Here is a 69,973-nt window from a genome sequence, read left to right on the forward strand (position 1 = left end):
TAAATTTATTACTCAATGGCATATGATTGTAAATAAATTGAAAAACTGAGGGATAATTTAATGGATACTTCTCTTTTAATAATATAGATGAGTCTAACTTAGTTAGAGGAAAAGCTTGCTCATCATAATTGCCTTGGTTAGATGTTACTGCTGTGAAATTATCTGCTCTATTAAAAATAGTCTTATTTTTTATCTACCATACACAAGTCTATGTTAGACAATTCATTAGAAATTTAATTAAACATCCTATAATTACTCATATATGATATTCTCCTAACAAAAACAATGTACATCTAAACAATAACATTTTTCTAAGAAAAATAAATATATTGTCATTAGGTAATTATCATTTGACTGTTTATATATTCCATTAACTAATTTTAAAATTAAATAGTATAGCCCAATTCTTTTTAAATTATCAAAATTAATTTTATATAAAATAAAATAAATAATATTTTATTGGTTGTAACATTTTATGTTGATATTTTTAGTAAAATTAAAAACATTAAACTGAAATATAATATATTAAATAAAATAATATTTTAAATATAACAAAAATAATTTAATTTATTCACATAAAACCATTTTGAGAATAAAAATTTCTAAACAAAGAAGCTAATAATTTTTTTTATTAATTCATATAAAACTAATGTTTAAAATTAAACTATTAATATTGATGTTGCATTTTAAATAAATAAACAAAAATACTTCATTAATATATGATTTGTACAATATCATCAAACAAATTTCAACAAATATAAATTTCAAAATAAATATTATATACATAAAATTGATATTAGATATATATCTTTATAACATATTTTATATTTTAAATATTAATTTAAAATATAAATATATCCGCACGGATGTGCGGGTTAATATCTAGTTAGACCTATAAATGAGTTTCAGAATCAGACAGCACTGTGTGTGATGAATTTGTATATGATAATTGTATTAGATAAGAGTCTTATCATAAGACTATAGATTCTACATATCACAGAGATATAGAAAATAAGAAGAATCATTATCTTCTACCATCCCAAAATAAGACAAGACAAAATGTTAGTTCTCTATTAAAGTTCTATCTTGGTCGGAGATCAGACTTTGCCTTCGAGTTTATCGTTATTAACAAGAGGAAGCAACTCCATCTTGGTTCTTGGTGTGCGAGGAGTCCTAGGACTTTGCCTCACGTATCCATAGAATGTGCATCCCAGAAGCGTGATCCCACGTCCAACAGCATTCATACACGATATCGGATTACGGAATATCAACCATGACACCAATACAGCCACCGCAACCTGCCAAAAGTACATGAACCATGCTCTCAAGACAGCATTCTTATACGATTATTGGGTTTTAAGATTGTCCTTTTGTTACCTTGAGGTTTCCAGCTACGTTGAATGTGACTGCAGTTGTGGAATGAATGACTGACGTAGAAGATGGAAAAGTTGAGACAGAAGGCTAACACACCAGAACTGAATATAATGATGAGTGCTGACCAGGGAGACGGGGTGTGCTTCAAACCAACTCATAATCCCGTTGCCTTCCAGTAATAGTGCCGGTATCCCGAGAATCATGGTGGCGAAAGGAGACATGTAGTATACTGTGTTTATGCTACATAAAAGAGAGAACAGAGAACAATCAAATCTTTCTCCTACGCAGACAAATATTCATTGGTTAACTTCCCAAAAAAGCTCATGTGATTTACTCTTAACCGGAAAGAGAGATACATCAATCACATTTTCAATCAAGATTAAGATGGCATCACATGACCATCTAGTGCAATTGAAGTAACATCACTCCAATGAAGACACAACAAGGAGCACTGACCTGTGAAATTTGTAACCATGAAGAAGAGACTCAGCAAGAATGGTCTTCGTGGAAGTAGCTAAACACCCAAACAGAGCAGCAGCAGAATCCAAACAGCTTTGCAAATAAATCGCCATAATGATATCAAAATCTCACTATTCAATTTTACGTAACTTGCGCTCCACTACAATTCTAAACTTGCAGTAATTGTAATATTTTCTGATACATCAACGCAGCAAAAAAACATATTACATTAATGATTTCCATATGTAATTTCATGGTAGTATTCCAATTTTAGAAGTTAGAACTCGCTTAGAAGTTAGAAGTTACATCAAGTAACAAAGCGAATCTCTATTTCAAACAAGTAACAAAGCGAATCTCTATTTCAAACAACAACTATTAGCTTCGATCAAATCTCTTTTTCTTGAGCAAGGAGGAGTCTTAGAGAATCTTACATCTATTTGGATCTTGCATGCATCTTACGGATCTCTTTCCTTAGGTAGCTAACAACCTGAACATGTTATACAAGAGTAAATCGTTAGAGGTGTAGGGCAGAGAGTTTGATGGATAAAGAACTTGAAAATATTACATGCAAAACTTAGAAGAAGAGGTGAAAAGGCTTATCTCTGTAGATGCGAGTTTGATCTGTGAAGTTTACAAGCCGAGATGGAGTAACTGTGGCTTCTCTGTAGCCGAATCTCCATTTCTTCTGTCGGCGACTCGTCTTTCTCTCACTCTCTCTCTCTCTCTCTTTTGTTTTTTCAGGTTCCAGATGAAATGAGGAGGCAAGAGGGTGCAGGACTTTAGGGTTGCCCGCGGTTCTTTTGGGCCATCCCGCTTTGAGCCCAATACCACACAGTACCAACCCGCGAGGCCCGCCATTTTGCGGGATACCAAATATACAGCCCAAACCCGCCCCGCCCCAAGCCTTAACGGGCCTGTCCCGCGGTCCAGGTTCTCGGTTGACATCACTATTCTGCACAAGGCGTAAATCTTAACCTAAGTATGTATCTCTTTAATAATTTTGAATCTTAAATATTTTCTAAATCTGAGGCAAAAAAATGAGAATAAATTCAAAAATCAATATTTATATCGAACACTAACCAAAATAACACAGAAAAAAAAAATTATCCAAGATAGGTAGGATTGACACGTGAATGTAAACTTCTCATAACCATAATTAACTTTTAAATTGATAAATCATGATATAAAACCGAGCTGGTATAGTTTCATTGTAACCAAATAGTAAGCATGAGATTCTTCGGTCTAAACATTAGGTTTTTATGCGATAAACATTTTTTGACCTAAAATATTTTAAAAAATGGGATCAGTTAATTAGTAAATAAATTATGTAATTAACAAAAAAGTTTTTAAAAAATTGTTTAAGGGCCAAAATTATTAATTCGAACAATAATATAAATTTTATTTTTCATACGATATTTCTTAAATAATTTTTATATAAATTTACCTATCAAAAGATATTTTACATCGTAATATTTTATAATTAAATATTATATAGTTTTATGTACATATGAATGTTTACAAGTTTATTTTACGTAATAAAGGATATTTACGGGGAAAAAAAACTTTATCAAATTTTTTAATAATTAATTAATTATTACATGATTCAAAATCAGAAAATAATTTATTATAATGATTTTTAAATTGATAATATATTTATTTACAATTTTTGTAAGAGTACTAAGCCCGCAAGTGGGCAAGACACCTATAGTTAAAACTAAAAACATAACATAACTAAAAAAGATGTACTTTGTGACGTAAAAAAAAACACTGCAGATGTAAGAGCATGATTATCCCTAGAACCCATTAGGATCTCTTAATGATTTTTTTAGTAATAAATGTTAGTTAGGAACCTTAAGTTAAGAGACACCTAATTTTTAACCTCCATTGCTAGTTTCTTAATTAAGGGTTAAGAAATTGTTTTTGATTGTTTACAAGATAGAATAAGAATGAAGAACATGCGAAGTAGAATGAAGAACAAAGGCTATCTATACAAGTTTGTGAATTACCTTGAATATATACAAGTTTGTCTCTGCATCAAATCTTCCTGTGAACTAAACATACAACAAATAAACAGATTTATTAAGAGTTTGGCTTCAAGCTCTGCAGATACTCTCTTCATATACTTCACTGCTAGTTTCACAGACGCCAATTTTATCTGAAAATCACATTTGTAAACGCTACACACTTGAATACAAACTTCCATATTCCAAAATTTCTATTTGCACAAACTTTCACCATGTAAACACGCAAAACAGAAAACACAATAATAGAGTGAAGACAAACCAATCTTCTTACATTGTCCTGCCTGTGCCAGCCAGCAACAATTCACTTTAATCAAAGAATGGGGACCATAACAATTGCTGTTTCTATTATCTTCTTCATTCATCACACTACTCCAATCAAATAGTAAGTAGTGACCACAAGTAACTAGCTAAATCAAACCATTACGATTAGTACATATACTAAGCGTGATCAAAGAGCTACTACACCAAATGTGTTTCTGTGATTAGGTATACCTGAGAATGAGCTTGTCCCAGTTCTGGAAACGGCCGGCATTGATGAGGTTCTCAACAGTGACAACCCTGTGGCTCTCTTTCCTCCCTGTAAGCAAGAAAACTCTGTACCCCAAATCTATAACTCGTTGATAAAGCTTCAAGCTTGGTGCTATAGCTGGTGCCACTCCTCTCTCAACCCACTTATCGAACTCTGAGTGATCAAACACCTCAACCCTGCAACATTGCTTGGTAGCGAGTAACAAGATTAAGAAACTAAACTTTGAGATTGAGGAAACGTGTACCCAAAGCCATGGTCGATGTAATAGGGAAGATTGGACATCGATGTCGAAAATCCACGCATCCTTGTCGTCGCCGGCGGAGAAATGACGGTGCTCGCAAAGACGGAAGCCTCTTCAGAGACTCTCTCAAGATCGGTGACATAGCCCTTGACGTAGTCGGTGCACTCCGCCGGAATCGTGCTCCACGGGGCGAGGTTGTTGGTCTCCACCGCGAATCTCCAGCTCGTGCAATGCAAATTGACCTCGTCTCCGACGGGTACTTGAGAATCGACAACGGTAATGGTTTCGAGCATCCAATCAACAGGAATCTGGAAAGTCTTGAACTTTGTAGCAGCTGATTCCTTCAGTTCCTTAATCAAACCTACAATTGATTTGTCTGGTAATCGGATGAGAATCTCCCTGATGATCTCTGGAGGAAGTTCGAAAGATTTTGGTGAGGTTTCCTTCATGATCTATTCTCTCCCCCGTCTCCTCTTCGTCACCTCAATTACTGCGTAGAGAGAGAGCGCAAAAAAACGACGCCTCTCTTCTGCCCATTGATTTTGCTCGATGGGTTTCGACCCTTTCCTTCGAACGGAGAACACTAGAAGATGGAGAGGCGAAAGAGAAGAAAAAAAAGAAAGAAAAGAAAATAGAAAAAAAAAACTTTAACTAGAAAGCTGACACGTGGGTTTAAAACTCCACTAATAATCGATCGCCAAACACTCCAGTTAAGGATCGGTAATACATCTTTTCTTTTCTTCTGATTATCACTTTTTACCCTAAGAAACCCACTAAGTATCAGGGTTAATGATGGTCTAACTAAATAAAATCTTATTAGTCTTGCTCTCAATGTGAACATATTATCAAAAATGAGTATCGAACAAAACTTCGTTGTGAACCTTTAAATTCACCTCTATTAAAAGTTTATCCTAAGTTTAAAAGTTCACCCTAAGTTTTGTTCAATAAATAAATAAATAAATAAATAGCAAAATTATGTGGCTCGATGAATAGCAAGCTTTCTTAAATTTGAAATCTTCATCTTGTTCAACATCTTGAAAGCATCATCCACTCTCCCAACCATAACGTACCCATTGACCATTGCTCTGAATGTTGAAACGTCAGGTCCCACCATCAATTCCTCTTCCTCACAGTTTGAAAACATCTTTGCAAAGAACTCCTCTGCCTCCGACATCTTTCCTTGTTCGCATAGACACGCGATGATCGTCCTATAACACGTCTCACTAGCCCACGACAACGGTATAGTCTTTTCATCACTAAAAGACTTCATCACTATACCAATCGTGTCGGGATAGCAGAATCCTATAATCTCATCGAACAGTTCCCAAGCTTCTGTTTTCTTACCGTGCTCGACCAAAACTCGCAAAACCCTATTTCCGACAATATCGTTCATCTGTTCAGACATGTCCAAAACCTTGTATATCTCCATAGCTTCCTCATCTTTGCCTTGCTTGAACCAATACTCCATCAACGATACCTTATAGAGTGCCATTGCCATGTGATATACTCTCCATGGGAGTTTACTCTTCAGTTCCTCGATTATTTGGCTAGCCTTTACGTATCTCCCTGCATCCAACAACCCTCGAATGAGTACGTCGTAGACCATGAAATAACAACGCCCCATGGACGCCACTAAAACGCAAGCTTCGTCGAGTCTTTTAGCATCAACCAAGGCTTTCGTGAGTATCACGTATGTATCCACCCCTGGAGACAAACGTCCGTCTATGACTATGTGACTGAAAAGATCAAGAGCGTCGTCGAGACAGCCTTGGTCGCAGTGAGCTTTGATGATGAGATTGCAAGAGAGCATGTTCGGGAGTGTTTGAGACTCGTTGAAAAAGTAGTTGAACAGAGAGATGGCTTCCTCGTAACGTTTTGCGTCGCACATGGCTCCAATTACTGAATTGCAGATGAAGACAGTGTCTCTTTTGAAACGATACTTTTCAGAGACAGCGTGGTGAGAGTACTCGACGGCTTTGTCGAGATTAGACAGCCCGAGCATTGCTGTTACTCGGTAGCGCAGAGATATTGGGCGGCGATCCATGTCGATGTCGTCGCAGTTTGGATTTATTTTTGGGAGTGACGAAGGGTCTCTTCCCAGTGGGAAAGGGATCATCGCCTTCCCCACCGGAACTGCTTTCGATAAGGTCGGGTTTTGGACAATGCGCCTGAGGAAGGACATGGTGGAAGCCCGGGGAGGAGGAGTTTAGGGTTTGCTTTTTCTTTATACTGCCGCAGAATCCAAATTTAGAAAAATATTGTCTCTAATTATATATATATATATATATGTATACCGTTGGGCCTCTCTTCGAAGCCCACTACCAACTATATCGCCCGGCCCGGCCCGACCCTACCCGACCCGACTATGGTAAATATTGATCCCACCTTTTATGATCATGTTCTTCACGACTAATATTTATGTGTTTTGGTGGATTTCTAGGTGGATGGATTATGGGAGGCGCATGTCTTAAAATATTTTTTTTCGTAAATACACTTTGGTATCTCTTTGTCAGTAGGACTCTTAAGCTAATAAAAAGGTGTAATCTTGGTTTTGCATGCATCCATTCATAAAATATCTGGATTACCAACAGTAGATAAGTACTTCAATTTGTTTGCTTTCATTCATCCCAGCTTGCTCTACACTTTTATTATTTCAACATCTCAAATTGTTAAAAAAAAAAAAAAAGAGAGAGAGAAAAATGATTCATAATTATGTTGCTCTTTCTCCTCCATTTTTTAATCTAACATTCTGTTTCTGAAGCTTCTACTAATACATCTTCATACAACAACTCAGAAATTAGGTCTTTGATCTGCCTTCACCATTTGTGTAATCATATTTGTGTCTAAATCTTAATCAAAATTTATTTTATAAAACAATAGCAATTTAAAAGTTGACCCGTCAACATATATTCGTTTCTTTGTAATTATATACACATATGTCTTTTCTTTGTAATTGTATTAGTCTATTTTAGATCTTAATCCGTGCTTCAAGTCCGGGTATAATGTTGTTTCTATTTTTTTTTTTTTTTTGTGTAAATATGTTACATTTTTCTGTAATTTGTTTCTTATATGTTATAAAAATTTAATTTATAAGTTTGTGTATAATATTTTTTTAAAAATATTAGTAAGAGATTTTGATAAATGTATTGAATTTGTAATGTTGCATAACTATACAATTGTGTTATAGTCATTGCATACATCAATTTTGTACTTTATTCTAAAATAGTGGTTAATTTTTTTTTAAAAAAAAATAACAAAGTATAGTTACAATTTTGTTTAGCAATTAAATAGATAAAATTATATATTTTCATTAAATTTTCATGATTTGATTTCATAATATAATTATTTATATAATGTTATTATTAGATGTCCATTAAAAATTATACAATACTCAAAATTCCTTGAGAAATTACCACAAATAGCACATTCATAGTACTACTTTTCATGTTTACACTAACCACTTTTACCCTCACTTTTAATGAAGGGTAAAAAAAATTATACCCTTAGGGTTAACTAATCTAGACTTAGGGTTTAGAGTTGAGGGGTGGGGAAGGGTTTTTGGAATGTGAAATTTAGGATTCTAATAAATATATAAATAAATACTTAAAAAAATTTTAAAAAATAATTTCAAACATAATTTTCGTTTTTCAAAAAGAAATTTGAAAAAAAAATTTCAAAAAGAAAAATTTATAAAAAAATTCGAATTTGAAAAAGTATAATTCAAAATTTTTTTTATTTTTTTATTTCTTTTTTATTTTTTATTTAAATATTGATTTATTATATATATAAATAACAAAGGCATAAGAGTCTTGAAGAATGTATTTATGAAAATGTCTCCTTAGTAGTGGTAAAAATGAAAAGTGGTACCATAAAAGTGGTAAACATGTAATTTTTCCAAATCTGTTCCACTTATATCCATGAAGTGATGATTAAATAAAAAAAGCTTAGGATTGAACCACGTTTAATATTTATTTTTATTTACACATTTAACCATTATATTTACAATAAATTAAATACTTTTTGTAATTTTTTTATTTACAGATTTTGTCATTATATTTAAAATTAATTAATTACAATTCTAAAACTGATGGTGTTTTTGATAATCTGGAAATATCAATATAGTATATATTATATAAAACAATTTTAAATTTAATATTATCTTATTTAGTTTAGACAAATATCAAAAAGTCGAGAGTTCAATTTTCAAGAAATAAAATCTCATAAATTAATGATAATTCATGGAAAAACTAATGCAAAAAATTAAAAAATAATATTTTATTTCATTTAAAATAAATTAACAAAAACAACAGGTTAATATTTATTAACTTGCACAAATAAAAAAATATTATCAAATATATATGAAATATTGGTAAGTGGCAAAAATATATACACTCGATCATGTATAACAAATTTTAAACAAAAAAATAAAATAAAAAATAACACATGTGTGCACGGGTCAGAATCTAGTGAACATTATAAACACTTAGTATATTCTTCTGCTTCCTCACGTTAAGACAAGCGAATAACGAAAATGTTGGGCCAAAAACCTTAACAGACACTGACATTTTTATCTTAACTAAAGTACTTACTTCTTGAAACACCATTAAAATTATAAACGAAGCAATTCTTGCGCTTCAGCGTCTAGCCTATCAGAACCGTCTACGTCAATAAACGAAAAAAAGCAAGCATACGGTCTAGATGCATCCCCGCCAATATCGTCACAAAAATCTCAGAACCAGTAAAAATCAAAATTTTAAAAAATTAATCAGGCTCGAAAAAATCGTCGACTTCACATGGAGTTGCATCGAAATCTTCATTCAAATTGAACGAGAAATCCTCCGGTTCGGAAACGGTTTATGGATTTCGATTCCATCCATAAACAACGGCTCCGGAGGAAACTCGGAATCCCAGAAATACTCTCTGCTACGGTCGGCTTCACCTCCGCCGCCAGATCGATCGGTTCCGTCTCCAGCTCCGTTCTATACTCTGTTTCCTCTTTTGACATTGATTCGAAGAACAGACGTCGGAGAACAGAGGCTCTGGCTCCCCGAATCGCATCCGGTAACCGTTTTCATATCGATAACCGGCGGCGTTTCCCCCGGCGAAGGAGGAGGAGTCAGAAAATTCGTCAGAGCGTTGTGACCTTTGAGTCGAATCGCGGCTCGATTCCTCCGCCGTAGCGAAAGTCCCTGACCAAATCCGAATGCGTGTCGAAGAATCCCTTATCTCCGCCGCGAAGGATCCCCACCGTCTCTGCCTCACGCCTCTGTACTTTCTTGGATCCGACACGTCAGCCTTTCTCTCGCCGCCACCTCTCTCCGGCTTGCATCTAGCTTTCCTCGCCGGCTTTGAGGAGGAGGGTTTGGTCTCGCCGAATCTGATCTCCTCAACGTAACGTTTCACTCTCGGAGTCGGACAAACCTTGTCGTTTTCTTCGTCGCTAGATGAGACAGTGGCGAAAGGGTCAGTGAAGGCGATTCGGACCACTCTCGGAGAGCCGTTGGATGGTTTAGCTGGCACGGGTTTGACCGTACAATGTTCCGTGAACTTTACTCTTCTTGTTCGTTTCTCCATCTCTCTCCCTCTGTAATAATCACACCAAAAGAGAGAGATACTAGAGATAGATTTTCTTTCTTCTTTTAACTGTGATGTGAATCGTGGAGACTAGGGGGTGGGCGTTCGGGTACCCATTCGGGTTCGGTTCGGATCTATTCGGGTTTCGGGTTTTCGGGTTCAAAGATTTCAGCCCCATTCGGGTATTTTTAAATTTCGGTTCTGGTTCGGTTCGGATCTTTGCGGGTTCGGTTCGGGTTCGGATAACCCATTTAAATTATTTTTAAATTTTTAAAATTCATTATATACTTTAAATTTCTCAAAATATATAAACAAAACAATATATTACATATAAATTTGAATAGCATATGTCAAAGTACCTAAAATTAACATATACATTGGTTTGGTTTGAATATTTGGATTGAGAATCAATAAGTATTGTTGGTGTTTTGAGTACACTTTAGCTATTTTAGACATGTTACTTTTGACTATTTGTATATATTTATAAGTATTTTGGATAAGTTAAAAGTATCTTATATATTTTGATGTTCTTAATATATATTAAATCTAGAAATAATCAATATATATAGGTATATAAATCAATTTCGGATATAATCGGGTACCCGAAATACTTTGGTTCGGATCGGGTTCGGTTTCGGTTCTCTAAATACCAAAATTTTGAACCCATTCGGATATTTAATCAATTTCGGTTCGGGTTCGATACTACTTTTTCGGATCGGGTTCAGTTCGGTTTTTCGGATCCGGGTTTTTTGCCCAGCCCTAGTGGAGACAAAGAGATTAGAGTCAAAATGTTAAAGTAGGGAAGAATGCCGTTTCTTAGGAAATATATAAGTCATTGTTATAAGATAAACTTTGAAATGATCCTCCACTCCTTTACCAACTTAAGCACTATGATCATCTACTCATCAAGCATTATGATCATCTACTCATCAAGCATTATGATCATCTACTCATCAAGCACTATGATCACCCACTCATTTACCAAATCAAGCACCATCTTTGATATTTTATGTATTGTTGATCACTATAAATACCATCACTCATCTCACTCTTTTGTACACCATTACATCTTCTTCTTCTTACTTATAATAAACTCTCTCACTTATAGTAGTGTTATTTACTTCATACGGGTATTAAATTCTACTCTTATTTAAATTTCTCGATACTATAAATTATAAGTTATTTCATAACACGTTATCAGCACGATCACTCTGCGATTCGGTAAAATTTATTTGTATCATTTATACCCTGTTATAATGGTCGGTATACCGCCTCTACTATTATTTATATCATGTTATAATGGCCGGAATACCGCCTATATTATTTACTAGTAATTTAATTTATTTATTGGTCGGCCGAGCCGCCTTATATCTTGTTTATTATTTATTGGTCGACTGAGCCACCTTATATTCTGTTTATTATTAATTGGTCGGCCGAGCCGCCGTATAATTTATTTATTATTCTGCATTGATCGGCTGAGCCGTCGCATGATTTGTTGTCATATAACATAAATATTTCATTGTCATAATTTTTCACTTTTATGAAATTTTATAGATTTGATTGACCGTTTAATACGATATTTTCAGACTAATTTTTGGTGCACTCGATTTAACCCAACGGTCACAAAGAAAATGATTCAAAAATTTCCCCTTTCTCCAACGGTCATGAACAGTAATTTTCATCTATAAATACAACTCATTTTCACTTCATTTCATCATCCAAAACATTTCATCTTCTCTCAAAAATTTCAAAATCGCTCTCCTCCGATTTTTCAAGAAAGATGATTCGCGCACTTTTGTTTTTATGTGCCATTTTTATTTGTGTTTCTATTTATGGTTTATTCGATGGAGAATTTACTCCGAGTGAATTTAAGATGATTATCGGTTTAATTTTCTTTACATCGCTTCTCCTTGTAATTGCTTGTATGATTAATGTAAACGGTTTTTAAATTATGAAGTTTCTAATAAAATTATTATTTTGTGTTTTAGAAATACAAATGGAAAAAGTAGAGAAGCTCCAATTTCCAGCTTTAGACATCACTGGTACCAACTACATTTCATGGGTTACAAATGTTGAACTTCATCTTGAATCTCTTGGTCTATCCCAGACCGTTAAAGAGAATAATACTTCAACGCCTCAAGAAAAGGCTAAATCGGTAATCTTCCTTAGAAGACACCTTGATGAAAGTATTATTTATGACTATGCCAACATGAGAGACCCTAAAGAGCTATGGAAGTCTCTGAAAGATCGTTTTGATCATCAGAAAGACATAACACTTCCACTTGCTCGGGATGAATGGCAGAGTCTCAGATTCCAAGATTTCGACAAAGTGATGAATTACAATTCTGCTGTGTTAGGAATTGTGGCTAAATTGAGATACTGTGGTGAAACGATCACCGAATCTCAAATGCTTGAGAAGACATACACCACATTCCACAAGAGCCACATCACCCTGCAACAACAGTACAGATTGCGGGGATATACCAAATTTTCGGAATTGGTTGTAGCTCTTCTCATAGCAGAAAAGAACAACGAGCTTCTGATCAAGAATCACATGACCCGTCCAACTGGTTCTAAACCGTTTCCTGAAGCAAACGCATTAGATGCGAAGAAACCACTAAGGGAAAATAATACCTTTCGGGCTCGCGGTCGCGGTCGTCAAAACTACCGTGGACGACGACAAAATTACAATCCAAAAGATAGGAAGTCATTCCAGTGGGTCCGCTCTGAACAAACCCCTAAGGGCAAAGAACACCAAGGAAATACCTCCCAGAAGCGAGAAGAAGCTTGTTTCAGATGCGGTACTAAGGGACATTGGTCTCGTTTATGTCGTACCCCTGCACACCTTTGTGCTCTATATAAGGAGTCCGTCAAAGGGAAAGAAAAAGAAGTAAACTTTGCGGAACACTCTGAGGGTACAACGCACCTTGATGCGTCTGACTTTGTGAATGATTTCGAGGAGACCGCTATCACGGAAGTTTAAATGCCCATCATGTGACTCTTGAAATTCCACAATTATACCATAAATAATTGTTGTTTGTGGAAGATTAATGTATAATTATTGTGTGCTTTTCACCTTCTTATGTATAATTATTGTGCGTTTAATGTTTCCTAATGATGTATAATATTTTATGAATATTATTATCTTATGATTAATTCTTTTTGTTTGTCTCAGAAATGGACATTACAAATGGAACATCAACCAAGATCAATACTAAAGATATTTGTATACCAGATAGTGGAACAACGCACACTATTCTGAAACACAGAAAATATTTTTCTGAACTAAAATCGACAAATATCACTGTTAACACAATATCGGGTCCTGCAGACTTGATTGAAGGGATTGGTAAAGCCCATTTCACATTACCTAATGGGACAAAATTCTCGATAAATAATGCACTATTTTCTCCAAATTCTAAAAGGAATTTGTTGAGTTTTAAAGACATATATATTCAAGGATTTGATACTCAGTCTGCAACTGAGGATGGAAAGAAGTATATGTATATTACTCTTGAGAAATCGGGAAAACAAAAAATATTGGAAAAATTACCAAAACTCCCTTCTGGTCTGCATCATACATATATAAGTGCCATTGAATCACATTTGGTGATTAAGGAAAATTCTGGTGATTTTACACTATGGCATGATCGTCTTGGTCATCCAGGCACTACAATGATGCGAAAAATCATCGAGAGCTCACATGGTCATTCACTGAAAATCCAGGAGATTTCTCAAGGGAATAAAATGACATGTGTTGCATGTTCTCTAGGAAAATTGATCGTAAGGCCATCGCCAACCAAAATCGATAAAGAATCACCAAAGTTCCTTGAAAGAATTCAAGGTGATATATGTGGACCGATACATCCACCATGTGGACCATTCCACTATTTTATGGTATTAATTGACGCATCCAGTAGATGGTCACACGTTTGTCTATTATCATCTCGAAATGTGGCATTTGCGAGATTTCTAACTCAGATAATCAAACTGCGAGCACAGTTTCCTGATTATACTATTAAAAGAGTTAGACTAGACAACGCTGGTGAATTCACATCCCAAGCATTCAATGACTATTGTATGGTAATGGGAATTGAAGTTGAACATTCGGTTGCTCATGTTCATACGCAAAATGGTTTGGCTGAATCTTTAATTAAGCGTCTGCAATTGATTGCAAGACCATTGATCATGAGATCAAAACTTCCAACCTCTGTATGGGGACATGCCATTTTGCATGCAGAAGCACTCATTCGGATCAGACCGAGTGCATACCATAAGTATTCCCCACTACAGTTAGCGTTTGGTCGAGAACCAAACATTTCCCATTTTAGAATCTTTGGTTGTGCAGTATATGTGCCTGTAGCACCACCACAACGAACAAAGATGGGACCACAAAGAAGGTTGGGAATATATGTTGGTTGTGATTCTCCATCAATTATAAGATACCTAGAACCACAGACTGGTGACGTCTTTACAGCACGTTTTGCTGATTGTCATTTTGACGAAAATGTATTCCCAGTTCTAGGGAGAGAAAACAAAAATGTTGGAAGTGATATTAAATGGAGTGTACCATCATTGTTGTATCTTGATCCTCCTACTAAAAAGTCAGAACTAGAAGTTCGACGAATTATGCATTTACAGAGTATAGCTAACCAGCTACCTGATGCATTTGCAGATACCAAGACGATAACTAAATCTCATATACCAGCTGCAAATGCTCCTGCTCGTATCAAAATGCCAAATGAACAAGAAAAGGAGGATGACACACAAGAGCCAAAAACACGCCTGAAGCGTGGTAGACCTGCTGGTTCTAAGGATAAGAATCCTAGGAAACAGAAGAAAGCTGAAATATATGATGCACCCAAAATAGCAGAAAATATTTTGGAAGAAATAAATGATAAGGACTCTGATGAATCAGAGCATCATGAATCGAAAGATAATCATGAGATTTCTATTAATTACATCCATAATAAAAAGATATGGAAAAGGAATGAAAATGATGACATTGGTAATGTTTTCTCATATCTTATGTCAAATGAGGTAAATGAAGATACCGATGATCCAGAACCGAAATCCATATATGAATGTCAAAAGAGACATGATTGGAATAAATGGAAAGAAGCAATACAAATCGAACTTGATTCGCTTAACAAACGAAAAGTGTTTGGATCTATTGTACTCACACCTGGAGATGTGAGACCAGTTGGGTACAGATGGATTTTCGTTCGAAAACGAAATGAGAAAAATGAGATTACAAGGTATAAAGCTCGCCTTGTAGCCCAAGGATTTTCTCAAAGACCTGGTATTGATTATGAGGAAACATATTCTCCTGTAATGGATGCGATCACATTTAGATTCCTGATGAGTCTAGCCGCTGATAAAAATCTTGAGATGTGTCTCATGGATGTTGTTACAGCTTATCTATACGGATCATTAGATACTGATATCTACATGAAAATCCCTGATGGATTTAAAATGTCAGAAGCATTAAGTTCCAAACCTAAAGAGTTATGTGCAATAAAATTGCAAAGATCATTATATGGGTTAAAACAATCTGGACGAATGTGGTATAATCGTCTCAGCGAACACTTGACAAAAGAAGGATACACGAATGATCCTATATGCCCTTGTGTTTTCATAAAGAAATCAACATCCGGATTTGTGATAATCGCGGTGTACGTTGATGATCTTAATATTATTGGAACTCAAAACGAAATACAAAAGGCATCAGAATATCTAAAAGGAGAATTTGAAATGAAAGATCTCGGAAAGACACAGTATTGTCTTGGCCTTCAAATAGAACACTCTCAAAAGGGTATATTTGTACATCAGTCTACATATACCAAACGAGTATTGAAACGCTTTAACATGGATAAAGCAACTCCTCTTAGCACCCCAATGGTCGTTAGGTCACTTAATATTGAAAGTGATCCATTTCGACCACCTGAAGAGAAAGAAGAGATACTTGGTCCGGAAGTACCATATCTAAGTGCAATTGGAGCGCTGATGTACCTTGCAAATTGTACACGGCCTGATATATCATTTGCTGTGAATCTTTTGGCAAGATTCAGCTCATCTCCAACTCGAAGACATTGGAATGGGATTAAACATGTTTTTCGTTACCTCCAAGGGACCATTGATTTAGGCTTGTTTTATCCTAAAAGTTCAAAAGGTCAAATGGTTGGTTTTGCAGATGCAGGATATCTTTCAGATCCACACAAAGCCCGATCACAAACAGGATACGTTTTCACGATCGGAGGCACTGCTATTTCTTGGCGTTCTCAGAAACAGACGCTCGTGGCTACTTCTTCAAATCATGCTGAGATGATCGCACTCCATGAAGCAAGTAGAGAATGTGTATGGCTAAGATCAATAAGTCGACACATCTGTTCAAGCAGTGGGATTTACAAAAATATGGAGCCAACCATTCTATATGAAGATAACGCGGCATGTGTTGCTCAAACGAAGGAAGGATATATCAAAAGTGATAGAACAAAACATATACATCCGAAGTTCTTCACATATACTCAAGAGCTCGAGAAGAAGAAAGAGATTGAAGTAAGATATGTTCAATCATGCGACAATGCAGCTGATCTCTTCACAAAAGCACTTCCTACTTCGCTATTCAGAAAACATGTCCATAACATTGGAATGCGTCATCAGAAGGATCTATGACTGCTCAATCGAGGGGGAGTTTACGTAGTTGTACTCTTTTTACCTAACTATGGTTTTTCCCATTGGGTTTTCCTATAAAGGTTTTTAACGAGGCAACAAAGACGTTAAGCGAGAGCGGAGAGTAACACCGGTCTCCAAGGAGAGTGTTACGAAACTTAATTTAATACAAGATGGATGATCAAGGGGGAGTGTTATAAGATAAACTTTGAAATGATCCTCCACTCCTTTACCAACTTAAGCACTATGATCATCTACTCATCAAGCATTATGATCATCTACTCATCAAGCATTATGATCATCTACTCATCAAGCACTATGATCACCCACTCATTTACCAAATCAAGCACCATCTTTGATATTTTATGTATTGTTGATCACTATAAATACCATCACTCATCTCACTCTTTTGTACACCATTACATCTTCTTCTTCTTACTTATAATAAACTCTCTCACTTATAGTAGTGTTATTTACTTCATACGGGTATTAAATTCTACTCTTATTTAAATTTCTCGATACTATAAATTATAAGTTATTTCATAACAGTCATGACATTTATTATTTCCATATTCTCCTTTTTTTACTTTTATGGCCATTTTCTTTAATGTGTTTTTTGGAATACTTTTAGGCCTTCTTCGTTTGTACATTTAAAAGATGCATTCAGATGATCCATTTAGATATCTTATCCGGATGCTTCATCTAAATGTTGTTCGTTTTTTCATTTTGTCCATGCATCCAGATGAATCATCTGAATGCAGCTAAGTTCGTTTTTTTAACTTGAATATATATCCAAGTGGACTTGTTAATAAAGTGACTAAAATATTTTCTTTTTATGTTTCGGCGGAAAAATAGCAATGTTACGGTTTTGGCAAAAAATACGTTTTTATGGGTTTGACGGAAAATATGTTTTGCGGTTTTGACGGAAAAATTATGTTTTGCAGTTTTGACAGAAAAGTTTTTTTTTCGCGATTTGCGAGTTTGACAGGAAAAGTTTTTTTTCGCGATTTTGTCGAGAAAATACATTTTGCGGTTTTGGCGGAAAATGTGCATTTTTTTACGGCCAATATGCATTTTTGAGGGAAACTATTTTTTGCGGTTTCGGCGGAAAAATTGCATTTTTCCTGTTTTGGCGGGAAAATGGGTTTCCGGTTTTGGCGAGAAAATGTGTTTTCTGGTTTTGGCGGAAACATGCGCTTTTCCGGGTTTGGCGGGAACATGCGTTTTTCAGTTTTGGCGGGAAAATGTGTTTTCCGGTTTTTGCCGAAAAATTGCATTTTTGCGGTTTTGGCAGGATTATGCGTTTTTGGGTTTTGGCGGGAAAATGCATTATTTCGGTTTTGGCGGGAAAATGCATTTTTCCGGTTTTGGCCGAAAAGTGCAGTTTTACTGGTTTGACTGAAAAGTGTGTTTTTATGAAAATATGCGTTTTATATTTTTTGAGGAAAAATGCATTTTGCGGTTTTGGCGGGAATGTGTGCGTTTTCAGTTTTTTTTGCGGAGAAATGTATTTTTCGATTATGGCGGAAAAATATATTTCACAAAAAAAAATTAGAATTTACGGTTTGAAAATAATATTTTGACTTTAAAAGGTCATTTTGTCATTTATCATTTTGGACTGAACTAGATGTATCTACATCCGGATGTACCATAAAGATTCACTTTCATTTGGATGAGAATTTGAGATGAGTTTTCAAAAATTCAGTTGGGTGATCCATCTGGATGTAGCATTATAATGCACAAAACGAATATCAATTTGTATCTTCACCCAGATAGATCGGGGTGAGCAAACGAACAACACCTTACTGTTTTTTTGTAAATTGTGTCTTTTTGTTAACTGTAGAGAGATATTAATGCCATATTCAACCCGGTTCAGCAGTATTCACAATATAGGAATGACATAATCAACAGAAATTTTAAATTGTTTCAGAGGAAGTTTTACTCTTGAAACTAAATGTAACCACGGTAAAATAAATAAAAAGATCCTTACAATTATACTGAATTTTGTAGTATTATGGTTCTTGTAGTTTATAAACCGAAAGAGATGTTAAACCGGAAAGTATATTGGTCTTTGTATTAGTGAGATTAACGCGGTTCGTGACCCATTGCCCATTGGGGACTCCAAAACGGCTTTCCGCATCTCAGACTGAGACGTTATATATCTGATACGTGTTAGTTACCGTATTGAGAGTGGAGCTTTTGTCCTACCTTAGTAGCTTGGTCTCCACGCCATTTTAAGTCTTCCACGCCAATAACTCATGCGCCAGTCTGTGGGACCTTCCCGTGTGAGATTGGTCGCGAGGATGTCACTCCAAGGCTGATGGGTAAACACAGATCTTACTCCTATCTTCATCTCAGTTCTAACATGAATAAAAACTCAAAAACTTTATATTTTCTTTCTTGCTCATGTCTTAGCTCTGCTGTTTTGAGATGGGTAATACGAAAGTCATTGCAGCTGTTTATGGCCTTAGAGAGGTACTTGATTGATTACTCATTCTGTATGATTGTTGATTCCTTTTTTATTGTATCAGAGTCAGTGAATCAAGCTTGTATCTCTTTGCTCCCCCTCAGATTCAAAACAAGAGCCAACAGAAGAATGGTCATGCATTGGTATGTATATTGTTTTTGATCTTCTTTTGTGCATATTCTCTTATTAGCGTAGATAGAACTTTGTGAATTGAAATGCGTGTGGCTTCTTCTTCTCTCTAATTTTTGTAGGTGCTGTGTGAATATAGTATGGCTCATTTCAATACGGGTGATCGTAGAAGACAGAAAAATGACAGGTTTATTACACTCACTACATATCTAAAAAACTCACAGTTTTTGCAATTATTCATAAAAACTTGAATTGTGTGTGTATTATGGAATGTCAGGCGATCAACAGAGATATCTCTTGTCATCCGTCAGACAATGGAAGCTTGCATACTAACCGAACTGTTGCCTCATTCTCAGGTTTACCTTTCTAAAATAACCATGGCAGGAATCTTTAGCCAATTCTTTTGAGTCTTTAGATTGATTGTTTCTTTTATGCAGATTGACATTTTCCTTCAGGTCCTACAAGCTGATGGGGCTATCTGTTCTGCTGTCAAGATCTCAATCTATTAACTCCCTGTTTTAGTTAATCTATGGATCTGTTGTTAAATGTTATGTTGTGGTTAATCAGGAACAAGATCAGCTTGTATTATCAATGCTGCGACGCTAGTTCTTGCAGACGCTGGGGTTCCGATGCGTGATCTTTCTGTTTCCTGCAGTGCTGGATACTTAAACAGCACTCCACTTCTTGATCTTAACTATGTCGAAGACAGCGCTGGAGGAGCTGATGTAACCGTCGGCATTCTACCTAAACTAGACAAAGTTACACTCCTTCAGGTTCATCTTTTTCTCCCTCTCAGATCATCACACTTCTCTTACATCCACATTCAAGTTTGATTTTCTGACTGTTTATAACGATGGATGCAAAGTTACCGATGGAAACATTTGAAACGGTCTTTGCCTTGGCTTCTGAAGGCTGCAAAGCGATTGCAGAGAGAGTACGCAAGGTACTTCAAGAAAACACCAAACAGCTAGAGTATCGTCGTGCTGCATAAACTTCAGAGCTATAGAAAAACGACCACGTACCAAGATTTTGGTCAACTGAGTTTTTTTAAATGTTGCAGCTAATTTTCCCAAACTCAAAGTTAGTAATGCAAAGTCATGCTGTTTTTCATTAATATGCGAATCTGAAAGCTTAAGATTGAACACCTAATGTTTCATATATTCATACAAGTAGCCATTGCCAAAGAAAATAACATAAAAGCCATATATGCATTGAAAATACAACATGAAACATCAATAAGGTCACAAGGTTTCTTGGGGATAAGGAAAGTACTACTACGATAAAACCTGAGAAGGAAACTACAACACTCATAAAACAAACAAAAGCCATAGAACTCATGATAGTGATGAAGATGAGTGATGGATGAAGGGTGTGGTGATGGTGCTGAACTGATGATGATGATTATGAGTGATTCAACCACGTTTGACTGTGATCTTGATTGAGTGAACTTTCTTCCTGATGTGAAGCATCTCACAGTGGACAGTACCATGCTCTTTAACCCTGTTCCTTCTACTATGAAATATCCAACCATCGGCATTAGATACAATGTCATCACTGTCAACACTCTGGCTGACTTCATCACCATCGAATGAAGGATCATCATCATCACCTTCTTCTTCCTCATTCGTATCAGCAACCACTGAAGAATCTTCTTCTTCTTCTTCTTCTTCTTCTTCTTCTTCTTCTTCTTCTTCTTCTTCTTGGAGCTTAGCTGTTTGTGGCAGTGGGTCTTCAAGATGCTCATTCAAAGATAAGAAGCTTAGCTGTTTGTGGCAGTAGGTCTTTGAAAGACATTGGAATCGCCTGATAATCACCAAACATACAACAAGCTTATACATCAGAAAACTCATACTAAAATCAAAAGACTTAAGACGTATGAGGAGAGACAAAGGAACAAATCAAGAATCTTTTGATCACGTTTCATCCTAAGTAACTAAAGATTCTTTGCTCCTAAACCATAACTCTCCCAAACATAATCCTCTCTACTTGCTACATGGAAGAAGGAAAAATTGAAAGAGAGAAGAAGAGATGTACCATCGATTCAGAAGCGGTTTGTGAGAGGAAGACCTTGAAGAAACGGGGAAGAACATCATCTTCTTCACTTCCAGACATGGAGAGAGGTCTGTTGTAAGAGAGATTCTTTTAAAATGGGTTGGAGAGAGAGAGAGATAGTAATGAGAGAAATGAGTCAAGAACAATGGGACTTATATAGACCAAGTTTGAGTCAAAGAAGTCAAAAAGCTTTGAGAAGAAAACAGAGTTGTACATCTACTAAAATTTACAGTTTAAACCCAGTCCCCATATAATGTGATAAAAATACATTCAAGGCCGCAGGGAAGCTAGTTATGAATCGATGTTCGTACACTGACTGAGTAAAACTCATATAATGAACATTTTGACTATGGTCAAACCAAAGTACATCTTTGTTTGATCAAACTCTTTGTATCCATACACGTCACACTGACACAGAAAATGCATGTCTGAGAACTCAAAAACTTTAGAGAAAGATATAAAATAATGAAAAGTTGAACAAGCAAGTTAAGAAGAGACTGTAAATACAGCATTATCAGCCCCAGCCTTGGCTGTTGTAGTCCACTAAATACTCTGTTCTATTCGTTGGTTCTAGGGATGTTAACATGGGTAATTACCCACGGGTTTACCCAAACCCACTAATAATAGGTTGAGTTTTTACCCATCTAAGATTAATTGAGTTAACCATAGGAATTAATTTTAAAACTCATATTTACGTTGGGTAAATAAAAAAGGTTAATGACCCATGAGTTTTCAATTATATATATAGATTTTCACCACTTTAATTAAATTATATAAAATTTGTAAAATCGTTTTTTTCCGTCAGAACCAAAAAATAAATTTTTCTGCCAAAACCGTAAAAATAAATTTTCTCACGTAAACCAAAAAGAGTTTTCCCGCCGAAACCGAAAAATCGAGTTTTTCTGCCGAAACCACAAAACCGAGTGTTCCCGCCAAAACCATAAAACTAAGTTTCCTGCCAAAACCGCAAAACCGAGTTTTCACGCCGAAACCGCAAAACTGAATTTTCCCGCAAAAACTGTATAACCTTGTTTTCCCGCTAAAATCGCAAAATCGAGTTTTCTGACTGAAAACCGTAAAATCGATGTTCTCGCCAAAATCGCAAAAAGAGTTTTCCCGCCAATACCGTAAAACTCAATTTTTCCGCTAAAACCGCAAAAACGGTTTTTCCCGCCGAAACCGAAAAAATCGAGTTTTCCCGTCAAAACCAAAAGATCGAGCTTTTTCGCCAAAACTGCAAAACCGAGTTTTCCTGTCAAAATTAAAGACGAGTTTTCCAGCCAAAACCACAAAACCGAGTTTTCCTGCCAAAACCGCAAAACCGAATTTTTTCGCAAAAACCTTAAAAATCGAGTTTTTCCGCCAAAATCGCAAAAAAAAAGATTGTTCCCGTCAAAATCAAAAACGGGTTTCCCGCCAAAAACTAAGAAATTTTCCTGCCAAAACCGTAAAAATAAGTTTTTCGTCAAAACCGCAAAAACGAGTTTTTCCGTCAAAACCAGAAAGATTATTTTTCCGGCAAATCGTAAAAATGAGATTTCCCACCAAAACCACAAAACCAATTTACCGACCAAAAACAGCAAAAATAAAATTTTCCGCTAAAACCACAAAAACAACTTAACAAATTTTCTCATTACCATAAATGAGTTTTTCTGTCAAAACGAGGTTTATTGCTAAAACCGCAAAATGAGCTTTCCGGTTAAAATTGCAAAATATTTCTTTTTTCGGAAAAACGAGTCGTTTTTCCGCTAAACGAGTTTTTGCGCTAGAACAAGTTTCTATAAAATTGCAAAATCTTGTTTATATATTAAAGCTCACATTAATGATATTAATATTATACATGATTTTCAGAATAAATAAGATAATACTTTTGGTACCCACTGATAAACCTATACCAGATTGGCCATTGGGTTATTTTTTCGGTTTGGATTTCAACCTTGATGTTTTTGGGTTTTTGCAGATTGGGTATAAAATGGGTTGGGTTGGGCTGGATTATTTTACCCTGCATTAACATCCCTAGTTGGTTCAATCTCTCCCAACGACCTCTTCTGTTACTTTTTAGAAAAATTCACAACCACATAATATCTCTGCTGGGTCCCTAAGTTGGCATTCTGAATAAATGAACAATGCATGAAAATCTGAAGTAGTCATATCCTGTTTGACTTTTAACCGAGATTTTGTAATCATAGGTTTATTTTAAACGAGAAAAAGAGTCTTGGAACGTAAACCTTAAATCGTGTTAAACTATTAGTAATGTATGGCAGCATTTGAAGGTTGATGAACGAATATTAGTTTGTTTGTTTGATGCTTAAAAATTCAATTTAGATTAAAATAAAAAACGATAATTAATCAAGAGGAGGAAATAACATCATCATTACTAGTCAAAGAAACCACGTTAGAGTGGGTTAAACTGTTCGGAGACTTCCTTTAGAGCCATGTCGAACATTTTGTTGGAGGTTTTAAGAGCGTCATCTATTCTTCCGTCCTTTAGAGCCACGTCTATGATAGTTTTGAAAGTGGTGACTGGAATGAAACCAATTGAATCTGCAAGGAGAGACTCAGCGCTCGCCTTGTTGTAGGTCTTGATTTCCTTGCTACACCGACCCTTCGCCATTATCTGAACCGTATCAGAGTTCAAGGTTCCAGATTGAGCTGACATATCATTGTACAATGCCCTAGCATGTGATTTTTGTCCGTATTTGAGCAGAACTTTCAAAAGGGCGTTGCCAGTTTCTGGACAAAGCAGTAACTTGTTTGGAAGAACAGACTGGTTGTAACACTCCATAGCTTCAACCTCTTTACCTTGCTTAAACCAGTACTCCATGAATGTGGCCATCAGGAATGCGACTCTGTTTTCGTATCGTGGATATCCTCGATAGAAAAAATCCCATGTAGACTTGTAATCAGCAATACTAGAAGACAACGATCGTTTGAATTCTTCAAACAAGTGATTGGCCTTGTCTAAATTCCCAATATCCAAAAACCCTTGAATCAGATTGTTGAACGCCACGTGATCAGGAAACATTTTAGAGCTGCCCTTAAGCAAGGCTTGAGCTAGGTCAAATCGACCAGAGTGGACTAAACCTTTGGTCAATACCCTTAAACTAGCTTCACTCGGGTAGTCAGGGACGACACCCTTGACGGTTCGGTGGAAATCAAGAGCTTCGTCAACAAGACCTTGTTGGAAACGAGACTCGATGATGTGGTTGCAGCAACTGCTGTTTGGTTTGAGCGTATGCTTGTTGAAGAAGTAATCGTAGAGATCGTAAGCGTCCTTGTGTCTTTTAGCACGCACCATGCTTCCGATGATGGTTTCACATGTATGGACTGTTACCTCCGGTTCGTCATCGGGTTTGCTGAAGACAGCCAAACGAGAGTACCTAGCTGCCGTGTCTAAGTCGCCAACAGAATTGACGAGGTAGCTGACTCTCGAGCTTAGCTCCCAAGTACGGCAATCTGGGTTTTTCATTATGTCCTCAGCTTTTCTTGCCACGGCTGTGCAGAAGCTGCGCCGACCAAACATGCGGCGGATCAGTGACATTATTTTTTTTATTTTTCTTTAGACCAGGGAAACGAGGGCTAGGACAAGACAGAGATATATATTTATGATTTATTTTTGAGAAATTACTCAAAATAACTCAAATTTTACATATAATGACTAGAATAACTCATAAATTTTTGTATTTACTAGAATAACTCATAAGGCAAACGAAAATACCAAAACACCCATTCCCTTTATTATTCACAAAATTGCCACTGAGAATCTGATATTTATTAATAAAGAAATGTTTAATTATTTCCCAAAAAAAATTCATTTTGCCGTCGAGAGGGTCGTGGGTCGTGTTCTCCAAAGGCGACGAAAGCAAATCAGACCCTTCCTTTTCACTTCCGTCTACGACGACTTCTCCTCTGTCACAGCAGCCTTCCATTTTGTCAACTCCACCGAGCTCGCCGCCATCTCTGTTGTACAAGAGGAACCCTAAATCTGAGATCACCTCTGATAAATCCAGATTAATTAAATCGAAGATAATGAAAGTGTAAGTCCTGAATCTATGCAATTCTAAGTTATTATCACATGTTCTTAAAATGTATTGTTTGATTGAATGTTAAATTTTGAAAACCCTAATTCCCAACACCTCAACACTTTACTCACATTCTCAGTTTTTTAGCTTTCCTACGGTAAGATTATGGAATGCTTTTTTTGTGCGCCAATGCTATATGAAGGGAATAAGAAAAGGTTGTTGTCCAAAAGTTGAATTAAACCTTGTGCAGTTATCTTTCGAGATAACTGAATGTTCACTTGATAAACTCTGACCAGAAGTGACACTTTTTATATTTCATATACAGGTCTTTCAAAGAAAAAAGATCTGCATATGCCCCTGAGGCAGGAATGAGATATGATGGTGTTTATAGGATTGAGAAGTGCTGGCTAAAAGTTGGAGTGCAGGTATGTATACAGCTTAATAACCATAATTTTTCACCAGCTATGTCTGTGCAGAGAGTTGATTATTTATCTGACATGTTCTTCTGTTTTCTATAGGGTTCTTTTAAGGTATATTGTTACCTTTTTGTTAGATGTGATAACAAGCCAGCGCCATGGACCAGGTTTCATATAGATCGTCGATTCTTTTATGTTTTCTGTTTAAGTCTAATGCTGCGGGATATGCTGCAGTGACGAACATGGAGATCGTTCAAGACCTTTGCCTAAGCTTGAGGGCAATAGACATGTTTGAGAGAAACGAAACTCCGTCATTGGATCAGCGATTTTGATCTTTGGATTATACACTGTGATTTGGGGAAAAGAAAAAGAGGATTCAACTAGAACTGTAGCAGGCTCTGAGAAGTCACTGTTGTTGGTAAACACATACCTTATAAGATGTGACTGATGAAAGTGGAATACTTTTCAATGGATATGGAGCCATTAAAAGATATGGTCCCTATATTTTTTACGTGTACATTATTTTTTAACTTGTACTATCATTTGGTACATACCTTGTAAAGAAGCTCTGCAACATAAGCTAAAATCATTAGCATTCTAGTGTATATCTATGGTTCCCTTGTTATTGTTCTTTATAATATACCCTGAATAAATAAGCAAAGCCTTCTTCTACAACTTATGTGCAATCTAAGATTAGCAGCCGCTAGTATGTTATGTCTATATGAAACTATCTACTTGAATTCATGGAAGCATAACCAAAGAATTTCACTCACTACAGTCAGATATTGGTGAGGCATGAAACCTTATAACTAAGTTTGAGTATTGACTCTTACCTTAGCTCAAACTCAGTAAATAACATTGTTTCTTTGATACATCATTGAGTTTATGTTTCTCCAAACATAAGGAGTGCAACAAGTGATTAAACCACCATAAAAAATGACAACTTGATAAGGAAGAAAAGAGAAATGACAGAGATGATGACAACTACAAAAAATTATCTAATTCTAATTTTAATTAATGTAAAAATAAACCAGATTCGAAATTAATGTAAACCGATCGAAATTGAATATTAAATTAAGTTTGGTTTACATAAACCTAGATTTCCGTCAATAAATCTGCCATAACATAAATTAAAAAGTCTGCCACCATATAAACAAAAAGTTTACCAACAATTTTAAGTCGGATTTATAAATCTGCCATAAGAAAATAAGTCGAACATAATAAAATAGGTTGACCACAAAAATCTACCATTTATAATAAATCTGCTACCTCACTCGACAGACATATTCCTAAAAATCTGTTTTCTATTCAAATCGGACAATTAAGTGGAAATAAATCTGACGTTTCTAAGAAAGTCTGACACCACTTTAACGGTAGATTATTTTTTTATACAGATTTTATAAACAGACTTATTATTTGACAGATTTATTTTTTTGAAAATAAATCTGCCGTCGATCAAAAGTTAAGGGTATTTTGGTAATGTTTTTTTTTTGTTATAACTATAGACAAGGGCAATTTCGAGCATAAAAATATTCTAATAATTTTCAAAAAATATGAGTTATTCTAGTAATAACACAATTAGTTTGTATCATTTAAGTAAACTTCCCTTTATTTTTGGATTCACCCCTAGCAATTCATCTATTTCTTTTTTTTTTTCATCTGTTGTTTTATTAAAGATCTTAATTCCAAAAAGAACTTAGCCTAACATAAGCATCGAACAAGGCTGAACAAAACCCAAAACAGAAATTACAAAAGCTTTAACCAGGCCTTAAAGCCACACAGGACTCAACACCACCGCTTGAACACTCATCACGACCGGGAGACATGAGCTTCCTCCAACGGAACTTCACCATCAGCGAAACCATACTGAAAAAGGCTTGAATCCAGAGCTTCGATCTTCCAACAAATAAGAGCAAGCATCTTTAATGATAATAGTATCCTTGAAGATGCAGCGACCAAATACAGGAATGGAAAATCAACCGGAAACGCCACAACAAGAGACAGTAACTCATAGGACATTGAAAATCGTAGAACAACCAAACCGCAAACAAAAGCGGTGCTAAGCCGGCGAAGACGGTGTAAAGGAATCACCTCTTCCCGGAGACAAAAGCCGGCGAAGATGGTGTTATGTGAACCACCTCTTCCCAGAGACTACAGCCCCATCCATGGAGAGACATAAACCTGATACCATGCGGTGAGAAAAACACAAATCGAAACCAGAAAAGAGGAGCTCATTGGGTTACCAGAAACCAGAGAAGGGGTGAGCACTAAAGACCAAAAAGTCGACCACAAACGACTCACAAAACAGAGCTTTGACCAAATTTGATGGAAGAATTAACAACCCACATCAGAGACGGCATCAACCAGCACCGTACACCAGAAAAAAATACAGATCTAGCCAAAACAATCAAGGGAGCCGCCGCAGCGACGATGAAATCAACCCACACCACATCTTACGGACCACCGAAGGATCTCCTCAAGACCTAAAGAGCTACACCATTAACACAAACAGGCTACAACAAGACAAAGAAGAAAAGAAAAAAAACCAGGTACAAGACAGATTTTAAAAGGACCACACAGAGGAGATCGATAAACAAGACAGCACAGCTCCGACGCTATGGAAGCCGCCGGAGCTGTAAATCTGAAAATTTGAGAGTTGCTGGTTAGGAGAGAAGACCGTGTTTTTTTCAGACTCAGTATGATGTCGGCGAGGGAATTCTGACAGTATCTATTTCTTAATCGACATCTTTTAAAAAAAACAAAATAATCAGAATTTACCAAAATATTAAGATTTTTTTAAAAATAAATACTTTAAATTTAAAATATTTTTTAAAAATAGTTACCAAAAGAATCGAGAAAAAGACAAAAATAGCACTAAATCAAGTTTATGTTCCCAAACTAGCACTCAAGGTCAAAAGTCACAAAAATAGCACTTAATGTTTTATCAAAAGTCACAAACTTAGGGTTTAGAGTTAAAGGGTGGGGTTTAGGATTTAGGGTTTAAGGTTTAGGGTTTAGAGTTTAGGGTTTAGGGTTTAGGGTTTAGATTTTAGGGTTTAGGGTTTAGAGTTGAGAAATAGTCTGAGGATAAGATTTCAAATTTGAAAAATAAAAGATAAAACAAATCAAAACTTGCAAAGGTGGGAATTGGTCATTTTAGCTTTTGAGTGCTTTTTTGGATCGAAAGATAGAAAGCTTTGCTCAACTTTGAGCTTTGCTTGTAGAATTGGTCCCTGAATTTGGATATCTTCGTTTGTTCCTCAAACCTAAATTTAGTTTTTAGTTTGAATTTTTTTTTTGTCAACTATTTTGATGGCCCCAGAACTTCTGATTATACAACCATATTCCCTTGTATATACAAAATGTACGAATGCAACTCCTAACAATGACTAAATGTAATATTTAAACATAAAATGATCAAAATTAATAGCTAAAAACCTATAAAATTAATATACATCATACTACATTAGACTTTTAATATGTATTCACTTGTTTACCACAATATTTTAGAAAACATTCACGAGGCATATTTTACAAATTTATGATTCTCGAATATGGTAAACATAGTATGAACAAATAAACAAGCGGTACAACTAATAAAATTATATTTTGTATATGGTACAACTATTTGTTTCAATTTTGTAGTTCAAATGCAACTATGTTCAAGCCAATACAACTCAAAACTTGGTACAACTACGTGTTAATATATTCATTAGTTGTACTAGTTTTTGAGTTGTATCGACTTGAACGTAGTTGTACTTAGACTACAAAATTGAAAAAATTAGTTGTACCATACATAAAATATAATTTTATTAGTTGTACCACTTATTTACGTGTCCATACTATGTCACAAATGTTATTTATCATATATTTTGTATAAAGACGTTCAATGTGTATTTTTCCAGAAATAATGTGGCTAAACAAGTAAATAACCACTATATGCCTTATACTTTTAAGGTTTGTTAACTTGTTTATTCACTATATTTTTGAAAAACATACACCGAATGCATTTTAACCAAATTAATGATTCGACTTTAGTGGGGCAAAGACATGTACACATAAAGAATTGGTACAACTGAGGTAAGTTTAAAATTTATGTGGTTTAACTAGTTTTTTCGATTAAACTGTCAAAGTACAACTATGTACAAACTGGTACAACTCAAAACCTAGTACAACTATGTACAATCCGGTACAACTCAAATACTAGTACAACTATGTTATTTCATTTTGTATTGTGCTTCACGTTTTAAACGTGTATCATGTTTTAAACATTGTGGTTGAACACCAATGTCGAATAGTTGTACTAATTTTACCATTCCTAAATATTTTTATGTAAATTTTTGTTGACAATTATTACACCATCTCAAAAGACTTTGGGGCGGAAGCCTACCACTTAGTTGCCTTAGTTGTATCAGTTGTACAAAATTTAGAGCTTTTGAACTAGTACACATAGTACAACTTTGTCATTTTAAAAAAAATAAATTAAATTGTGTATTCCAAATGAAAAATAAATAAATGGCCAAACTAGTATGTGGTATAATTATACTAATGTTAAACCTATTGTACATGTGAGGCTATTTATGTGTTTTCTATATGAAAAAAACAATCAACTGACCAAACTAATATGTATATCCTTCTATTTTTACATCATTTTTGCAGTATGCTCTTCTAAATGTCCTTGTACTGCAATTTGTCCGGCTCCACAGCTGCTTTTTTCGGGCTTCTGGTGCAAAAAGATGAAGATGATTTTTTTTGGAGAAATGATACAACTAGTATAACTAATACAACTAGTATTAATTCTGTCTTCTTGTTGATGTGATCTTCGGATGTGTTTGATTCATATTCGAGAGTTTTTACTGTCATTTTACTGACAGACGTCTTTTTCTTTTTCTTTTTACCGAAACGTGCCTGACTCTGATGTAGTGCTTTAATAAATGTGTTCTTTGAACTGTTCTTGGCTTTTCCTGTAACGTGGTGAATCATGTTTCCTCTGCTTTGATTTATGACTGATTGTGCCTGTAATGGTTTGGAACAGGTGTTCGTAGTTGCTACGACGAAGAAGGAAAGCGTACGGCTGAGACTTTGGCCATGGAATATGTTGAGGTTGGTTATTGTTTCGTTTTCACCTTGTTCAAGCCAAGTTGTGTTTATGTGTAATAACTGACGAGGAAGAAGTACGTTTCAGTGAGTAACTTCTTGTCTGCTTTGTTGATTGTGGTTACAGGTCAGGATTGCTAGGATCTTCAACACATACGGTCCAAAAATGTGTATAGACGATTGGTCATGTTGTCAAAAACTTTGTTGGCGCAGGTTGGTTAATAATATTGTACATGAATGGGCGCTTTGATACTTAAAGTGGAAAACAACAACATTAGTGGCTTTGATACTTAAAGTGGAAAACAACAACAGACACGAGAATATGTCTCTCGGCTATACCTTGAACTTGAATCATCTTGCTCACTTCACATTAGGATATATAGATAGTCAACCGTTCGAGAAAAGTTTTCGGTATTATTGGAGCGTCATTAGAATCTTATACTCTACTACATTTGGAGGAAATTTTCTATAGGAAACCACGATTTAAAAATTTACAACTATGTGTAGATTTTGTCATTTGTCACATAACTCTATTAGAAAGATTCATGCAAAGTACGAAATAACAAAGGAAAAGATAGGGATTTAAAGTCGATAAAAAAATATTGTTAATATAAACATTATAAAACTTCGTATGTTCTGAATAATGAAAATGTTGGGCCAAAAACCTTGTCTACTCTGTGTCTCTGCAGGTGTTGTGGATCCTAAGTTGGCATTCTGAATAAATGAACAATGAGTCATATGATGTTTGACTTTTAACAGAGATTTTTCAGGTAATCATAGGTTTGTTGGACCTAATTATTAAGCCTAATGGCTCAAATAATATATGACAAAATGTGAAAATGAAATGGGCCTACGAGTTCCTATAAAAAGCCTTGTTGGCTTTAATGAAATGAAGTTAACAACATCACACATCGGTTGCGAGAGTTGATTTTGAGGAGTATATATATATATGTCTTCATGACATGAGAGTTTAAACGGCTCAGAGGAAGAGAGAGCTTTCCACGCGCGCGCCGCCGCCGCCGTCCGGTTCGGATATGATTCTTTTTGGACCAAGTTCAGGTTAACAATTTGTTGGGCCAAACCAAATTTTTTGTGTTTTGTTTTTTCGTTTTTTGAAATTCGAAAAAACGAACATACTTTAAAAAATTCGAACAAAATCTTATCCGGATTTTTGGCCCAACGATCTCTCCCTCTCTCCGCACGTTGAGCAACTTCCCGAGTCTGTCGCCTTGTGCGCACGTGCCTTCGTTTGCTGAACCAACAGAGCTCTCGTTTCCCTTTATAAACAGAGCGAATGTCTTCCTCATTACTTAATTTTTTTTCACACAAAACCAACAGCGAAAATCCCTTAACGTAAGTCGTAAATAAGAGAGTGTTTCGTACAGTTTATAGTTCGATAGGGCGATCACGAGTGAGCCGTGATTCGTCTGCCATGGTTGTATCCTGAGACTCTATATTCGTACAGTCTCGTCTCACTAACGGAGCGAATATTTTGAGTTAAGGAAAGAGATCATATCTCGACTCCATGTCTCTTTGCGAATACGATTTTTTATCGTTCTTGTATTCGCCTTTTACATTCGTCTATTTCTTTAACATCACTTTTATTTTATCGTGTATGTCAGTCCGGTTTTCCGGCTTCTACGAGGTTTGCTTTATAATGGGTTTTGGTAGGATAAGTAGTAAACGAGAAAAAGAGTGTTGGCACCAATCAGTTAAACGTAACAACTTAGAATAAAATGACAAAATTTGAACAACAATAAAAACGAGAAAAATATGTATTTCTTAACAACAATCAATGAACAAGTGTCACAGAGAGAACCCGAGTATTTGGGTTTAGTTAAACGTAACAACTTACAATAAAAACTAGAATTCAATAGATACATTTGGATGATATTTGATTAGTCAAATATTAAAACAACAAAGCAGCGTAAAACAGTTGGTTCCAAGTATCAGGAAGACCAGGAAGACACCAATGGCTACAATCCGATGAACAGTCAGGAAATCTCTTTAGAGAAATGATTGAGATCTCCACTGTAGATTGAATGACCGCCTATTTGAAGAGCAGAGAGCATAGTTATATCCATCGGTGAGACATGGGGATTCATCCCTTTCACCACTTCATCAATCACTTTCTTTAATCCGAGATCCGGATTCGATCCAAAAATCCGGATATTCAGAGGGGCCGAATCCAGATTCAGATATCTTGATTTTTTAGTCACGATATCCGAATCCGTAAGTTTTATTAATAACTATTTCAAAAATAGTAATATCTATATATAAAAACTAACTTTATTTAATATATGTTCATTTTTATAATAGTATATATAAATTTTGTAATATTATACATATATATAATTAAAAACATTAAATATTTTTTTAAAAATTATTTTTAATATTTTATATATATTAATATTATTTTTTATTTATTTTAAGCATCCAAATCTGGATCCGGATATTAAAATTATTAGAAGGATATCCGACACCAGGATATCCGAGAACCCCGAATCCGGATAATAATAGTAAAATTATGGATCCGCCGGATAATGATCCGGATCCGGATCCGGATACCATAAAATTGCCCGGATAACCGATCGGTCACAGGCCTAATGAATATACCTCAGCTCAATTCAAAATCTTATATATTAAAATAGAAGTCACAACCTTGATTCATGTGTGATTTTTTAAAAATTAGACCTAATGGACCTATTCCTAGAAAATCATGTTACATTTAATATCTAATCTTATCATTTTAATTTTGGGCCTACAAGAAATGTTTATTGGGCTATTAATAATTAGATTTAAACAATAGATGATCCATTGGACTTATAGATAATATAAATTAAATAGATATAATTTAATGTTGTAATACTATACCTCTATATGCTAAATATTTAAATATTTGTCGATGTTAATTTTTAAAATTATAAAAAAAAAAAATTAAATAACAAAAATCATATTATCTAACAATGATTAATCTTTACTACCTTAAACCAATGAAAACAAATTTTAAACTATATAGTTTATTTTAAAAATTAAACAAAAACTAAATATTTAATTATTTACTCGATAATATAAATCTATGAAGCGAAAAGTTTAATTTTTTAAAAACTTTCTAAATTTGTGAAATGTTACAATATCTTTGAATATGACAATAAAACAATATTTTATTAATCTTTATATATATAGTTATGATTGTAATAATGAAATAATAACCGAAATATATATATAGAAGAAGATACAAATACATGTGAAAGTTTGAAACAATCTATTCAATGAAAAAATATACAGTAAACTTATTATGTTTTAAAAATTTATAGACACATATATATTAGAGAAAAAGACAAAAATAGCACTAAATCAAGTTTATGTTCCCAAACTAGCACTTAAGGTCAAAAGTCACAAAAATAACACTTAATGTTTTATCAAAAGTCACAAACTTAGGGTTTAGAGTTAAAGGGTGGGGTTTAGGATTTAGGGTTTAGGGTTTAGAGTTTAGGGTTTAGGGTTTAGATTTTAGGGTTTAGGGTTTAGGGTTTATGGTTTAGGGTTTAGAGTTTAGGATTTAGGGTTTATGATTTAGGGTTTAGGGTTTATGGTTTAGGGTTTAGGGTTTAAAGTTGAGAAATGAGGTTTTGAGGATAAGATTTTAAATTTTGAAAAATAAAAAATTAAAATTTTCAAAGGATAAACTTAGAAATGTGCTATTTTGGTCATTTTAGTTTTTGAGTGCTATTATTGTGATATAAACTTAGAAATGTGCTATTTTGGAGATTTACCCTATATATTATAATAAATACTAATTTAGAATTGAAAACAAAATATTTATATAAAAATAAATGAAAACAAAAATCTGCGCAGAAATCTAGTTTATAGGTAAAACTTTATATATTAACTCATTTACTTTTGGTTTTGTGCCACGTCGGATTTAATAAAGAAAAATTTCGACTTGGCGCTTCTGTAGAACCGAAAATTTCGCACTCTTCACTCCGTCCCTCCAAAGGCACACGCGCTCACCAAACAGATCCTTCTCCTCCGCGTGCTTTCTCTCTCTCTCTCTCTCTCACCGTCGATCATAACAAGGAGCTTCGAAGGTTAGGTTTATCTTTCTCCATTAGCGAAACGATTAACTTTCTAGAGAATTCCGAAGGTTTTCACGAGGAGGATTTGGTTTGTTTCTCCGTCGTTTCGACTCTACAATTTGGCGTTATGATTTTTTCAATTTGACGTACGAGTTAGCGAATTTGTTTCGTATCGAATTCGGGGATGAAGATAACGTTTCGCATTAGGTGTCAATTGCGAGAGGAATTAATACTTGGAGGTTTGAGACGCGAATCCGTCGTTTGGTGAAATTAGGGTTTTGGAATCGCAATCTGGGTACCCGTTTATGTTGACGAGGTAGGAAATTGCTGAGGTAGCATAATCTGAAGCGGTGCAAAGTTGGTTCGGAGATTGAGAATGGGGGCAAAAAAGGGTGAGATTATATATATATAGTGTACAGGAGGAGGAATAGAGCGAGCGTTGATCAACCACCATGTAGAGAAGACGCTGAGGATTGTACGAGTAGCGCGGGCCAGCAGAGTTAAGAGTGGTTCCGTCGAGGTTTGTTGACGCACAGACGTCGCAAGGTCGAGTCGAAGGAGTCTGACGAGGTTCATTTAGTGCTGATTCAACTTTTTTCTCTTATAGGGCTCATGTCATTTGGACGTAAGGACCTGGGAGCACAGTATTGCACGAATCACTAGCTGAAGAGCTTTTATGCAAGCACTGTTTTCTTTGGCCAGATGAAAAATTGAATCCAAATTTGTTGTTACAGTTGTGGAAATCCAGTCAGTATTGTGGCATTTGCAAGAGATCATGGCACTCTTCAGATTGGGTGAGAATATATTTGTGAACATGCTGGGTGATACTGGTCTAATTGATAAAATTATTACATCCATGTAGCTAACTTGATAGATGTAATACGTATATTGCGATGGGTGTGATATATGGTTACATGCTGGATGCGACAACATCCTTGAATATCAACTTTTGTTTTTTAAGTACTTACTACTATTTTCTAAGGATTGGACTAATTTGATTATCATCTTTAAGGAACTGGAGCACAGCAATTACCATTGCCCCTCATTGCAGACCGCAGCATGAGTGTGCACCGACAGTATCAAATGACCAGTTACCGACAGTATTAAAAGAACAAAACTCATTGTTCAAGTATGTTGCTCTCGCTAGACTCTTTCACAAAATATCGCTTATCCTGCTTCTGTTGTTTGCATCACTTTGTTTCTAACACCTTGATCTGAAAACTGTCCGCATAATTTTTGTGAGACAGGTCTACAGAAAAAAGTGACTGAGACTGAGCTGGCTGATGAGATTACTGTAGTCTGCAATGGCATGGAAGGGGCGTATATTCGAAAGTTTCATGTGTAAGTGTTAGATATACCAGACTAGTCTTCAATCAATATAGTCACACATCACTATATATAATTGTTGGTATTGCATGCTTTTTAAATTGTTTTTATTTGTACACTACAATACACGCTTAATCCTAGGCTTCTGTTTTCAATTCCTGGTATATCATTTTTTTTTTTTTTTCAGAATTGAGTGCAAGTGTGGCTCATGTGGAGCAAAGAAGCAGTCACCATGTGAATGGGAACAGCATACCGGCTGCAGAGCCAAAAAGTGGAAGTATAGCGTAAAAGTGAAAGGCACAATGCTAACTGTAGAAAAATGGCTACACCCCTTATATATACTTGTAGATTTTTTTTGTCTGTACGAGATTTAATACTGACAACAAGGTACTGGAGATTGCAGGATTTAGTGCCCTCCCTGTAGAACAAAGTACCGCTGATTGCAGGATATTAGATCAGGAGATGATGCTCTCTTTGCTGGAAGGTAAATTTACAGCTCAAGTCTTATGAACAGGCTTCTCTTTTGGAGTTCATATTTGGCAGGCTTGCTTACTACTTGTTTTGGAGTTCATAAACGTCATTTTCAATTCAAAATTTTCAAAATTCGCTGTTTCCTCCGCGGGTATATACTCACCCGTCACTACGAAGCGATTCAGAGCTAAAACAATATTTGAATCATTTTTTTGGTTTTGCTTAAATAGTGAGATACTAAGTGAGCAGAGAGAGAGAGAGTATGAAGACGAGATCCAGTGATGTACAAGGAGCTAGCAGAGGGAAGAGGAAAGCTTCAGAGGGAGACGAAAATGGCAGAGGAAAGCTACGATCGGTGCAGAGCGACGAACAGAAGAAGGCTCCTCAGATGGAAAATCACAGTAGAGGGAAGAAACGATTGGCACCGAGCAACGAACAGAAGCAGGGGAAGAAGATCCTGAGAGGAATCCATAGCTGTGTATCTCCTCGGTTCTCTGCTTCTACTCGCCGTCCCAGCTTCTTCTGGTACTTTCTTCCTCTCTAGAACACACTCAGCTTCGATTTGATGAACGAAATTGATCTGATCGCGGATAGTTTGTTATGCGAGTTCGGCCTGAGCTTCGGTTTGATTTTGACCTGTTTGTATAGCGTTTAATCACTCAGTCTCTGTAAACTGGATTCATCATACTCTCTTTGTTTTGGTAAATATATTGGAGGAAAAAAATGTCATGTTAATACAAGATGTCCAACTCTCAAATCTATAGAAGAGATTTACTGTATAGAGGTATTTGACTTTGAAGTATTCTTCATTTTGTTGATCATAGCCTCTCGTTTTAGAGTTTAAGTGTTGGATGCTACAATACAGTGAGTGCTTCATGTATCATAAAAAGACATCAAAAGCTGTATGTATATTCTAGCAGGTAAAGAGAGATTCTTAATCCATTATAGCTTCTCCACAAACGGAGAAGATGTAAGTATGTAACATGGCTTATATTTATTTACGGATTTACAGCTTCTTCGTTACTACCTGTGATGGTAAAAGGTAGGGGATTAATAACTCAGATGTTCCTTTCGCCGCTTTTATATCATAACCCTTGTAGGTATACATACTTCCATCCCAAGTGTTGGACCAGAGCAAGAGAACTCCTGAGTTCCTGACTAACAACATCAATCAGAAACTTGCGATGTACGTTGGGCTTCAAAAGTTCATCTAAAAAGCCCAATAACCACTCGAGCTTAAAAAAAAGTTGCAACCAAAAAAATGCACCAGCCGGGAATCGAACCCGGGTCTGTACCGTGGCAGGGTACTATTCTACCACTAGACCACTGGTGCTTCACGTTTCAACAAGAAACCTAAACTAATATCTTCCAAAACATAGCTTTCGTGTAAGTTTATCCATAATCAAGGAGGTCTCCTCTCCTAGGTCTTCATCAGAATTGAAAGCAAATCAATAGAGAAATCAGCAAAGCTCCACGATCATAACAAGTAGAGAGATTGATTTATTCGAATTCCAAGCGAAACCCTCTTTATAGATTTTGCTTACGTATCTTCTGTCTCCGGTTAAAAAAGAGTTGAAGGAGGAGCGATGAGGAAAGAGGAGAATAATTATCATACAGATAATAAAAGTCGGGTGGATCCGAATCTTCCGAAATGGGTCTGCCAAAAATGTCACCACTCACTCACCATCGTCGGCGTCGATTCCTACGCCGGCAAGTTCTTCAACGATTCCCCTCCTTCCGGTTTGCCCCCTTCTTCCCTCTCTCTCGTGTTTTCAACATAACTTTCTATTTTTCTATGGAATCCTTTTCAGACTTATAAAGAGTCTCAGAATCAGACAGAACTGTGTGTAATGAAATTTTAGATATGCCTTATCTTGTCCTACTGACTTGTGTTATAAAATAGTTGTTACACAGGCTCTTCCATCCATGGAGCTCTAATAGATTAGAAATTACTACTATGAAACTATTAGGCTTATAGAGAGTTTCAGAATCAGACAAGACAAGACTTGTGTGTAATGAGTCTAACTTAGTTTGAGTAAAAGCTTGCTCATCATAATTTGCCTTGTTTAGAAGTTACTGCTATGAAATTATTTGACATATTTTGAGTTTCAGAATCAGACAGAACTGTGTATATGTCTTCTTGTCCTAATATGACTTGTGTTATAAATAATTGTTACATAGTCTCTTCCATCCATGGAGCTAATAGACTATAAATTACTGCTCTGAAAATATTAGACTTATAAAGAGTCTCGGAATCAGACAAGACCTGTGTGTAATGAGTCTGTCTTACTTAGAAAAAGCTTGCCTCGTTATAACTGCCTAGATTAGAAGTTACTGCTATGAAATTTTCATACTTATAAAGAGTCCCAGATTTAGACAAACTTGCGTGTAATGGATTTGTAGATATATACCTTTTTGTCCTAATTACTTTTTTTTTTTTAAATGAATGTAATTGTTACATCCAGCAGCAACGCAAGGCTCTTTAATCCATGGAGCCAACAGTGTTCTTGGTTCAACACGCATGGACAAGAGCTTTGCATTTTAGGCTGGATGTAACAATTACATTACTTGTGTGTAATGAAATTGTAGATATGCCTTCTTGTCCTAATGACTTGTGTTATATAAAAAAACTAATGAAATTGTTACATCCAGCAGCAATGCAAGGGTCTTCCATCCATGGAGCCAATAGTGTTCTTGGTTCAACACGCATGGATAACTCTTTTGTTGTTCTACCTCGACACAAGCCTCAAGCTCAGGGCATTCCTCCACGTCCTCGTGGGGCTTCTTCTCCTCAGCCTCACGATGCAACCCACTGTGGGAAGGCGATGGAAGAATCGTTTGTTGTCGTGGATAAGTCTGAGTCAGCTTCTGATTCAGGAGCCGCTTCTCAAAATACGTTGTCGTCGCTTGAAGTGGGCCAGAATGGTCCGTTGCATTCGAATACTTCTGGATTTAATACGACTATCAATGTCTTAAACCGTGCATTCGATATTGCAAGAACTCAGACACAGGTATGATGCTGTGAAGCTTTGGCTTTTCGCTGATTGCTGATTGTATCTTAATTTCTGATTATTTTTTTGGTTCTCTAAGGTTGAACAGCCATTGTGTCTGGAATGCATGAGGGTATTGTCTGATAAACTTGAAAAGGAAGTCGAGGATGTGACGAGAGACGTGGAAGCATACGAAGCATGCGTCCAACGGTTAGAAGGAGAGACGCAAGATGTTCTTAGTGAAGCTGATTTTCTCAGGGAAAAGAGGAAGGTAAATATTTTCAGTTTCCAGCATATTGTTCAACTCTAATATGAATTGCATGTAATGATAAGAGTAATAAATGCTTTTGTTTGTTTTGTCCTGCTCTACTTAGATTGAAGAAGAAGAAAGAAAGCTTGTTGCAGCTATAGAAGAATCTGCGAGACAAAATGCTGAGGTTAACCGTCAACTGAAGGAGCTTGAGTCTAAGGGAAATCGCTTTAACGAACTTGAAGATCGGTAAAGCTCTCTCACTGGTCTTCTGTTGGCAAAGGATACATCTTCAATGCTCTCTTTTTGATTTTCTCACATGTTTTTAATTATTTTTCTGTGTCTTTGTTATAGGTATTGGCAAGAGTTCAACAATTTCCAGTGTCAACTTATAGCTCATCAGGTGCGTTGCTGCTGATACTCTTACGTTTCTCCCTCATATCACTAAATGATGCTTTGATTTTTGGAGAGTGATACTCTTAGGTTTCTCTCGCTTATTTCATTAAATGATGCTTTAGAGGAGTTTGGAGAGTCCAAAGCTTTCATTCCCTCACAAATTCTCGATAAACAATCCTCTTTCATTGTTTGGTATTAGTTTTAGGAGCTGTTGGTTAGGTTTATTTTATCAGCATAGTACTTGTTTTCTTAGTATTAGTGCTAAGAATATGTGTTTGAAAACAGGAAGAGAGAGATGCAATCTTGGCGAAGATCGAAGTCTCACAAGCACATTTAGAGTTATTAAACAAGACAAATGTACTGATTGATGCCTTCCCCATACGGTACGATGGAGATTTTGGTACAATCAACAATTTTCGACTTGGGAGACTCCCTAAAGCACCGGTAAGCATTGCAACTTTCTGTGTATTTGATGTCCATTACCTCTTCCTGCTCATATAAAATCTAAAACTACATGACGCGTTATCAGGTTGAGTGGGACGAGATCAATGCTGCTTGGGGACAAGCCTGTCTTCTCCTCCACACCATGTGTAACTACTTCCGGCCAAAGTTTCAGTATCCTTGTTAACACCCTATAATCATTTTTTTTTTTCTGTGTGTGTTTGATACTATTTACTGTAAATGAAGTTTATCCTTAACCAGATCCTTTTCTAAGATGCCGAGTCAAAATACAGCCAATGGGAAGTTATCCTAGAATTGTGGACAGCACCAACAGCACTTATGAGCTGTAAGTAATTCCCAATATGTGTGTTGTTTATCTTTCTTCAGCAATTTTACTAAAAAAAAGTGTGATGATGATCTTCAGGTTTGGTCCTGTAAACTTGTTTTGGAGCACCAGATACGATAAAGCCATGACGTTGTATCTGTTATGTCTTAAAGATTTTGCTGATTTCGCAAACGCAAAGGATCAAGAGAACAATATCCCACCAGAGAAATGCCTCAAACTCCCATTCAAGTAAGTCCACTCCACACTCTCGTCACCAAAACCTTAGGAGTTTCATCTTCTTGAGAAACCTCAACAGTGGCCTATCTTGTGTTGTTAATGGGTTACAAACCAGAAGCACTTATATGATGTAATCTTTTTTCGCAGAATCGAAAATGACAAAGTGGAGTCATATTCAATAACGCAGAGCTTTAACAAGCAAGAGAACTGGACCAAAGCACTGAAGTATACTCTTTGCAACCTGAAATGGGCTCTGTATTGGTTCGTTGGGAACACTAATTTCCAGCCTCTCTCTGCAACGGTCTCTTTGCCTTCTGATGTTTCAGCGGCTGGTTCCTTGTACGCCAAGCGTGGTCCTGGTTCTAATAACCCGTCTGGTAAAAACTCAAGAAACTCATGAGGAGATTCGAAATGAAACTAGAGACTTTGTGTGATGAAGCATTTGCTGTTATAACATCGAATAATAAGAAACCCTGATGCTTATAACTTATTGTACAGTCACTTTTACATTGTGTGTAATATTATATAACCCTGTTAGTTTGTTAATTTTCTAGCTTTGTGTGAATACAAGTCAATTGTTAATATTAGTTTTAAGAGTTCAAAAAGTGTGTCACCTCATCTAGCAGAAGGAGAAGCAACATGGATGGGGTCTCTTTGCAAGGAGAAGTATTCAAGAAGGAGAAATGGTATTTAGTTTACGCCGCAATATTCATGATTTTAATGGCTAAACTGAATGTGATGTGCGTCTTTAAGGAAGTACTGAATAGCAAAATTCTTGTGCAGATCATCGAGTACCGTGGGGTGAAAGTTAGGAGAAGTGTTGCAGATCTGAGAGAGGCAAACTATCGTGCTCAAGGCAAAGATTGTTATGTAAGTTGAGATTACTTGCTCACATTCATCGTTATCCCCGCTGCTTCTGATGGTCAATTTAATTTTTCTTAAAAACGCAGCTGTTCAAGATAAGCGAAGAGATAGTGATTGATGCCACAAACTCTGGAAACATAGCCCGATTGATCAACCATTCGGTAAAGTTTCCCTACACACTAAGACTAAAACCTAGTACTAGTAGTAACTAAACACTAACGATGCTCATTGTCTTGTTGTGCAGTGTATGCCGAATTGCTATGCACGTATTGTGAGTATAGGCGATGGAGAAGAGAACAGAATCGTCCTCATTGCAAAGACTAATGTTTCACCAGGCGAAGAGCTTACGTAACACTTGTTTCTTCCAGCTTCATCTTCCCATATAATTCATATTTCTCTTAAATTCTTGACCTTGACCATGAAAACTGATTCTCTCTACAGGTATGATTATCTCTTTGAGGTTGATGAATCTGAAGAAATCAAAGTGCCTTGCCTTTGCAGAGCTCCTAACTGCCGCAAATTCATGAACTGAAGTGCGAAATCATTCTTGCAACGATTGTAGCTGCGGCTGCTTCATGCTGACTTCTTTACAGTTGATACTTGATTCATTGGTTAGGCCGCCGTTCAATTGTATGTCCGCCGGTTACCTTTCCCGGTCTAGCAATTTTGTAAATGTTTAGGATTTAAACAACCCCATAGGCCACACACATGAAGACTTTACACATTTGATTTTTAATCTACAGGTCATCAAAAGTGTTGATATCTTTTCATGTTTTACATAAATATTGTTTCTTAATTTCTATAAATCAAAGTCGAATTTTTACTAGACTGATAATAGTATAGCTTGGGACTTGGGAGGAATCTTCTCGGTTTAGTTTCCGTCTGTTGATGGTAAACCGTACTGACTCTTGAGAGGTGGGCCCAGAAAGTTTGTTACAGGGTCAGAAACGTCATTTCCAATTCAAAATTTTCAAAATTCGCTTTGTCCCCTCCGCGGGTATATACTCACTAGTCTGTAAGAAGCGATTCAGAGCAGAAACAATATTTGAATCAATTTTTTTTTTTTTGCTTAATTAGTGAGATACTGAGTGAGCAGAGATAGAGGGAAGATGAAGACGAGATCCAGTGATGTACAAGGAGCTAACAGAGGGAAGAGGAAAGCTCCAGAGGGAGACGAAAATGGCAGAGGAAAGCGACGATCGGTGCAGAGCGACGAACAGAAGAGGGCTCCTCAGATAGGCGATTACGGTAGAGGGAAGAAACGTTTGGCACCGAGCAACGAACAGAAGAAGGGGAAGAAGATCCTGAGAGGAATCCGTAGCTGTGTATCTCCTCGGTGCTCTGCTTCTTCTACTCACCGTCCCAGCTTCTTCTGGTACTTTCTTCCTCTCTAGATTGATCTGATCGCGGATAGTTTGCTATGCGAGTTCGACCTGAGCTCCGCTTTGATTTCGAAATGTTTGCAAGGCGTTTAATCTGACTGTGTTGTATAGATCTAGGATATAGAACTCGATCAATCATCTTCGGTAACTTCTGGAACTGAAAGCTCGTAATCAACTGGATTGCATGAGAAACCGATGTTAATATCGATTATTGTTTGCGACTGGGTGTGTGGTTAACGATCGATCGTAATTTGAATCCAGCTACAACGAAGAGGAATTTGAAAACCGATTGCTATAACTCCTCGGATTTCGAATCAGGAGGATCCGTAGATCTAAGTCTCTTTGCGTCAGATTCGTGAGTCTATTCTTATTATTTTTTCTCTGCCGATTCAGGTTTGAGCAAGACGCATGGACATACATATCGAGGTTTCTGGATGGCAAATCGCTGGTGATGCTGGGAGCAACAAGCAAATGGTTTCACAAGACCGTAATGGAGGAGTCTATTTGGAGGTTTGCTTGCTTGCGTGATCTTCAGGTGCCGAGGCCGTTTCCAGTTTCTTCTAGCTGGAACAAGATATATGCTTCTGCTTTTGGTAACAATTATTATACACAATACACATCAAAAAGGAAGAATATAACTTATATAGTAATGGGCAATGCAGATGGGAGTCACTCTTACTTGTTCCATCAGAAGGAAAAGCATATTGGTCAGTCCCTGAATTTGATTCATCAATACTTTCTTAGTCATGTTAATTTGGATGTGAAGCCATATGGCAATTCTCTGGCTCTCAAAGTAGTCCATTTGCTGAGCACAGCTTCATTTTATCTGGTTTTGACACTGTCATTACAGACTGGATGCGTATTGGTGCCTTTACTCTTGATTCTCGAATGTCACTCCTGACTGAGAGTTTGAGTGGCCAACTGAAAGTCCCAAGGGTTCAAGGCACCATAGAACAGATGCTGCAATCCACTGGTTCATGTATCATAAAAGACATCAAAAGCGGTATCTGGATTGCAGGTAAGGCATCATAGGTTCTGGAACTTGTTCATAAACGAAGAAGATGTAACATGGATTTTCTTATTTACAGATTTACAGCTTGTTCGTTGCCCTGTCTGTGACCTCAGTACCTGTGATGGTAAAAGGCCATTATCAACTCAAATAAATTAGAATTTAATGTTAATGTATCAGTCTTTGCAGTGAAGAAGTTGCAGACTAAGAGTTTTCTGTTTTTCACTGTGTAGGAACAATGCAAACACTTGATACTAGGCACATTGAACTGTTCCTGAATGAAGAATACAAAGATGGAAGCTGGGACTACAATCTCATCGGATCTCATAAGTTACAGAAAGACACAAGTGCAGCTTGTGGAGCCATATTTGATCTCAAACACGTTAAGGCATCTGCATCCTCAGGTAAGTTCATGCCCAGTTACACTTCTTATCTTATGTTCCTTTTATTCTCTCCTTTGACTCTGGTCCACAACTTTCTCATGAATTGAAATCTTTATAGGCATCCTCCACCTCAAGTCTTGGACCGGAGAGCCAGACGATTCCCAACCCAAAGCATTTATCACAACCCACGCAGTTGCTGTTCACACAAGGTTACAGAAAAACGAAGGTATTACATATATGTCTATATCAATTTGCATAATCAACCATCTTTATGAAGAACACACAATTATAACTCTTCACATATCTAAATGCAGGAATCCTTGTGAAGTATCAGACGATGAAAGCAGGAACTGATGGTGACATTGTTGCCATCAGAATCTCCCAACAGCTACTCTGAGTTCCTGTTCACAGTGTGTTATCAAGGTCACACAATAGAGCCTTTAGTATATCTCTGGTATGCAAATCATTTTACTCTTCGGTAAGATAAAACTCTACTTCATTATATGACTTTACAGTATATGTTGCAAGAATATCCTGAGAGGTTATTGAACTTGTTGTCTACAAAACTTACGCACCAACTTATATATACATGTGTACGCTATCCTTTGATATTTTCCATTAAGTACAAGTAGTTATAGTGAGTATATCTTATTCACCATCACTAATGGCGTTCTCAAAACAGTTCCGTCTCCTTCTCTTCTTCTTCCTCCCTCTCATAGATGCCTCCGAACACAAAAGGCTGCGCCACTGTTACTTAAAACAATGGATAACGAGATAATGCAGATGGGATTCACTCTTACTTATTCCATCACAAGGAAAAGCATATTGCTCACTCAATCTCTGTAAACTGGTTTCATCATGGTCTCTTTTGTTTTGGTAACTATATTGGAGAAAAAAGTCATGTTAATATAAGATGTCAAGTTCTATGGCAACTCTCTGAGTCTAGAATGGATTTATTATCACATCCTCTAGCTTATCTGCTTTTAGTGCCGTAATCGTCTTAAGAGTTTGAGTAATCAACTGAAAGATATCAAGAGCGGTTTTGATAACAGGTAAGAAGTATTTCTCATTCATCATAGCTTGTCTACAAACGAAGAAGATGTAATATGGCTTAGCTTATTCACAGATTTTTACAGCTTCTTTGTTTCCCTGTCACTGACCTAGAGTACCTGTGATGGTAGAAGGGGGCTTAATAACTCAGATGTTCTTTTCTCCTCTTTAAATCAGTCTCATAGGTGTATTACTTCCATCCCAAGTCTTGGACCAGAGCCAGTATCTACTCCTGACAAAGCATCAATCAGGAACTGCTGATGGTGGGCTTCAAAAGGTATATAAAGTCCAATAATTAAAATAACCTTATAATAAACTCAAGTTAAAAAAATGTTGAAACGTAAAAGAGATGCACCAGCCGGGAATATAAAGTCCAATAATTAAAATAAACTTATAATAAACTCAAGTTAAAAAAATGTTGAAACGTAAAAAAGATGCACAAGCCGGAATTGAACCCGGGTCTGTACCGTGGCAGAGTACTATTCTACCACTAGACCACTGGTGCTTCTGTAAGTGTAACACATTTAAAATATTATCAATACTATAAAACATAGCTTTCGTGTAAGTTTATCCATAATCAAGGAGGTCTCCTCTCCTAGTCTTCATCAGAATTGAAAGCAAATCAATCGGAAGTCACACCATAGAAAAATCAGCAAAGCTCCACGATCATTAACCAGTAGAGAGACAGATTTGTATATATGTCTTCTTGTCCTAATATGACTTGTGTTATAAATAATTGTTACATAGGCTCTTCAATCCATAGAGCTACCAGGGTTCAAGCAATTGCTTAGTTTAGAAGTTACTGCTATGAAATTATTAGACTTAAAAAAACTAATGTAATTGTTACATCCAGCAAGTCAAGGCTCTTCCATCCATGGAGCCAACAGTGTTGCCTTGATTCAACATAGCCTTTTCTGTTTTTGTCTGGAATCCTTTTCAGACTTATAAAGAGTTTCAGAATCAGACAGAACTGTGTGTAATGAACTTTTGATATGCCTTATCTTTTCCTAGTGACTTGTGTTATAACATAGTTGTTACACAGGCTCTTCCTTCCATGTAGCTAATAGATTAGAAATTACTACTATGAAACTATTAGGCTTATAAAGACTTTCAGAAACAGACAAGACTTGTGTGTAATGAGTCTTAACTTAGTTAGAGGAAAAGCTTGCTCATCATAATTTGCCTTGGTTACAAGTTACTGCTATGAAATTATTAGACTTATAAATGAGTTTTAGAATCAGACAGAACTGTGTGTGATGAATTTGTATATATATGTCTTCTTGTCTTAATGACTTGTGTTATAAATAATTGTTACCTAGGCTCTTCCACCCATGGAGCTATCAGTGTTCAAGAAATTGCTTAGATGAGATGTTACTGCTATGAAATTATTAGACTTTATAAAGAGTTTCAGATTCAGACAGGCTTGTGTGTAATGAATGTGTAGATATGTCTTCTTGTCTTAATGACTTGAGTTATAAAAAAAACTTATGTAACTGTTACATCCAGCAATTCAAGGCTCTTCTATCCATGGACCCAACAGTGTTGCCTAGATTAGAAGTTACTGCTATGAAATTATTAGATTTATAAATGAGTTTCAGAATCAGACAGGCTTGTTTGTAATGAATTTGTAGATATGCCTTCTTGTCCTAATGACTTGTGTGTTTAAAGAATGAATGTAATTGTTACATCCAGCAGAAACGTAAGGCTCTTTAATCCGTGGAGGCAATAGTGTTATTGGTTCAACACGCACGGACAAGATCCTTGCATTGCTGGATGTAACAGTTACATTACTTGTGTGTAATGAAATTGTAGATATGCCTTCTTGTCCTAATAACTTATGTTATTAAAAAAACTAATGTAATTGTTATATCCAGCAGCAATGCAAGGCTCTTCCATCCATGGAGGCAACAGTGTTCTTGGCTCAACACGGATGGACAACTCTTTTGTTGTTTTACCTCGACACAAGCCTCAAGCTCAGGGCATTCCTCCACGTCCTCGTGGGGCTTCTTCTCCTCAGCCTCATGATGAAACCCACTCTGGGAAGGCGATGGAAGAATCGTTTGTTGTCGTGGATAAGCCTGATTCAGCAGCCGCTTCTCAAAACACGTTGTCTCCGGCTGAAGTGGGCCAAAATGGTCCTTTGCATTCGAATACTTCTGGCTTTAATGCGACTATCAATGTCTTAACACGTGCCTTCGATATTGCCAGAACTCAGACACAGGTATGATGATGCTGTAACGTTTGGGCTCTTCACTGTAGATCAAATCCTCGTGATAGAATGAAGCTGATTGTATGTTTTGGTTCTCCCAGGTTGAACAGCAGTTGTGCCTGGAATGCATGAGGGTATTGTCTGATAAACTTGAAAAGGAAGTGGAGGATGTGACGAGAGACGTGGAAGCATACGAAGCATGCGTTCAGCGGTTAGAAGGAGAGACTCGAGATGTGCTTAGTGAAGCTGATTTTCTCAGGGAAAAGAGGAAGGTAAGTTTCAGTTTTCAGCATATTGTTCAACTTTTGCATATAATGTTTTAAGTAATAAATGCTTTCTGATTGTTTTGGTCCTGCTCTATTTAGATTGAAGAAGAAGAAAGAAAGCTTGTTGCAGCTATAGAAGAATCTGAGAAACAAAATGCTGAGGTAAACCGTCAACTGAAGGAGCTTGAGTCAAAGGGAAATCGCTTTAACGAACTTGAAGATGGGTAAAGCTCTCTCACTGTTTCTCTGTTGGGAAAAGAAAAAATCTTCAATGCTATCTTTTGATTTTCTCACATGTCTTTGTTATAGGTGTCGGCAAGAGTTCAACAATTTCCAATTTCAACTAATAGCTCATCAGGTGCGTTGCTGGTGGTACTCTCTAAATGGTGCTTTGATTTTTGGAGAGTTGATACTCTTAGGTTTCTCTCTTGTTTCATTAAATGATGCTTTGGAGAGTCCAAAGCTTTCATTCCTTGGTATTAGTTTTAGGAGCTGTTTGGTTAGGTTTATTTAGTCAGTGTTGAGTCTGTGAAGGAATAATAGGCTTTAATCAGCATAGCTGCTAATGGTATGTCTCTGAAAACAGGAAGAGAGAGATGCTATCTTGGCAAAGATTGAAGTCTCACAAGCACATCTAGAGTTATTAAACAAGACAAATGTTCTGATTGATGCCTTCCCCATACGGTATGATGGAGATTTTGGTACAATCAACAACTTTCGACTTGGGAGACTCCCAAAAGCCCCGGTAAAGCGTTGCAACTTTCTGTGTATTTGATGTGCATAAACCTCTTCCTGCTCATATAAAGTTAGGTCACATGAAACGTTATCAGGTTGAGTGGGATGAGATAAATGCTGCTTGGGGACAAGCCTGTCTTCTCCTCCACACCATGTGTAACTGTAAATGAAGTTTATCCTTAACCAGTAACCCTTTTCTAAGATGCCGAGTCAAAATACAGCCAATGGGAAGTTATCCTAGATTTTTGGACAGCACCAACAGCACTTATGAGCTGTAAGTAATAATTCCCAATGGTATATTCTAGTGTGTGTGTTGTTTTTCTCTCTTCAGCATGTTTTACTTTAAAAATTGTGTGATAATCATCTTCAGGTTTGGTCCTGTAAACTTGTTTTGGAGCACTCGGTACGATAAAGCCATGACGTTGTATCTGATATGTCTTCAAGAACAATATTCCACTAGAGGAATGCCTCAAAGTCCCGTTCAAGTAAGTCCCCCTACTCTCGTTACCAAAACCATTTAAGAGATTGTCATATTAAATCTTCTTGAGAAACCTCAGTCAGGAGAGGCCTATCTTCTGTTGTTAATGGGTTAGAGTCTAGAAGTTCTTATGTGTAATTATCTCTTTTTTTTTTAACGCAGAATCGAAAATGACATGAGTGGAGTCATATTCATTAACGCAGAGCTTCAACAAGCAAGAGAATTGGACCAAATCACTGAAGTATACTCTATTTATTTGCCCTTGTAGAATGTAATGACAGGATTATTACAAGAAGACAATACCGAAGTAACAACTGCTTTGTTCATTTTAAACCCTCTACTTTGATATTAAAAAACAACAGTAAAAACAATGCTTGCTGTTGTCTCTGAAGAAGATGGTTGTTATATATGGCCGTTCCCGTTTCAACTCAAGGCTTCTCTTCATCTAAATTAGAACAAGGAGGTCCAGCGACGGAATCCTATGTCTGAATCAGATGGCCTGGATAGTTTCCCCAAGGCTCCTATGTCTGCAACAGACACATCTTTATCCAATAACCAGCTCATGTTATATAACACCACATGTGAAATGTAAAAAAAAAAAGGATATACAATTGAGATCAGAAAGGCTAAAATTCCATGGAATCGGATGAAAAGACGCATTTCTAGAACTCCCAGCTCCTCCATCAGCCGTGAACTCAGAATCAAGCACTGAAACGTCCATTACCATGTATGTCTGAACTCTGAATCAACAAATGGAAAGTGTCCACTTGATGCCACAGAAGCAGGACTCACTGCCATCTCGCCACTGCTTGGTGGAACCACATGAGGAGGAGTTGCATCTTCCACGGTTGCCACCATACAAAGATTAACAAAGAGAGATTGTTTTTTAAAGTAAAGACATCAACTGTATAAATGATCTAGTTGTTGGTTCTTACTCATTGGTTGAGTTCATCCTCAATGAATGGCTGGAGATGGGGAGGTGCAGGGACTCCGTTAACAACAACATGGCAGCTTGACATAGCCGTTGCAGCAGCAATATGGGTATGGTGGCCTTGAACATGCATTTGAGGATGTTGTAGTACTGGATATCCAATTTGCATACCAACTGCGAAGAAACAAAGGTGTTTAAGTAATAGTGAAACCAAAACTTTTACTTGAGGTAACATAAATAGACTTTATTACCAGGTGGCATGGGATGATGTATTCCGTTTGGCATAGGTGCGAGAGGAATCTTTGGAGGATAGTTCATGAGATGGTACTGGTGATCAAGCAAATGATTAAAACAAACTATTTGCTTCTGCAGCTTCAACCTTACGTAATAAGCCTGAAAAAGTCTGTGTTTCCTTCTTCTAGTTTTCTGCCACAAATGGATTTTTCATTCGATGTTTCACCCTTTGCTAGTGCTATAACTAATTCATATCGTGCAATGTGTGTCACGCTTCAACACCCTTAGTATCCTACGGAGGCCCACTTCAGTACAGAGAGAATGGAGATAATTAGGGCAATAAGAAGGTAACAAAGGTGAAGAAAGAGACTTGAAGAGCTTACCCAAGCTTGTAAACGCAGGTTCAATGCTTGCCGGTTCGGAAACGGTTTATGGATTTCGATCTCATCCATAAACAACGGCTCCGGAGGAAACTCAGAAATACACGCCGGCCCGGCGAGAGACAGCTCCGGCAACGAATACGGATCTGGGAGCAAACTCTCTGCCACGTTCGGCTTCACCTCCGCCGCAAGATCGATCGGTTCCGTTGAATCGAAGAACATACGTCGGAGAACAGAGGCTCTGGCTCCCCGAATCGCATCCGATAACCGGCGAAGGAGTCAGAAAATTAGTCAGCCTCTGAGACGGATCGCAAGCAACAGCAGCTTCCTCAAAGTCCCTAACCAAATCGAGTACGGAATCCCTTATCTCCGCAGCGAGGATCAGTGAAAGCGATTCGGACCACTCTTGGAGAGCCCGTTACTCTTCTTGTTCCTCTCTCTCGCTCTGCAATAATCAGAACTAAAGATGATTTTTTTAACTGTTGATGAATCAATCGCACAGAGACAAAGAGGGAGATATGAGTCAAAATGTTAAACAAGGGAAGAATCGCCGTTTCTCATTTGATCCATATTCTCCTTTTTTACTTTTATGGCCATTTTCTCTAATGTGATTTTTTGGAATACTCTCCTTTTTACTGTTTTTCTTTTAAATTGTGTCTTTTTTATTTATTTATTTTTGGAATGCAGTATTCAAACCGGTTTAGCAGTATTCACGTTACTACTGAATTTTTTTTTTTTTTTTTTTTTTGTAGTATTATGGTTCTTGTAGTTTATAAACCGAAAGAGATGTTAAACCGGAAATTATACATCGGTCTTTGTCTTAGTGAAATTAACGCGGTTCGTGACCCATTGGGGACTCCAAAAACGCCTTTCCGCATCTCAGATTGAGACGTTTATATCTCTGACACGTGTTAGTTACCGTATCGAGAGTGGGGCTTTTGTTTTCCGTTCTGAAACATATAAATAACCCTCACTTGCATCAACAATCAACTTCTACTTCAAAAATACTCAAATGTGGGTGGCCTCTCATCAAATCGTCACATCTCAAAGTTGCTCTTTCTCGTGGCAGTGGTAAAAATGAACATGACACACCTCTTTAACATTTTTGAAACGCCATCAAACGTCGTAGACACAGCCTTCCGAATGATCAAAATTTCCACGGCAGAATTTATATTCATTTCCAGACTTGCTTTTTTTTTCCCACAGAGTTTAGACTCTCCTATGCAGCATATGACTGATACAACCTGTCCATATATATTGTTGGACTTTACCCTACCTTTGAACTTTGAACTCTCATAATGAAGTTGATTATGAATGTTGTTCATCCGGTATAGAACTCCTATCGAGAGAGGAAATTATCTAGAAAAATAATATGTAAAAGTTACTCGAGTTGAGGCTTCTTAGTTCGCTTCGAAACAATCTCCAAGACTATATATTTAAAAGTCGTCACAAGGCGAAAAAGAAGATCCCCTTTGCTACAGTTCCTCCGTCACAGTGACCACCTTCGCTGAACGACGGCGCCTTCTACGGCGTCGGTTACAAGACGCGCCCTCTCCATCTCTCCTCCTAATGGGGAAGGGTAAGAAGAAGGCCAAGAAATCTCGCTCCCCGACGAAGAGCCCGAGCTCGTCTCCTCCTTCAAAGAGCCCGAGTTCGTCACCTCCGTCGAGTTCGTCACCTCCGTTGAAAGAAAACCCTGTCACCGTGGATTTGCCCATGACGACGTCTAACCCTGCATCTCCGACAGCTAAAACTCCGGTTGATGCCTCCAAGCCTGCTTCCGATGCCGATGCCCAGATCGCTGATTTGGTTGCTCAGCAGACAAGCTCTACAGCTAGTGAAGATTCCAAATTGGAAACTCCGAGTGCCCATGTGATCGCTCCCGTAGCAGATCCGGACACAACAAACAAACTAGAAGGAAGTACTAAGATCGTGAATCTGGTCACTGAACTAGTCACTCCTGAGATCGCCTTGGCAGATCCAGAGCTGACCACAGAAGCAGAGCTAGCGAAGGGATCACTAGCCATTCCTACCCTACCGACTGAGAATACAACAAAAACTACCATACCTACTGGTGAAACGCAAACGACTGAAGCAGGTTCTAAAGTACCAGGCCCTCATCCTAAGGCCTCTTATGTCTCTCAGGTTAAAGGCATCAAGCAGCTAAAGAAGACTGGTGAATCCTTCATCCTACCATCTGGAGAATCTTGTGTAAAGATTCCTAACTCAGTCATCGAAAAGAACAAAAGATCCTGGGATTGCTTTGTCCTCGGTCAATTCTATGTGGACCCACCCTCCCAAGGAACCATCCATAACATTGTTAATGGGATTTGGAGCAAACAATATAGAGATATTGCAGTTTCGAAGATGGAGGGCTTCGCTTACCTATTCCGAATACCTAACGTAGGAACTCGGAACAGAGTAATAAATCAAAGATTGTGGCAGATAGACGGGAAGACAATGTTTGTAGCCAAATGGGAACCGGGTATCGTCCCGGCAAAGCCAGAGTTATCTGCTGCCCCGATATGGTTGGAACTGCGGAAAGTTCCACTCCAATTCTTCAATGAGGATGGTCTTGAGCGCATTGCGGGCCTGGTAGGAGATCCAAAGTTTCTGCACCCAACCACCGCAAACAAGACAAACCTGGAGGTAGCAAAGGTCTTCACCATCATTGACCCGAGGAAGCCATTGCCGGAAGCAGTAAATGTACAATTTGACTCCGGTGAGGTTAGTCGTGTGCTCGTTTCCAGTCCTTGGATGCCTCCCATATGTAACCAATGCAAAGAGATAGGCCACTTATCGAACAGATGTAAGCTGGCGCCTATTACTTGTGTACCATGTAAATCGTCCTCGCATGCCTTGCATAATTGTCCAAAAGCTAAGAATTTAGAAGGGAAAGGCAGGAAGACAAGAAGGGCAAAACCGAAAGAAAAGCAGTGGGCAGTGGTTGACTCGAAACCTCAGGCAAACGCTGAGCAGGAAACAACCTCAAAGCTGGGTACAAAATCGGATTTTGCAACAGGAGAATGCAGTAAGGATCCTCCTCGCCAGAACACCATCACCAAGCCCCGAGGAACACTTAGTGAGGCTTCATCTGGTGTTGAACTGGACTCATCAGATGTGGAATCCTCTGAAGAAGAAGAAGAAGAAGAAGAGGGGGAAATCATGGAACATGAGAATGATTTTCGCGTTGCGAAAAAGAAACTTTTTTCAAAGCTAAAGGGTGAAAGGGGCAAGGGCCCCAAGCTCGCCTGATTTATGTCGGCACAACTTTTTTGTTGGAACGTTCGCGGTTTTAATAAATATAGTCACCGGAACGGTTTCAAAAAGTGGATTAAGGTAAACAAACCTATTTTCGGAGGGTTAATAGAAACCCATGTCAAGCAATCGAAGAGGAAGAAGTTTGTAAATGAGTTACTTCCTGATTGGTGTTTTGAGGATAATTACAGCTTTTCGGATCTTGGTAAGATATGGATTTTATGGCACCCGTGTGTTACTGTCTCTGTGGTCCACACGTCCCTTCAGATGGTCACTTGCGATGTCACTATCCCGGGTCAGCCACCTTTCTTCGCCTCTATTGTCTATGCGTCTAACTTCCATGAAGAGAGGAAGGAATTATGGGAATCTATGGTAAACCAGGGAACTTCTCAACTGTTAACGGGCAAACCATGGATTGTTATGGGAGATTTTAATCAAACTTTATCTCCAGAGGAACATTCTCTCTACGCATCTGCTAGAGTTGACAAGCGTACAAGGCTGTTTAGGGATTCTCTTCTTGAGGCAGACTTGGTAGACCTGAATTTCAGAGGGAAAACCTTTACCTGGTGGAACAAGAGTAAGACAGCTCCAATAGCGAAGAAGCTAGATAGGGTTTTAGTGAATGATGAATGGAGTAACTTCTTCCCTACAGCAGTGGCTTCTTTCCTCTCTCCGGATTTCTCAGATCATGCCTCTGTTACAGTCGCTCTGACCATTAATTCTCCTCCTCTCAAGCGCCCCTTCAGGTTTTTTAATTACCTGTTACAGAATACAGAATTTCTGCCAATGATAGCAGAGAGGTGGTTCTCTTTCAATGTAACTGGATCTGCAATGTTAAGAGTCTCCAAAAAATTAAAGCTGCTGAAGAAGCATATCAGGGATTTTAGCAGATTGAACTACTCTGGTATCGAGCTGCGAACTGAGGAAGCGCACCAAGCTATGCTAGAAGCACAAGAAAATACTCTTGCGAAACCATCTACTGCAAATGCTGAATGGGAACTAGAATGCTCTCGTAAATGGCAGCTCCTCTCTAAAGCGGAAGAAGCTTTTCACTTGCAACGATCTTCAGTAACTTGGATTGCATTGGGAGATGCAAATACCACGTACTATCATCGGCTAACTTCCTCAAGAAGATCAGCGAATCACATTCACTTTCTTCTGGATGACTCAGGAGGAAAAATTGAAAACCAAGGAGACATTGAGGATCATTGCGTTGATTATTTTTCTGGTTTGCTGGGTGAACCTGCGAGTGCACAACAGTTCGAGCAAACTGACCTGGATCTCCTGTTTGATTTCACCTGCACAGAAGACGACATATCTGGCTTCTGTAAGGATTTTAGGGTACAAGAAATTAAGGACGCTTTTTTCTCACTTCCAAGGAACAAGGCAAGTGGCCCTGATGGATATTCTTCAGAGTTTTTCAAAGCAGCATGGAGCATCATTGGCCCAGAGGTTTCTCAGGCCGTCCGGGAATTTTTCTCCTCAGGCTGTCTTCTCAAGCAATGGAATGCGACAACTCTGGTTTTGATACCAAAGATTACAAACGCTTCTTCTACTTCAGATTTTAGGCCGATTTCATGTCTGAATACGGTGTACAAGGTAATCTCCAAGCTGTTAGCGAAGCGCCTACAAGTGATCCTACCTCGTATAATATCTCAGTCTCAATCAGCTTTCATGCCGGGTAGACTCTTGGCTGAGAATGTCCTTCTTGCTACCGACCTAGTACAAGGGTACAACACAGCAAACTCATCTCCTAGTGCTATGTTAAAGGTTGATCTCAGAAAAGCCTTCGATACTATCAAATGGGATTTCATCATAGGAACTCTCAAGGCTCTCTCTATACCGACCAAGTTCATTGGATGGGTTTATCAATGTATTTCTACAGCATCCTTCACCATCTCTGTTAATGGTAGCAGCAGTGGGTACTTTGAAAGCACTAATGGTATCAGGCAAGGAGATCCCATCTCCCCCTATATTTTTGTCCTGGCTATGGAAGCTTTCTCTAGACTGTTATTGTCCAGGTATGATTCGGGAACTATAGGTTATCATCCAAGGACGTCAGAACTGAAGTTGACTCATCTGATGTTTGCTGACGACGTAATGGTCTTCTTTGATGGAAGTGCAAACTCGCTTCATGGAATCTCAGATAGTCTGGATGATTTAGGAAGTTGGTCTGGTCTGAAGCTGAATAGAAACAAGACAGAGGTCTACACAACGGGGCTGAACAGCTCGGAATCCCTTGCTATCGCTAGCTTTGGTTTCACCTCGGGTTCACTCCCAATTAGATATCTTGGTCTTCCTCTCATGAGCCGTAAGCTGCGAATAGCTGACTATGATCCCCTGATGCAACAATTAATTAAAAGATTTCGGAGTTGGGCGGTAAAGACCCTATCTTTTGCTGGGCGACTAGTACTCCTAAGTACGGTTATAGCTGGAACAGTAAATTTCTGGATAACTACTTTTATGCTACCAAAAGGTTGCATCAAGAAGATAGACTCGCTCTGCTCCAGATTTTTGTGGTCAGGCAACGTTGATGAACTTAAAACAGCGAAGATAGCTTGGAAAACTTGTTGTTTACCTAAAGATGAAGGAGGGCTGGGTCTAAGAAGCTTCTCGGCTCTAAATAGGGTGATGCTTCTCCGTTTTATCTGGTTGCTACACTCAGGAAGCAACTCTCTTTGGGTCAGTTGGCAAAGGCAGTATCGATTATCGGCTAAACCTTTCTGGGGAGTAGATGAAGCCACAACTGATTCTTGGACATGGAAACAATTATTGAAGCTAAGAAGTGAGGCGCTGAACTTTTGCAAAGGTATCCTTAAATCTGGGAGTAAACTCAGTTTCTGGTATGATGTCTGGACTCCTTTCGGTCAACTAATAAGCTTCATAGGCCCTACGGGACCAAGGGCCTTGCGTGTTCCCCTATTGGCTACGGTCTCAGAAGCATGCAACTCGGAAGGATGGTTAATCGCTCACCCTCGTAGCCAAGAGGCGCTGGACATTCATATTCACCTTACCACCATTGCTCTGCCTCTCTCTGAGATTGATGATGATGAATATGAATGGATAGTTCCAGGTAGTTCTTCCACGGTTTACTCGTCTGCAGTTACATGGGATTTTTTAAGGCCTAAATCAGAGACGAAAGCTTGGGTGGATTGTGTATGGTTCAAGGGTCATGTTCCCAAACTGGCTTTTAATATGTGGATCGCCAATGCAGACAGGCTGCCTACACGGGCAAGGCTGGCTTCATGGGGAATCCAAATCTCCACCTCCTGCTGTCTATGCTCCCACGACGTGGAAACAAGAGACCACTTGCTCCTAACCTGTTCTTATAGCAGGGAGGTCTGGAACCTTGTTCTTACCCGGTTGAACCCACCATTGCATGCCTTCCAAGACTGGAATGAGCTACTCTCCTGGATCAGATCGACAATGACACAGAGCTCCACTGTTCTAAAGAACATAGCAGTCCAGTCGACTATCTACCATCTTTGGAAACAGAGAAACAATGTATATCACAACAGCTGCATTATCGCTCCAACGGTGATTGCGCGTGGGATATACAGAGAAGTGAAGATCATAATCATGGCAAGGAGGGATAGGAAGAAATTTCTTTCTCTGTTGTCAAGTTGGATTATATAATTTATTAGCTCCATAACATTGCTCTATCTTGTTTTTATTTTCTTTTTGCCAAGGTAGAGTAGCACTTAGATTAACTTTTTGTAAATCTGAACATCATTAATATGATATTAGCATTCTTAGCAAAAAAAAAAAAGTTACTCGAGTTTTTAATAAGTGTATAATTTACATGCTCAAGACAAACTCTCTTTTTTTATTAATAACTAAGCTTAATAATATACAAACGTAATAAGATAGTAGAGAGTTTGCATTAAGGAAAATATCGAATGGGCTGTCTCACACGGAATCAATGATTTAACTGTTTTAACATATTAAATTACATCCACTTTGGTTTGTGGCCGTTACTTTTTGATGAACTAGAGCTTTTACGGTCTGGAATGAAATATTTTTGAAGAAATATAGTCCCCAAATTACATGACGTGCACTAGTTAATTATTTTTTAGTGAGGACTTAGGAGCTATTAAAATAAGAAATAGACTTTGTAATGAAAAATATAATATACATGGACAATGATACCATTATAGTATATACCATGCACTGATGATGATAACAGAAAAAAAAAGAATCTAGCTAGGATAACTTCTTTTTTTTTTGCTAAGAACGTTAATATTCAATTTAATGAAAATGTTAGATTTACAAAATCATTGAAAGAACCACCATGGCAAAAAAAAAAAAGAAAAAAAAAAGGAAAAACACAGTGAAAACTATAAGACCAAACAGATCTTATCTGATCCAAAGAGACATAAGGGAGCTGAAATGCTTTCTTCTCCTCCTTGCTGTAATTATAATTAATCCGGATATCTCTATAATGTAACTTTATCCAGACATGTTTTCTGATAGTGCATTTTGTAAACTACCGTGGCATGCTTTTTGAGAGAGACTTGTCAAAAAGGAAAATTTGTTTATTGGTCATTTTCTCCGAAGAACTAGCTGTTGTTACACCCGGTCTCACGTTGTCAAAAAGGCAAATATATCGCTTTATCTCGTTGTGGTTCTGAAAAAGGCATTATTACTTTATTCCCTCAGAACCGCCTTCCCCATTGCTGCGTTTGTCTTCACTCCAGCAGGCTATTCTATTCCGTACATGCTGTTAATAGTAGACTTTGAACCTGTATATACATACATACATATATAATAAACACACAGAATCACGTGGGCCCGCCACTGTCTTTATGACTATCATTTCCAAAACATTTCCAAAATAAGCCATCTTGACAATGATTAACAATATGATTAGTCACATGTAATGTATTGTAACCTACAATTATACTCCTATTACCTTGATATACGAGTGCATGCACGTATTATGTAATAATTATATATATATATATGTATATTATGAACTTACATCACATGTAACTCATATGCATGATATTTTGGGTAAAAAATTTGATTTTCAAAAATATAATTTGAATAATCAGATTAAAATTCGGATACTTTCATGTCTTCGGATCAGATATTAAATAAAATTTTGAATATTTTCAGATATTTAAATATTTTTAGGTATTTTTTATATTTTTAGGTATGTTTTTAGGCGGAACAACGACATGATCCGAACTGAATCCAATCGAGAACCGGACGAATCTGAACCGGTAAATTCTAATTATTTTAGTTTCAAACCGATCCGGAACTGATAAGATCTGAACCGAGCTCAAACCGAAAAATTTTAATTATCGTATTAGATCTTAATATCTAAAAACTGAAGGACTGAATCTGAACCTGACAAAACCGATCTGAACCCAACTCGATCTGAATGTCCGAACCTAATCTCCATTGTTGCGCTCTTCTTTACTCAGAGCAATTATGTTTCCAAAATTACTCGATTTTTTTTTTGAACTAAAAATTACTCGAGTTTTTAATGAGTTTAATTTATTTGCTCTAGACCAACTCTCTTTTTATTAATAACTAAACTTAATAATATGCAAACTTAATAAGATAGTTGAGAGTTTCTATTAAGGAAAATATCGAATGGGCTATCTATTATACATGTATTATAAACAGACGGAATTAATGTACATAACGGTAACGCCGTCTCTATGTCCGTATAAAACACGTGGGCCCGCCACTGTCTCTTTGCCCGTATAAGCCCTCAGATAATTACTTAATTATTTTTAGGACCTCCTACTTACTATTTTAAAACCATTTGACCTTTCTACTTAACATCCACTTTGGCTGTGAGCTATAACTTAGCTTACACATGGCATCTCCCTGTGCCCAAATAATACAAAATCACATATTTCCAAAAAAAGCCATCTGATAATGATTAACCCCTCCTCATACTACTACATAAAAAATAATTTGACCTTCTTTCCATTAGAGGAGCAACATCTATTAGGTTACATCTAAATAAAAAATAATTTGACCTTCTTTCCATTAGGTTACATGTGATTAATAATATTGAAGTATAATATTATTAATCACATGTAAACTACAATTATAAGCCCTTTCTCAAAAAAAAAAAAACTACAATTATATTAACGTTGATTCTACACGTGCATGCACGTATTATAATAATGAAAAATCACATGTAACGCATATGCATGATATTTAGGTATAACTACATGTGGCATCTCTCTATAGCATGTAATAATATGTAGACTGAAGTTATATATCGCATGTAAGTTAGCTTACATGTATGACATTATATTAGCGCTGATGTTATAGCTCATATGTAGTACTAGTTTTTGTCTTGAGTCTTTGTTCTTACTTCAGGTTTTAAATGTTAGCATGAATAAAGTTTTTCTTTTCACATTCCTAGCCCTATCTAACCCTCTTCAGGCAAATCATTTAGCTGGTCTCATAAGAAAGAGAAATGGCAAAAGAGACAGAAATAAGGAAACAAAAAATAACTATATGACATCAGTAGCTATACAAATATACATATATATTTCACACTCCTATGTAACTATACAAAATGTTATACGTATATATTTCAGAAAAGAGAGACTCACAAGGCGATCAAGGCTCCTTGGTCCCTATAAAATATTCAGAGAGTAATAACTCCCAGCTGTCACAGTATTTTTGTCTTCTTTTTTTGACTATCTTACTCTCCCATTAGAAACTTTTACCGAACCAATAGTCCAAAAATGAAAAGAAGAGTCCCAAAATTATATTACACACACCAGTGAGACCTCTCATTATATAACAACGTTTAGAGTTATACAATTTCCACGTTTTATTCCATTAGGGCATTCTAAGGTTAACTCTCCTTTCTCTCTCTCTCTCTCTCTCTCTCTCTCTCTTTCATCTTGTAAGAAAAGATTGTGGTGTTCATTGTTTGATTATTGTAAGAACTTGTTGCATTTTCCATCATCATCATCTCAATCTACTAAACTTGTTGTTCTTCCAAATTTTTTTTTTTTTAAAGGTTAAAATCAACTTCTCTTGATATGATTTTTTGCTTAATTTTTAAACAGAGAAGAGAAGATGTATTTGCTGAGGTGTTTGACAGGAAAAAATTTAATTAACAAGACAATAACACTGAGCAAGCTTAAGCCAGCAGCCTCATACTCCACACGAGCTAGGAAGCCAGATGGAATAAAGGTTAGTTTCAAAGAAAAAAACCCACTAAAAATGATTGTGTTTCGTTTTTGACCAAAAAAAAAAAATTATTGTGTTTCGTTGATTGTGATCGATTAAAATTATTGTTCCTTGTGTTGTTGATTGTGGTTGAAACACAAAATCAAACGTGTTGGTTATTACATTGGTTTAACCCCTTAGAGTCCGGTTTAGCTTCCGTTAGTTATTTGGTATCTGGTTGTTGAGATTTCCGGTTTAGTCGGTGGTTTAGTGTCTCCGGTTAAGTTATCTTATTAATCTATTAAAACTGGAGTACAAACAGAAAATAAACCTTAGTTTTCCTCAATAATTACGTACCTATGCCACTGTCTTTAAACTCTGTCGTTTTATGTTCAGACCATACCAGTGCTTTTTATCAAATCGTATTTCCCGTTCTCTAGCCCACAACTTTCGGCGGTTTGGTTTGGAATAAAATCAAAAGTTTTGGGCTTATTATACATCATGACCCAGATCACAATGACAACTTATAGTATTCAAAATCAAACAGGGCTTAATGGTTGGTTTATTTACATCATAGCAACAAATCAAATAAACTTAGTGGTTAACAACTAAATGGGCCACTTATTAAGATACATGCAACAAATCAAATAAATCTACTGTTTATATTTAGGCCCATAATCATAATCTTATATTTAAAAACCTGTTTTTTGAACAAAGGGTTTTATATTTAGAAACTGTTCTTTTTTTTTACATTCTTATTATTTTTGAACGTTGTTTTTTAACTTGGTTTCATTATTTTATTTAGGGTTGGACAAAAACCCGGATCCAAAAAACCAAATCTGATCCGAAAAAGTAGTACGAAACCCGAACCAAAATTGATTAAATACCTGAACATGATCAAAATTTTGGTATTTAAAGAACCAAAACTAAACCCGATCCGAACCGAAATATTTTGGGTACCAGAAAATATCCGAAATAGATTTATAAACCTATATATTAATTATTTTTTAGATTATTAGAAAACATCCAAAATATATTTGATACTTTTAAGTTATCCAAAATATTTGAAAATATATACAAATAATCAAATATAAATGTCTAAAATAGTTAAAGTATACTCAAAACACCAAAAATACTTAAAATATTTATTTATTCTCTATCCAAATAATCAAACCAAACAAATTTATATGTTAAGCGTAGGTATTTTGACATATGTTATTCAAATTTATATGTAATATATTATTTTGTTTATAGATTTTGAGTAATTTAAAATACATAATGAATTTTAAAATTTTAAAAATAATTTAAATGGGTTATCCGAACCCAAAACGAACCGAATCCAAACCGAAATTTAGAAATAGCCGATGGAGCTGAAATCTTTGACCCCGAAAACCTAAAATCCGAATAGATCCGAACGAACCCAAATGGGTACCCGAACGCTCACCCATAATTTTATTGGTTTGTCTATATAGTGTATTTGTTTTTAAAATCTCAATACAAAATTTGAATTTTTTATTCGACTTTAAAGCAAAATATTTATAATATAATTTAATAAAACCAACAAGTATACTTAAATCTCTAATAATTTTTTTTACCAAATAAACTATAAAAGCACAATATAAAAATTACAATCTCATAGTTTATACATTAAGGCTAATAACATTGAAAAGACACACTAATGTCAAACATGAAAATATATGAAACTATAACATAATAAGTATAAAACACATATGATTATGAAAAACAGACAACCGCGCGCCGCGCGGGTGCTAGTTTCACATTGAGGAGAGAGACAAACCTTATCGTCTTCTTCGTCTTCTTCCTGTCTCTCCCAACTACACACCATAAGCCTTGATCATCCTGTCAGATTAGTGCAAAAGAGTATTGTTTATGTTCAGAACGAGGAAGAGGGTTTTTGTTTGAGTCAAGGGAGAGTTGGGATTCAAGACGAACGGTTTTTTGATGGTATGAATTGTTGACGAGTCTCATCTTCAAGATGGACAGCAATGGTTTACCCGTGGATGCTATCAACAGTGGCAAGTTCACTGATGTTGCATCGGTCCAAGTTTGAAGCGGAGGTTGCTGCTATATGTATATGGATGTTACTGTCTGTTCCAAGATTTGACTAGTAGCTAGGAAGCTAGTTCCTGTTTTTCCATGACCTGATTCTTGAATGTTTGTTTTGCAGAAGGTTGAAGCATACCTCGACCGCTACGAAGAGGAAATTCCACATCAGATTTCTGGATGCAACAGTGTCCAAGACATGATTGACGTTATGCCTTTGGTCTCTCTCGTCACCAGTCGCTATGAACTAGCGAGAATCAAGACGGGATGGAAGGACATTGATGTGGAGAATAGACTAAGGAAGTTGGACTCGGTTGGAACTGATTTGATAGAATGGGCAGCAACACATATGAATCCAATGTCTCTCGTGATGATCTTCTTCAACCACGGGATTGTTTCTGTCAACACAATTGCCTCTACCCGCAATGTAAGGAGAGTTCATGCTTTAGCACTCACAACAGGAATGCTTGAAGATGAATGGAATCGATCAAGGATGATACCATTGTATCTACAGTCAGCTAAATCTTCTCTGGTAGACTGCAAGTTTCCTTTGTTTTATGACTGTGATTGCTCATGTGATTGCTCATTTACGTTGGTGGTCTTGGTTTTTGCAGGAAGTTGAACATTTGGCTTCTGTAAAAGATTTTTGTGAAGCTATCTCTACAGTCAACCATCTCGTTTCTCTCTACCGACAAAGTGCTGCTGAAACCGGATGGAAAGACCGTTTTCTGGAGAAGAATCTAGAGAAGATGACTGTGATTGTGAATGATCTAGAAGACTGGGTAGCATCTAAGAATCCAAACTCACTGGTTATGATTTATCTCAAGCACGGGATTGTTGGTTCTGTCAACACAATTTCCATTCCCAACAAAGTAAAAAGAGTTCATGCTTTAGCACTCAAAACAGGAATGCTTGAAGATGAATGGAATCGATCAAGGTTGATGGGATTATACTTACAGGCATCAACATGTACTCTGGTTGACTGCGAGAGACTATTCCATGGTGCAGAAAAGAAGGGATTGCTTCTCTTCAACCAGATGCTGACTGTCTATTCGAGGCATGATCCTGACAAGGCTAAGAGACTGTTCGATGAGCTGATCGGAACTTGTCCTCCTGATGGTGCTACATACATGGGCCTTTTACATGCATTAAGCGTTGGAGGTGAACCTTGGGAAGCGATTAAGGTCATTCAGCAAATGGAGAGTCGTGGGGTTCAACCTGACCCTCGACACTATGGAGTTGCAGTTGACAGTTTTGCTCGGACGAGGACACCAGATTTCATCAAGGCAGCTATCGATATTCTCAAATACTTTCCATCTGCAGAGCATGAAGTGACAATCAACAGCATTCTCAGCCGTTGTGTCCCTCCTTCTGGTGTGAAGCCTGTTTCTGCAAAAGATGAGTTGGAACTTAAGGAAACCATGAAACAAGCTCAGTTGGATCTTGAGGAAATCATCAAACAAGCTCTGGTTGAGGGGTTGGATCTTGGGAAAGTCATCAAACGAGCTCTGGATCAGGGGTTGGATCTTCAGCGAACCCTCAAACAAGCTCTCAGTGAGTTATATCATCCGGAAACCATCAAACGTTTTCAGGATGTGTTGGATCTCACGAAGACCATCAGAGATGCTCAGGTTGTATTGGATCTTCTAGAAACTATCAGACATGCGCAGGATTTGGTGGACTATCTGGAGAAGAAGGAGTCCAAGTATGCTGTTCAGGACAAGACTCATTGGAGGCTCGCAAGGTGGGGGTTGAAGTGGCCCAGGCGTGTTACCAAGAACTAGGAGCAGGTGAATCGGTCGGTGGTTTTTGGATCTTTCTGGTTCTGATTTTTGTTTTATTACTAACTCTGTGTTGTGTATTTGTGAAGGATATGACGTGGAAGATGAAGAAGTAAGCAAGGAAGGAAGGAAAGAAGGAAGATCTGTCTTGTTTTATCTGTTTGCTTTTGGAGAAACCCTTATTATCTATCCGTCTGTCTGCCTTTGGGAGGATTCATAACATTGAAACCCTTATTATCTATCTGTCTGTGTGTATATATTTGGTTTTCATGTGTTGTGTGATTGATTCCCTATCCCTTCGGGACAGTTTCTTCCCGTTTCTGATGCTCCTTTCCTCCTCTTTATAGTATTTTTGCCTTTGCTGTTCATAAGTTGCGGGACTTGACATGTAGCCCCTAGGCATTCTGAGTTTAAGGTTCTCATGTTTTATTCACTGCTGCTTCTTTCAGTGGGATGTGAATGGCTTTTATTTTCTTTGCTCGCATCAAGTTATGGACCTTCCTCGATAGCTCTTTAGTCTGCAATGCATTTGGTAAATGATAAGTTATGTTGTGGGACTTGGCATATAGCCATTTCTCAGTTATCCACTAACCTCCGCAGCTGTGTATCTCCTCGGTGCTCTGCTTCTACTCGCCGTCCCAGCTTCTTCTGGTACTTTCTTCCTCTCTAGAACACACTCAGCTTCGATTTGATGAACGAAAATTGATCTGATCGCGGATAGTTTGCTATGCGAGTTCGGTTTGATTTTGACCTGTTTGTATAGCGTTTAATCACTCAGTCTCTGTAAACTGGATTCATCATACTCTCTTTGTTTTGGTAAATATATTGGAGGAAAAAAAATGTCATATGTTAATACAAGATGTAAAGCCAAATGGCAACTCTCAAATCTATAGAAGAGATTTACTGTATAGGTATTTGAAGTATTCTTTATTTTGTTGATCATAGCCTCTAGTTTTAGAGTTTAAGTGTTGGATGCTACAATACAGTGAGTACTTCATGTATCATAAAAAGACATCAAAAGCTGTATGTATTATTCATAGCAGGTAAAAAAAAATTCTTAATCATCATAGCTTCCCCTAAAAGGTAGGGGATTAATAACGATTCCCCTCCTTCCCCCCCTCTCTCTCTCTCTCTCTCTCGAGCGTTTTGTAATTTCAATATAACTTTCTATTTTCCTATGGAATTTTCAGACTTTTAAAGAGTTTTAGAATCAGACAAACTTGTGACTTCTGTTATAAATAGTTGTTACATCTAAGGAGCTAATAGATTAGAAATTACTGCTACGAAATTATTAGACTTATAAATGAGTTTCAGAATCAGACAAGACTTGTATGTAATGACTAACTACACCCTGATCCGCGCAACCGGATATTTACTTTCAGTTTTAAATTTTACTTATACTAAATTTCTTTTTGGGGGCAAGTTATACTAAATGTTATACTTGTGTTACATAGTTATTATAATGTGTTTTAAAATCCGACCCGGATTCGAGGCCGAACCGATAAATCGGGTGACCTATATGTAATCTAGTTTGGGTTTTAAAAAAGCTATTATATAAAAACCCGATAAAACTTGTAAAAACCGTTAAAATCTGGAATTTGACTACCTGATCAACCATTGCTTGACCCAGTAGATAAATCCTAGTTATTTTCTTCTTTAGATTTTTTTAATTATATTATTAAAATATGTTTTATATTCTAAGTAAGAAGTTAGTTTTTTACCATCATCTAGAATTTGATTTCCAAAACCGCACAGATATTTATTTATTTATTTAGTTTGTTTTTGTTTATACTAAATGATTCGTGTGTAAAATTTAATCTTCGTATATATTTTTTTATTTTTTTCAATAAAAAATGAAAAAAATAGAGAACTTGTATCATGGATTAACGATTGTTTTGAGTAAAATTTAATCGTAATACTTAACGATCTTTACAAATTTTACCGGGTTTTTTATAATAAATTGAGATTTCTTAAAATGAATGTATAAATTAAGTTTAAAATAATTACAAATTAATTATGGGCTTAAGTTCGTATAAATATACATAATAATTTGGGTCATCTTAAATTAGTTGTGGCCGAAAATTTTAACTAATTATTTAATTATTCTATGAGAAAGTTAACAGTAGAAAAAATAATTTGAGATGAAAAATCTCTACAAACATATATTTACACACGCTAATTATTTAATTAATTATTTTGAATTGATTGTTATTAGATATGAAAATCGATTGTATTGTTACCAAAGCTGGTCGAAAGAATAATTCAAAATAGAAAATCCCTATAAATATGCACTTACACTTGCATTTACATGATTCAAAATAGAAATTCCTATAAACATGCATTTATTGTTGTTTTTTAAATTAAAGTTAGATTTAGGATATGCATTAATTAAACTGTAAAAGACAAGAGTTTTAAAAGGTAAGTAAATTTATTACTTCAATGGCATATGATTGTAAATAAATTGAAAAACTGAGGGATAATTTATATGGATACTTCTCTTTTAATAATATAGATGAGTCTAACTTAGTTAGAGGAAAAGCTTGCTCATCATAATTGCCTTGGTTAGATGTTACTGCTGTGAAATTATCTGCTCTATTAAAATATAGTCTTATTTTTTATCTACCATACACAAGTCTATGTTAGACAATTCATTAGAAATTTAATTAAACATCCTATAATTACTCATATATGATATTCTCCTAACAAAAACAATGTACATCTAAACAATAACATTTTTCTAAGAAAAATAAATATATTGTCATTAGGTAATTATCATTTGACTGTTTATATATTCCATTAACTAATTTTAAAATTAAATAGTATAGCCCAATTCTTTTTAAATTATCAAAATTAATTTTTATATAAAATAAAATAAATAATATTTTATTGGTTGTAACATTTTATGTTGATATTTTTAGTAAAATTAAAAACATTAAACTGAAATATAATATATTAAATAAAATAATATTTTAAAATATAACAAAAATAATTTAATTTATTCACATAAAACCATTTTGAGAATAAAAATTTCTAAACAAAGAAGCTAATAATTTTTTTTTATTAATTCATATAAAACTAATGTTTAAAATTAAACTATTAATATTGATGTTGCATTTTAAATAAATAAACAAAAATACTTCATTAATATATGATTTGTACAATATCATCAAACAAATTTCAACAAATATAAATTTTCAAAATAAATATTATATACATAAAATTGATATTAGATATATATCTTTATAACATATTTTATATTTTAAATATTAATTTAAAAATATAAATATATCCGCACGGATGTGCGGGTTAATATCTAGTTAGACCTATAAATGAGTTTCAGAATCAGACAGCACTGTGTGTGATGAATTTGTATATGATAATTGTATTAGATAAGAGTCTTATCATAAGACTATAGATTCTACATATCACAGAGATATAGAAAATAAGAAGAATCATTATCTCTTCTACCATCCCAAAATAAGACAAGACAAAATGTTAGTTCTCTATTAAAGTTCTATCTTGGTCGGAGATCAGACTTTGCCTTCGAGTTTATCGTTATTAACAAGAGGAAGCAACTCCATCTTGGTTCTTGGTGTGCGAGGAGTCCTAGGACTTTGCCTCACGTATCCATAGAATGTGCATCCCAGAAGCGTGATCCCACGTCCAACAGCATTCATACACGATATCGGATTACGGAATATCAACCATGACACCAATACAGCCACCGCAACCTGCCAAAAGTACATGAACCATGCTCTCAAGACAGCATTCTTATACGATTATTGGGTTTTAAGATTGTCCTTTTGTTACCTTGAGGTTTCCAGCTACGTTGAATGTGACTGCAGTTGTGGAATGAATGACTGACGTAGAAGATGGAAAAGTTGAGACAGAAGGCTAACACACCAGAACTGAATATAATGATGAGTGCTGACCAGGGAGACGGGGTGTGCTTCAAACCAACTCATAATCCCGTTGCCTTCCAGTAATAGTGCCGGTATCCCGAGAATCATGGTGGCGAAAGGAGACATGTAGTATACTGTGTTTATGCTACATAAAAGAGAGAACAGAGAACAATCAAATCTTTCTCCTACGCAGACAAATATTCATTGGTTAACTTCCCAAAAAAGCTCATGTGATTTACTCTTAACCGGAAAGAGAGATACATCAATCACATTTTCAATCAAGATTAAGATGGCATCACATGACCATCTAGTGCAATTGAAGTA

The 69,973-nt window shown here is 36.5% G+C and overlaps 9 protein-coding genes, 1 non-coding gene and 6 pseudogenes across 18 annotated transcripts; 7 read left to right on the forward strand and 9 right to left on the reverse strand.

Annotated features, from left to right (window-relative positions):
- Positions 1–1,036: 1,036 nt before the first annotated feature.
- On the reverse strand, positions 1,037–2,496 carry LOC125595233 (annotated as a pseudogene).
- A 1,305-nt stretch (positions 2,497–3,801) lies between these two features.
- Positions 3,802–5,190, reverse strand: LOC125595232 (annotated as a pseudogene).
- A 410-nt stretch (positions 5,191–5,600) lies between these two features.
- On the reverse strand, positions 5,601–7,555 carry LOC125595231 (pentatricopeptide repeat-containing protein At3g60960, mitochondrial-like). The gene has a single exon (XM_048771141.1). It carries the CDS (start codon positions 6,807–6,809, stop codon positions 5,601–5,603), a length of 1,209 nt encoding a protein of 402 aa, XP_048627098.1. The 5' UTR covers positions 6,810–7,555.
- Positions 7,556–9,028: 1,473 nt separating this feature from the next.
- Positions 9,029–10,431, reverse strand: LOC125595237 (annotated as a pseudogene).
- Positions 10,432–12,197: 1,766 nt separating this feature from the next.
- LOC106435895 lies at positions 12,198–13,184 on the forward strand. Its single transcript, XM_013876831.3, has one exon. The coding sequence runs from the start codon at positions 12,198–12,200 to the stop codon at positions 13,182–13,184; it is 987 nt and encodes a 328-aa protein (XP_013732285.3).
- A 6,150-nt stretch (positions 13,185–19,334) lies between these two features.
- LOC125595234 (exosome complex component RRP41 homolog) lies at positions 19,335–20,460 on the forward strand. Its single transcript, XM_048771142.1, has 5 exons — positions 19,335–19,348; positions 19,405–19,483; positions 19,747–19,825; positions 20,037–20,242; positions 20,335–20,460. Exons 1-5 carry the CDS (start codon positions 19,335–19,337, stop codon positions 20,458–20,460), a joined length of 504 nt encoding a protein of 167 aa, XP_048627099.1.
- A 146-nt stretch (positions 20,461–20,606) lies between these two features.
- Positions 20,607–22,372, reverse strand: LOC125595238 (endopolyphosphatase-like). The gene is made up of 2 exons (XM_048771143.1): positions 21,504–22,372; positions 20,607–21,272 (listed from the first exon to the last, which is right to left on the reverse strand). The coding sequence occupies exons 1-2, from the start codon at positions 21,560–21,562 to the stop codon at positions 20,882–20,884; spliced, it is 450 nt and encodes a 149-aa protein (XP_048627100.1). The 5' UTR covers positions 21,563–22,372; the 3' UTR covers positions 20,607–20,881.
- Positions 22,373–22,644: 272 nt separating this feature from the next.
- On the reverse strand, positions 22,645–28,662 carry LOC125595230 (pentatricopeptide repeat-containing protein At3g60980, mitochondrial-like). Its single transcript, XM_048771140.1, has one exon. It carries the CDS (start codon positions 25,060–25,062, stop codon positions 23,917–23,919), a length of 1,146 nt encoding a protein of 381 aa, XP_048627097.1. The 5' UTR covers positions 25,063–28,662; the 3' UTR covers positions 22,645–23,916.
- A 9,532-nt stretch (positions 28,663–38,194) lies between these two features.
- On the reverse strand, positions 38,195–38,265 carry TRNAG-GCC. Its single transcript has one exon. It is a non-coding gene; the product is annotated as a tRNA-Gly (tRNA).
- Positions 38,266–38,312: 47 nt separating this feature from the next.
- Positions 38,313–42,117, forward strand: LOC106433932 (beclin-1-like protein). 2 transcript variants are annotated; one of them, XM_048771130.1, is made up of 10 exons: positions 38,313–38,672; positions 39,588–39,943; positions 40,023–40,193; positions 40,297–40,421; positions 40,527–40,575; positions 40,854–41,012; positions 41,098–41,183; positions 41,284–41,355; positions 41,434–41,583; positions 41,719–42,117. In XM_048771130.1, exons 1-10 carry the CDS (start codon positions 38,519–38,521, stop codon positions 41,969–41,971), a joined length of 1,575 nt encoding a protein of 524 aa, XP_048627087.1. In that variant the 5' UTR covers positions 38,313–38,518; the 3' UTR covers positions 41,972–42,117. The 2 variants fall into 2 exon arrangements, with proteins under 2 accessions (XP_048627087.1, XP_048627086.1); XM_048771129.1 differs by having other exon boundaries at positions 38,344–38,672; positions 39,585–39,943.
- On the forward strand, positions 42,018–43,263 carry LOC125595227 (histone-lysine N-methyltransferase ATX3-like). Its single transcript, XM_048771131.1, has 5 exons — positions 42,018–42,257; positions 42,355–42,441; positions 42,522–42,596; positions 42,680–42,783; positions 42,877–43,263. The coding sequence occupies exons 1-5, from the start codon at positions 42,255–42,257 to the stop codon at positions 42,965–42,967; spliced, it is 360 nt and encodes a 119-aa protein (XP_048627088.1). The 5' UTR covers positions 42,018–42,254; the 3' UTR covers positions 42,968–43,263.
- Positions 43,264–43,490: 227 nt separating this feature from the next.
- Positions 43,491–45,820, forward strand: LOC106433930 (probable F-box protein At3g61730). Its single transcript, XM_022712082.2, has 8 exons — positions 43,491–43,810; positions 44,211–44,410; positions 44,480–44,524; positions 44,668–44,835; positions 44,906–44,953; positions 45,060–45,230; positions 45,328–45,435; positions 45,524–45,820. The coding sequence occupies exons 1-8, from the start codon at positions 43,545–43,547 to the stop codon at positions 45,604–45,606; spliced, it is 1,089 nt and encodes a 362-aa protein (XP_022567803.2). The 5' UTR covers positions 43,491–43,544; the 3' UTR covers positions 45,607–45,820.
- A 116-nt stretch (positions 45,821–45,936) lies between these two features.
- On the forward strand, positions 45,937–50,594 carry LOC125595228 (annotated as a pseudogene).
- Positions 50,595–63,612: 13,018 nt separating this feature from the next.
- On the forward strand, positions 63,613–66,076 carry LOC125595229. Of its 8 annotated transcripts, none has more exons than XM_048771132.1 (4): positions 63,613–63,980; positions 64,091–64,498; positions 64,581–65,756; positions 65,837–66,076. In XM_048771132.1, the coding sequence occupies exons 1-3, from the start codon at positions 63,909–63,911 to the stop codon at positions 65,748–65,750; spliced, it is 1,650 nt and encodes a 549-aa protein (XP_048627089.1). In that variant the 5' UTR covers positions 63,613–63,908; the 3' UTR covers positions 65,751–65,756; positions 65,837–66,076. The 8 variants fall into 8 exon arrangements, with proteins under 8 accessions (XP_048627089.1, XP_048627095.1, XP_048627092.1 ...); XM_048771138.1 differs by having other exon boundaries at positions 63,615–63,867; positions 64,581–65,764; XM_048771135.1 differs by having other exon boundaries at positions 63,634–64,009; positions 64,581–65,764.
- A 3,028-nt stretch (positions 66,077–69,104) lies between these two features.
- The window catches only part of LOC125595235, a 3,993-nt pseudogene continuing 3,124 nt past the window's right edge, over positions 69,105–69,973 (reverse strand).
- LOC125595236 overlaps positions 69,105–69,973 on the reverse strand; it is a 1,354-nt pseudogene continuing 485 nt past the window's right edge.

The sequence above is a fragment of the Brassica napus genome, unplaced genomic scaffold (assembly GCF_020379485.1).
Source record: "Brassica napus cultivar Da-Ae unplaced genomic scaffold, Da-Ae ScsIHWf_100;HRSCAF=175, whole genome shotgun sequence".
NCBI lineage: Eukaryota > Viridiplantae > Streptophyta > Magnoliopsida > Brassicales > Brassicaceae > Brassica > Brassica napus.

Coding starts and splice junctions, on each gene's coding strand:
- LOC125595227 (XM_048771131.1), top strand. Junction 42,597..42,679: donor CCCGATTGATCAACCATTCG/GTAAAGTTTCCC, acceptor CTTGTTGTGCAG/TGTATGCCGAATTGCTATGC. Junction 42,784..42,876: donor TCACCAGGCGAAGAGCTTAC/GTAACACTTGTT, acceptor TTCTCTCTACAG/GTATGATTATCTCTTTGAGG.
- LOC125595229 (XM_048771132.1), top strand. CDS start 63,909: ATGGTTTACCCGTGGATGCTATCAACAGTGGCAAGTTCACTGATGTTG. Junction 63,981..64,090: donor GGTCCAAGTTTGAAGCGGAG/GTTGCTGCTATA, acceptor TTTGTTTTGCAG/AAGGTTGAAGCATACCTCGA. Junction 64,499..64,580: donor AGTCAGCTAAATCTTCTCTG/GTAGACTGCAAG, acceptor TGGTTTTTGCAG/GAAGTTGAACATTTGGCTTC.
- LOC125595231 (XM_048771141.1), bottom strand. CDS start 6,809: ATGTCCTTCCTCAGGCGCATTGTCCAAAACCCGACCTTATCGAAAGCA.
- LOC106435895 (XM_013876831.3), top strand. CDS start 12,198: ATGGAAAAAGTAGAGAAGCTCCAATTTCCAGCTTTAGACATCACTGGT.
- LOC106433932 (XM_048771129.1), top strand. CDS start 38,519: ATGAGGAAAGAGGAGAATAATTATCATACAGATAATAAAAGTCGGGTG. Junction 38,673..39,584: donor CAACGATTCCCCTCCTTCCG/GTTTGCCCCCTT, acceptor TGTTACATCCAG/CAGCAATGCAAGGGTCTTCC. Junction 41,013..41,097: donor GGAGACTCCCTAAAGCACCG/GTAAGCATTGCA, acceptor ACGCGTTATCAG/GTTGAGTGGGACGAGATCAA.
- LOC125595238 (XM_048771143.1), bottom strand. CDS start 21,562: ATGATGTTCTTCCCCGTTTCTTCAAGGTCTTCCTCTCACAAACCGCTT. Junction 21,273..21,503: donor AAACCGCTTCTGAATCGATG/GTACATCTCTTC, acceptor GGTGATTATCAG/GCGATTCCAATGTCTTTCAA.
- LOC125595234 (XM_048771142.1), top strand. Junction 19,826..20,036: donor AACTGTTGCCTCATTCTCAG/GTTTACCTTTCT, acceptor GTGGTTAATCAG/GAACAAGATCAGCTTGTATT. Junction 20,243..20,334: donor ACAAAGTTACACTCCTTCAG/GTTCATCTTTTT, acceptor ATGGATGCAAAG/TTACCGATGGAAACATTTGA.
- LOC125595230 (XM_048771140.1), bottom strand. CDS start 25,062: ATGTCACTGATCCGCCGCATGTTTGGTCGGCGCAGCTTCTGCACAGCC.
- LOC106433930 (XM_022712082.2), top strand. CDS start 43,545: ATGAAGACGAGATCCAGTGATGTACAAGGAGCTAACAGAGGGAAGAGG. Junction 44,525..44,667: donor TCAGAAGGAAAAGCATATTG/GTCAGTCCCTGA, acceptor CTGTCATTACAG/ACTGGATGCGTATTGGTGCC. Junction 45,436..45,523: donor AAGGTTACAGAAAAACGAAG/GTATTACATATA, acceptor ATCTAAATGCAG/GAATCCTTGTGAAGTATCAG.